The following is a 67,200-nucleotide window of genomic DNA, read 5'->3' as shown; positions in this document are numbered from 1 at the left end:
AGCAAAATATTACAATGTGAAGTAACTGAAATTATATATTGAAAATGATCTGGATTGTTTGTTAAGTCCCTTCTCTTTTTGAATGACCATGTTGGTTTCAGTTCTTTCATATGTAAATCCCAGAACTTTGTTTAAAAGTTACATTCTCAAGTGAACTTTAACACTTGGTGTCATGCCGGCCCCGTTAAGGTGGGAGGGAGTGCATCTGTGAGCATATGAGAAAGGGTGTGTGTGTGTGTGTAGGATCTGCCTAAGTGTGCATCTGTCTGTGTGTGTGCATATTGCATCGTGCAATGGGGTCACCTGTACTATGACATGAACCCCAGGTCCCAGTTGAGGCCATCCCTCTGGGTACCAAACTTGGTTATCAGCCTCTGCTTGGCCCACTTTTCATTGTTGCCTGTCCCGAGGTCCACCTTGGAGGATGATCACCCGAAGGTCTGAGGTCGAATGTCCTGGACCGCTGAAGTGTTGCCCAACTGGGAGGGAACCCTCCTGTCTGTTGATTGTTGGGCGGTGCCCATTCATCCACTGCCGTAGCCTCTGCTTGGTCTCGCCAACAACAAACCAAAAACGGATAAGGCACAGTCTGAAACTAAAACAGGAAATGCCGGAGAAACTTGACAACAGTGGAGAGGAAAATGGAGTTAATGTTTCAAGTCCAGAATGATAACTTGAAATGTTAACCTTTTTTTCTGCATAGAGGCTGAAAGAGCTGCTGAGTTTCTCCAGCACTTTCTGTTTTTGTTTCATATCTCCAGCACCTACAGTTCTTTGTCTTCTTTCAAGTAAGGTCTATTCAAGTGTAAATCAGTTTCACTTGCGTGCTAAGTCTTAATTACTGCAAAAACAATCCTGTAGCACTGGAAATGAACTTCTGCAATGCCAGCGTTTATTTGTTTTCTCTTGCTTCTTTCTCTTTTTCTAATGCCATCTCTCATTTCCGTTTTTTGTTTTATGTAATGTATTTCAAAATTAGGCATATGGCTTTTTAAAAAAATTCACTCATGGGCTGTGGGCGTAGCTTGCCGGATCAGCATTTATTGAGAGTCCTTTATTGCCCTTGAGAAGCTGATGGTGAGCTGCCTTCTTGAACTGCTGCTGTCTATTTGGTGCAGGTCGATGTGCCATGCCCTGACGAGGGGATCTACAGGATTTTGACGCAGCACTAGTGAAGAAACTACAATAAACTTCCAAGCCAGGACTGTGAGTGGTCTGGAGGGGGAATTGAAGATGGTTGTGAACCTATGTATCTTCTGCCCTTGTCCTTCTGGATGGAAGTGGGTTTGAAAGGTACTATCTAAGGAGTCTTGGTGTATTTCTGCAGTGCACCTTGTCGATAGTCAGCGCTGCTACTATTTAGATTCAGCAATGGAATAGTGTGGGAAAATGTGAAGTTCTCCACTTTGGAAGAATAGGAAAACAGAATATTATTGATATCCAGTGAAACTGCAGAAAGCTTTTGAGAGATCTGGGTGGCTTTGTACCTGAATTACAACAGATTACCATACAATGCCAGCAAATAGTTAGGAAGGTTAGTAGAATTTAAGCTTTATTGCAAGGTGATTTAGTAGATAGAGAGGTGTAGACTTGCTAAATCTATATGGGACATTGATGTGATGACACCTGGCGTACTATGTACATTTCTTGTCGCCCTGGTTACGAAGTGATGTATTTGTTTTTGAAGAAGGTCAGGGAGGGTTCACTCAGCTGATGCTGGGATGAAGGGGTTGCCTTTTGACCAACGGTTCTGCAGGTTGGGTCCGCACTCACTGGACTTTACAAGAATAAGGGGGGCAATCTTAATGAAACATAAAAGATTCTGAGGGCGCACTTGACAGGTTAGATGCTGAGAACATACTTCCCCTCTTAAGGGACTCTAGAAACAAGGTGCACAGTTGAAAAGTAGATTTGATTCCCTACAGCGTGGAAACAAGCCCTTCGGCCCAACCAGTTCAGACCGACCCTCCGAAGAGTAACCCACCCAGACCCATTTCCCTCTGATTGATGCACCTAACACTATGGACAATTTAGCATGGCCAATTCACCTGGCCTGCAGGAGGAAACCAGAGCAAACCCACACAGACACGGGAAAAATGTGCAAACTCCACACAGACAGTCGCCCGAAGCTGGAATCAAACCTGGGACCCTGGTGCTGTGAGGCAGCAGTGCTAACCACTGAGCCACCATGCCACCCGACAACTCCAGTAAAGGGTCTCCCATTTACAATGGAGATAAGAGGGATTCCTTTTCTCACAGAGGGTCATTTGGACTTCTCCCACCCTTTTGATACTAGAGAGGATTTGCTCATTGAATGTTTTCAAGGCTAAGTTTTGCAGATTTAGACTTACAAGGTATTCCAGGGTCCATGGGGTGCAGGCAAGAAAGTGGTAATTAAGGCCACAGCAATATTCCCATTGGATAGCAGAGCGATATCGATGGACTGAATGGCCTACCTCATGTGATCTGCTGAACTCAGTCCTCTTACAGGCACTTCTTTGTTCAGCCTCTGTTGGTACAATGTGGCTTTGTCAAGCTGAATACTTAAGGAGTTGGCTTGGCCTGCAGATAGGTCTGTGATAAAGAACAGCTGTAAAATAGATTCTGGGCTGCTGCAAATGGAATTGTAAAACCTTATTTTTAAAAAAAAAATTTCTGGGCCTGGATGCAATTAACAGTGACCGCCATTCTTCAATGTTGACTGAGAAAGATCAATCCTCAGAGTCATGCGGTTTATTTTTAGCTCAGTGTTAGGATGTGGGCGTTGCTGACAAGGTCACATTCCAGTGGGCTATGGTGCTGCTGAGAATTGGTAACAGGCCAGTGAATGCGCACCATGAAGGTCAGGAAATCTGACCCATCTGAAAGTTTCTGGGAGCTCAGTGAAGAATTGTAACCTGTTGTTGGGAAACTAAACGTTTTGCCTCCTGCCCAATTAAGTTGCCCTGCTTTTTTTGTCACCAGTTTCTCGATTGGATTATCACTTTAATAATGGTATGAAATGGGCATTCGTGTTTATTTTCCCAACATTTTCCGAATCATTAACTAAGGCGTTTCCCGTTCCCAGCATTTTCTTCCTGTTGCTAACAATTGATTATCTTCACAGTGTATTTTCAGTGCCAGTAAATGTTTATAAAGCACAACAAGCAGTACAGTACAGGAACAGGCCCTTCGGCCCACTTGTGCTAACACATGATGTCATTTTAAAATTAAAAACCCCTTATCTCTACATAGTCTGTATCCCTCTATTCCCTGCCTATTCATGTATCCTCTTCAATGTTGCTATCGTATCCACCTCCTCATTTCCTCTGACAATGCATTCCAGGTACTTCCCACCCTCTGTATAAAAACACTGCCTCTCACATCACCTTTCGCCTTTTCAACTGAAACATATGCCGGAATGCTCCTCAGATGCTGCCTGAACTGCTGTGCTTTTCCAGCACCACTCAATTCTGGAATCTGGCTTCTAGCATCTAGTCATTGTTTTTACCTCGTTGATTTTAACCATATGCCCCCTTGCAACAGGCAATTCTACCCTGGGGAAAAGACTCCAACTATCCACTGTGGCGATGTCTCTCATATTTTTGTAATCTTCCATCAAGTTCCCCTCAGCCTCCAACATCCAACCGAAAACAAGCCCAATGTGTCCAATTTCTCCATATAGCTAGTACGCTCCAAAGCAGGCAACATCCTGATAAACTATTATTTTCCCAAATTATTCCAAAACCTCCACATCCTTCATCAGGAATACAGGCAGAGTGCCTGAAGGGTGGAGAGATAAATGAGAGGAGGGTGGGGTTAGGGAGAAAGTAGCATAGAGTACAATAGGTGAGTGGGGGTGGGGATTATGGTGATAGGTCAGGGAGGAGAGTGGGGGAAGGTAGCAAAGAGTACAATGGGTGAGTGGAGGTGGGGATGAAGGTGGTAGGTCAAAGAGGAGGGTGGAGTGGATAGGTAGAAAGGAAGATAGGCAGGTAGGACAAGTCATGGGGACAGTGCTGAGCTGGAAGTTTGGAACTGGGGTGAGGTGGGGGAAGGGGAAATGAGGAAACAGGTGAAGTCCACATTGATGCCCTGGGGTTGAAGTGTTCTGAGGCAGAAAATGAGGCGTTCTTCCTCCAGGCGTCTGGTGGTGAGGGAGCGGCGGTGAAGGAGGCCCAGGACCTCCATGTCCTCGGCAGAGTGGAAGGGGGAGTTGAAATGTTGGGCCACAGGGCAGTGTGCTTGATTGGTGCGGGTGTTCCCAGAGATGTTCCCTAAAACGCTCTGCTAGGAGGCATCCGGTCTCCCTAACATGGAGGAGACGGCATCGGGAGCAACGGATACAATAAATGATATTGGTGGATGTGCAGGTGAAACTTTGATGGATGTGGAAGGCTCCTTTGGGGCCTTGGATAGAGGTGAGGGAGGAGGTGTGCGCACAGGTTTTGCAATTCCTGCGGTGGCCGGGGAAGGTGCCAGGATGGGAGGATGGGTTGTAGGGGGGCGTGGACCTGACCAGTAGTCACGGAGGGAACGGTCTTTGCAGAAGGCAGAAAGGGGTGGGGAGGGAAATATATCCCTGGTGTTGGGGTCTGTTTGGAGGTGGCGGAAATGTCGGTGGATGATTTGATTTATTCGAAGGTTGGTAGGGTGGAAGGTGAGCATAAGGGGCATTCTGTCCTTGTTAAGGTTGGAGGGGTGGGGTCTGAGGGCGGAGGTGTGGGATGTGGACGAGATGCGTTGGAGGGCATCTTTAACCACGTGGGATGGGAAATTGCAGTCTCTAAAGAAGGAGGCCATCTGGTGTGTTCTGTGGTGGAACTGGTCCTCCTGGGAGCAAATACGGTTGAGGCGGAGGAATTGGGAATACGGGATGGCATTTTTGCAAGAGGTAGGGTGGGAAGAGGTGTAATCCAGGTAGATGTGGGAGTCGGTGGGTTTGTAAAAAATGTCAGTGTCAAGTCAGTCATCATTAACGGAGATGGAGAGGTCCAGGAAGGGGAGGGAGGTGTCAGAGATGGTCCAGGTAAATTTAAGGTCAGGGTGGAATGTGTTGGTGAAGTTGATGAATTGCTCAACCTCCTCGTGGGAGCACGAGGTGGCAGCGATGCAGTCATCAATGTAGTAGAGGAAGAGGTGGGGAGTGGTGCTGATGTAACTACAGAAGCTGGACTGTTCTATGTAGCCAACAAAGAGACAGGCATAGCTGGGGCCCATACGGGTGCCCATGGCTACCCCTTTGGTCTGGAGGAAGTGGGAGGATTCGAAGGAGAAATTGTTAAGGGTGAGGGCCAGTTCGGCCAACGAATGAGAGTGTTGGTGGAAGGGTACTGTTGGGGACGTCTGGAGAGGAAGAAACGGAGGGCTTGGAGGCCCTGGTCATGGTGGATGGAGGTGTAGAGGGATTGGATATCCATGGTGAAGATGAGGCGTTGGGAGCCGGGGAAACAGAAGTTTTGGAGGAGGTGGAGGGCATGGGTAGTGTCTTGAACATATGTGGGGAGTTCCTGGATTAGGGGAGATAGGACGGTGTCCTTTTGCCCGAAACGTCAATTTTCCTGCTCCTCAGATGCTGCCTGAACTGCTGTGCTTTTCCAGCAGCACCCTAATCCATATTTATCTGTGCCCCAACTGATGAAGGAAGCATAACATATGCCTTCTTGACCATCTTAGCCACTTGTTGTGTTTCAACTTTCAAGGAACTGTGGACCTGTGTACCTCAAGCCCAGTGTATGTTCATGCTTGCAAGGGTTCTGCCATCTACTGTGTAAAATGTATTACCAGCTTGAAATGGAGGAGTATTTGACTTCATGAATGACCAGCATGGAACCTTGCAGATGACACACAGGGAAAGATATCACACTTCCTAGGCCCCATTCTACATCCAGGGGAGGCTGTAAAATTCCCTAGGTTCCTGGTCCAGACACACCCATTCCCAACACGTCTGAGCTTTTGCAGCAGGGGTGGGGGATTGTTAGGGAAAAATATTCTGGTTCGAGAGTGCTGACAAGGCTTAGAATCCATGCATCAACTGTGTTGCTGAGTCCTGATTCCTGATTTGAGACCAACAGAAAGATCTCAGGAGTGGGGTCTGCAAGGCGGATTATTCTGAATAAGCTGAGAAATTGGGGCAGCCTCCCTCCTGAATTGTTTTGTCTGATGGTGAGCCTCAAAACTTGTCCCCTTTTCTTTTCCCTAACTCTTTTGCAATGTCTCTTGCCCCCTGGACTCCCCTCTTTCCTGCACCATGAGACCGTGAACTGCCTGCTCTTACACTGGTGGGATTGGGTGCAGATCCAGTCATGACCATTGCTCCTGGTGGCGCTGTTGGACCTGCAGAGATTCTGACCCACAGGGAGGGGGCGCTGTCCCTGAAAAAATCAGTCCCATTGTTTCTTCAGACAGATTCAGATAAAACAGATTTAATCCTTTGGACTTGCACTGAACTGAGGCACTTCTTCCAATCTGGCAAGTCCATGGTCGTGATATGAAAGATGGCAAATGGCAATTTGGCTGGCAGGACACATGGATGTACTGAGGGAAAACGGGTACGTGATGAACAAAGTGATCAAAACATGCCGGGGTTGGGGAGGGCTGGGTGTAGAGATCCATGGGATGGTTACAGGAGGTCAATCAGCCTATTGTCTCTGTCCTAGCTCTCTGCAGACACCACTCTGTCAGCTCTGTCCTTCCACCTATCCTGCCTCCTCTGCAGATTTATTTTTCAAAATAAGTGCTTGTTCTCAAATTTGAAAAGTATGTCCCCAGTCATGCATGACTGGTAGTGCTTGCCGTCTCTCGTTTTCAAAAAATGAATCAGCAGACTCCACGTCTTATAGTCATCTCGAAACCTTCTATCAATTTCTCTCTCTGAATGTTACCTAGATGGTGCAGCGTGGGAGGACGAGAGGGAGGAACAGAGTGGAAACATCTTCATGGAGCTGGCTGAGTTCTCTTTCACGGTAGATCACTCCACCAGAGCGACCTACGCTGTTCTTTTTGCTGCAATTGAGTTTCCTCCAACCTCAACTCCATCTTCCTCCTTCTTTTCTCTTCAATCATGCCTGTTAACCCAATTTTTTCAGAGATCCATCTCTGCTACCTGTCTCAGCCAGTCCACGTGACATCACGTTCTGGTTTCTCATCCACCACTGTCTGATAAAGGCACGTATCTTTGAATCTCTTACTGGATTGTACATATTGTGAATACAGAAATCGATTATTGCTGGAAAATAAAACATAGTTCGTTCAAGCTAGTACCCAACTGGACAATGCACAAATAAAAGAAAACATAATTGCATCCTGCTTGAGAAGACCGTGCTGATAGGTCGCTGATTGTTAGAGATGTTGTCATGGAGAATGCACTGGTTAGATAATGACTGACAGTTAAGTGCCAGGCTTTGCTTAAATTTTAAACTAGGCAGGTTGTCTCTGTCTGGTTTATGCATTGCCTTGAGGAATCGACCAGAGAGTGTCTGTCAGAGAGTCATAGAGATATACAACCTGGAAACAGACCCTTCGGTCTAACTCGTCCATGCCGACCAGATATCCTAACCTAATCTAGTCACATTTCACTTCTTTTGCTTTCAGTGAAAACAGGTGCAGAGTGTACATTTTCAGTCTGCAAGGAATAGAACTCTAGGTATTAATATGGGTAGGTTTCAGGACATGTAAGAGCCCAACTAACAACCTTAAATTGGTGGTCAGCCTAATTGTGTCATAGCATTTGTTAAATAATCCTGATTGCACTCAGGCTGGTCCAACTGTTTTCAGATTTAATGTCTGCGTAATTAATACTGATACAAAGTAATGCCTATTTGCATAATAGTGAAACAAATAAAAGACCATTTGCTCCATATCAGTTGCTCAGAGGATCAACTGTTGCTATTGGATCCAATGGAGAGGCTTTAATTCCACTGATGTTGGACAAATTTCGCATTATACACATGTCATGTCACCATTGAATAGAAAATCATGCAGACTATGAACAGCAGTAGATGCAATATTTCCCAATTGACATTGTCACCACAAAGGTCCCATGTTGAAGGGAATGGCATTGTCACCATCATCTTGCTCGCTCACTAGAGAATGAGTATCATGGAGTCATAGGGATGAACAGCACAGAATCAGATCCTTTGGTCCAACTTGTCCATGCTAACCAAGTATCATAAATTAATCTAGTCCCATTTACCAGCCCTTGGCCCATATCTCTCTAAACCCCTCCTATTCATGTACCCATCCAGATGTTTTTTAAATGCTGTAATTGTACCAGCCTCCACCACTTCCTCTGGCAGCTCATTCCATACACGCACCACCCTCTGTGTGAAAAGGTTGCCCCTTCGGGCCATTTTAAATCTTTCCCCTCTCACCTTAAACTTATGCCATCTGGTTTTGGACTCCCCTACACCGGAAAAAAGCCCTTGTCTAATCATCTATCCATGCCCCTCATAATTTTATAAACCTCGATAAGATCACCCCTCAACCTCTGATGCTCCAGGGAAAATAGCCCCAGCCTATTCAGTCTCTCCCTATAGCTCAAATCCTCCAACCCATGTACAGGTAAATTTTTTTTGCACTATTTCAAGTTTCACAACATATTTCCTTTAGCAGGGATGTCCAGAATTGAGGGCAGTATTCCAAAGGTGGTCTAACCAATGTCCTGGACAACCATAACATGAGATCCTCAACTCCTACACTCAATGTTCTGACCAATAAAAGCAAATATACCAAATGCCTTCTTCAATATCCTGTGTACTTGCAGCTCCACCTTAAAGAAACAATGAACCTACACGCCCCTAGGTCTCTTTGTTCGGCAACACTCTAGGACTGGTGGTTCAATCTGACGGTTAACACAACTCAGTCAAAAGGGAGAAATTAGGAAAGAGAATCCTTCCCGGTAACCTCAGCCAGTGCAGGAATTGAACCCACACACTCTGGGCATCAGTCTGCATTGCAAGCCAGCTTCTTCTAAGCTAACAAACCTATTGCTACTAAATATATCCACCCTGTCTTACAATTTCCTCCAACAAAATGGAATAGACTTCCAATGAGATTTGTTACAATTCCAGGCAACAGAATGGCTGAACAAAAGAACAGGCCTGCTGTGGCTGGAAACCTTTGTATAAAATTGACTGTATCTGCTAATTAAATTGATTAACCAAAAACAAGAAATGGCCTGCACCAGCCACAGATACAGACAGACAGAAAATGAGACTTGCACTCAGACAGTTTAATACAAAAGACAAATGAAATCCACCTTTCGTTTTTGCTTTAATGAGTATACATCATTTGAATAAATAAGAGAACATTTGAAGAATGTTTACCAGTTATCGATAGCTGCTTCAGAAATGCAGAGAAGAAACAGCTCGTGTATTTCTGCATATTTGTCCTCAACATCATCGCACTCGAGTTTAGGAACAGAGAATGTCAGAACCCCTGCTCCCTCTGTCACTGCACTGCAATCATTTCCCAAGATAATGTAAAGGGGACATAACCGAGTTGACAGTCCTAACTGCAGTTCTCACTGATTTTTGTTTCCATTGGAATTAATAGGGACTGACCTATGAATAGGTAATGTGACCTGCTGACTTGCTACAAGCAGGTCACTGCACAGAGTGGAGAGCTCCCTTCCTTCCCATGTTTTTGAAGGTTGAGGGCAGGAGCTTCTATCCAAACAGCACTGACAGCACGTTGTGAGGAGGCTCTTAGCCCCGGATTTCACTCAGTGCTGTTAACACATCAACACTTTTCATGCATAGTCGGAACCCTAAACACTGGACCTGATTGGTACTTGATTGCACATCGATGAGTCCCAAGGAAAGCTTCTCACTGCATCTACACAAAGGCCGTGAAACTGTGTTGGCTAATGATAGCTAGTGTTGATCTGATCGTCACATTTCCCCACAGCCCATTGTCCATATCTCCCTGCAGGATGTGGGGATTGATTCAGCTCCTTGTCTCTCGAGCCCAGGCAGTTCACTTGCGGTTCACTTTCTGTGGAAAAGCATATATCGTCTCCAGACCGCTATCTTGTGGGCCACCTCCTGAAGCCGCTGGGATCCTGTGCTCAGGCCACTGGAGAAGGGAGTAGGTGAGGTCACTGTTCAGTACCGAATCCTGGCCCTGCACACAACAGAAAAAGACACAGCCTACAAGATGTGCGAAACAGTAAAAGCTGGGGAGGAAAATAGATGAAAGGTCACGGACAGTTCTGTCAGCAACAGGAGGAGAGGAATCACTGCCCGAGCTTTCCTGACATGGAAATCTATCCAACTAGTAGGTGCAGGACAAGTCACCTTTTGATTTCCTACCTGGGAGGAACATTTGAATAGGCCATTCACCCCCTTGTCCTGATTCACCATTCAATAAGACCATGATTGACCTGCAGTTCCACTCTGTTCATCCACCCATGTTCGATATGGAAACATTGAAATGAAGAGCAGGAGTAGGCCATTCAGCCCATTGAGACTGCTCCACCATCCAATATGGTCACAGCTGATCATCTACCACAATGCCTTATTCCCACTCTCTCTCCAAACACCTCGACGCCGATAATAACTGAAAATATATCAGGCTCTTTCTTGAATACGCTCAGTGCTCCGGCCTCCACAGCCTTCTGTGGGAGAGCATTCCTCACGTTGGCCATCGTCTGGGAGAGTAAAAGTTTCCTTATCTTAATCACCGCTCAGAATCCTGAGACAGGGGTGACCCACTGATTCTCAGCACCACAACCAGAGAAAACATCCTCCCTGCATCTAGTCTTTCCAACCCTGTTAGAGTTTTATACATTTCAATCAGTTCCACTCTCACAATTCTGATCCCAAGTGAATACAAACCCATTTGGACAAATCTCTCCTTATATGACAGTGTTGCCATCCCCGGTATTAGTCTTGCAAACCTTTGTTACACTTCTCTTTGGCAAGTCTATCCTCACTAAGGTTGGGAAACTAAAATGGCATGCAATACTGCAGGTGTGGTCTCACCAAGGCCATGTGTAATATATCCTGAGGACTTATGCACTTAATGGTAAGGTCCTAGGGAGTGTTGCTGAACAAAGAGACCTTGGAGTGCAGGTTCATAGCTCCTTGAAAGTGGAGTCGCAGGTAGATAGGATAGTGAAGAAGGCATTTGGTATGCTTTCCTTTATTGGTCAGAGTATTGAGTACAGGAGTTGGGAGGTCATGTTGCAGCTGTACAGGACATTGGTTAGGCCACTGTTGGAATATTGCATGCAATTCTGGTCTCCTTCCTATCGGAAAGATGTTGTGAAACTTGAAAGGGTTCAGAAAAGATTTACAAGGATGTTGCCAGGGTTGGAGGATTTGAGCTCGAGGGAGAGGTTGAATAGGCTGGGGCTGTTTTCTCTGGAGTGTCGGAGGCTGAGGGGTATCCTTGTAGAGATTTATAAAATCATGAGGGGTACGGATAGGATAAGTAGACAAAGTCTTTTCCCCAGGGTGGGGGAATCCAAAACTCGAGAACATAGGTTTAGAATGAGAGGGGAAAGATATAAAAGGGACCGAAGGGGTAACATTTTCACACAGAGGGTGGTATGTTTATGGAATGAACTGCCAGAGGAAGTGGTGGTGGCTGGTACAATTGCAACATTTAAAAAGCATCTGGATAGGTATATGAATAGGAAGGGTTTGGAGGGATATGGGCCAGATGCTGGCAGGTGGGACTAGATGAAGTTGGGATATCTGGTCGGCATGGACGGGTTGGACCAAAGGGTCGGTTTCCATGCTGTATATCTCTATGACTCTCTGACTCCATCTATACTTCCTGCTGGCTTGGTAAAGCTACCCACATAATCAAAGCCCCCTCCCACCCCAGTTATACTCTCTCTACCACCAACTTCCATTGGGCAGAAGTCATAAAAGTTTGAATACTTTTATGAATAGATTCAAAAACAGCTTCTTCCTACTGTTGTTATCAGACTTCTGAATGGATCTCTCAAAGTTAACTCCAATCTCTCTCTCTCTCGCTCTCTGCGCACCTTCTCTGCAGCTGTAACACTGTATTCTGCACTCTGTTGTGCTACCCTAATGCATGGTAGTAGCATGCAAAGCAAACTTTTCACATTATCTCAGTACGTGTGACAATAATAAATCAAATCAAACCAATAGAAATTAAAATCACTGGGCTGTAAAAGTAATGTTGCTCCTAATCCCATCATTTTTCCAATGGTCTGTCTTTCTTTGAGAAGGAGTCAGGCTCATAATAATCAACTTCACTCTTACCTCAGCAAAGGCTTGCCTCATTCCTTCAATTGGCTGGTCATGTGTTTCCATGGCAACTGAATCATGTTGCAGACAAGAACCTGAATTAAAATATTCAGATGTACAAAATCACTTGCGCATTGTGTGTGGATGATAAGATGCAAAACAACTTAAAATCTGATAAAAACACCACTGTATAAAGAAGGAAGCTTGCCACTACTTTTCAGTTGGTCAATGCAAGCTCCAATTTTGTGTTTGGTCACTTGACCCATTTTATTTTTTTCACTTACGGCGACCATTGCCTGAAATATTAATCAAAATCTCTCACCAAATGCACATAGTTAATGATTAAAAATCTGTCCAATGTAAAGACAATGCAAGGTGCAGTCAAATGATCAGATTTTTGGCGAGGTCAAGAAATAAATTTAGAATAAACTCTTAACCATTTTCCTTATCCATTATGCATGAATTATTTAAACATTTTAAAAATAGTGAGATTCCGATTACCCCATAGCAAAATCTTCATTTGATCGCCATAGAGCCATAGAGTCATAGAGATGTACAGAATGGAAACAGACCCTTCGGTCCAACCCATCCATGCCAACCAGATATCCCAACCCAATCTAGTCCCACCTGCCAGCACCTGGCTCATATCCCTCCAAACCCTTCCTATTCACATACCCATCCAAATGCCTCTGAAATGTTGCAATTGTACCAGCCTCCACCACTTCCTCTGGCAGCTTATTCCATACACGTACCATCCCCCTGTGTGAAAAAGTTGCCCCTAAGGTCTATTTTATATCTTTCCCCTCTCACCCTAAACCTATACCCTCTAGTTCTGGACTCCCCAAGGACAAGCTCATACTGAAGTGTATTACCCAGTAAAATGAAACAAACTACAACCTGTAATGGCAGTTAAAGTGTCACGGTTATGAATACGTGTATTATGTCTGGTTATTTATGATTCAACATTAATCTGCTTTCAGATCATCATCCCAACCTGTGCCCCTTTCAGAAAAGGAGACTTTGATTCAGCCTCAAGACTCTCAGTGAGCTAAATGAGGGGGGAGTATGCAGAACGATACATGGTAGATAATTCAGTTGGAAATGGAAGTCAGGAGATTGAGGGCAGTACAAGAATTGAGTGCCCTTCATTGTCCAATCCAGGGGTGGAGTAGATTTCCGACAGTAGCAGGGTGATAGTCACTTGACTGTAGACTGTACTTTTAACTGTGGTAACTTGTATAAAACTAGTGCTATCAACTTAAGCTACCCAGTCTATGTCTTCCCCAATTTTCCTTGATGTTAAACTCAACAGGACTAAAGATTGGGCAGCTAGACAATTTGAATTTCTACATCCTAGCCCATCACTAGTAGATGAAATGATAGTCCATCACATTAATTAGAGTCATTGTCTGGCTTTTTCACCTTCCCTGTTGCAATTACTCATTCACCGGTGTAAACTCTGATCATCAAGAATGGCAACATACCTTTGTATTTCTTTGTTACCAAGATGAAAAGGATGAGAACAATGAGGAAACAGCCAACAACAGGGACAATGATATACAGGTACTTGATTGACTCTGTACTACCCCGAGATTGACTTGTTGTTGAACCAGGTTGGGTAGTACTTTCAACATCTGTAACAAAGCACTAATAGTTTAATGGTAATGTCAACAAATTAATGTAGAGCTTCAGGTTAAAGCTCTGAAGAGATGAGTTGAAAACAGCAAGGAGAGAGCACTGCAGAAGCTGGGAAGTGGCATTCCACATGGGTGATTTGGACTTTGGAATAAAAGGCGCAGTTTGTAAATTCACTGAAAACAGCAAAGCCAGAAGCGGGAATGTCAGGGTGATAATCAAGATTGAGAAACAGTGCAACAACTTAGTAGGAGACATGAGCAAAGAGAGCAAATATTTTCAAAATTCAAAATGGATGAATGTGAGGCAGTACATATTGGGAGGAAAAACAAGGAGATTGCATACTATCCACAAGACACAAGTCGAGGTGAGTTAGAACAGCAAAGGAATCTCTGAATGCAAATGCATCCATTTCAAGAAGCTATGTTAGCGATTACCAAGGCCATAAAAAGATACATTAGGCTTATTTCTTAGAGTGATAAAATTGAGAATTATGGCATTAAAGCTAAATCTGTATTGAACAGTTCTGAGAAAGGGTCACTCAACCAGAAATGTAAACTTTGATTTCTCTCCACAGATGCTGCCAGATCTGCTGAGCTTTTCCAGCAGTTTCTGTTTTTGTTTCTGTATTGATCTTAATTGGACGGAGCACTACTTAGTGCGATTCTGGTTTCTTTATTATAAAAAATGATAAGGACACAGGGGAGAGGATGCAGAGGAGACTTATAAGAGCAATACCAGAAAGGTCAGAGTGTACACATCAATAAGAACATTGATAGACTGGGTTTCTTTTTACCTGAAATGTGAGGGCATATGGGGTAGAGCTGGCAGAGGTACATACAGTGAGTGGTTTAGATAAAGGGGCAGTGGGCAGAACCTTTCATTCTGATGAAAAGTTACGGCAGTAGGGCCTGCAGTTCATAAGGACATAGGAACTAGGACCAAGAGTAGCCCATCCAAACCTTTGAACCTGCTCCACCATTCAATAAGATCATGGTTAATGCTTTCATGGACTCAGCTCCACTGACCCACACTCTCACCATATCCCTTAATGCCTTTATTTTTCAAAAATATATCTACCTTAACTTTAAAAGTGTTAACTGAAGCAGCATCAACTACTTTCCTGGGCAAGGAATTCCATAGATTAACAACCTTTCTTCATTCAGTCCTAAACCTGCTTCCTCTAATCTTGAGGCTATGCCCATTTATCCAACATTACTTATCAGTGGAAGCATCCTCTCTACTTCTGTTTTATCAATTCTCTTCATAATTTTATATGTTTCTATAAAATTCCCCCTCATTCTTCTGAATTCCAATGAATATAGATTAGATTACTTACAATGTCGTAACAGGCCCTTTGGCCCAACAAGTCCACACTGACCCACCGAAGCGCAACCCACCCAGAACCATTCCCCTACATTTACCCCTTCACCTCACACTACAGGCAATTTAGCACGGCCAATTCACCTAACCTGCACATTTTTTGGACTGTGGGAGGAAACCGGAGCACCTAGAGGAAACCCACGCAGACACGGGGAGAATGTGCAAACTCCACACAGACAGTCACCTGTGGCAGGGATTGAACCTGGGTCTCTGGCGCTGTGAGGCAGCAGTGCTAACCACTGTGCCGCCCTAATCTACTCAGCCACTCCTCATAAACCAACCCCCTCAATTCTGGAATCAATCTATCAAACCTCCTCTGCACCCCTCCAGCGCCAGTACACCCTTTATACTATGTGTTTCCAAATGATCCACCATTACATTTTTTATAACAGATTCAAACATTTTCCTCATGTCAGGAGATAAGCTCACTGGCCTAACGTTATCTTTTTGGCTCCCTCACCTTTTGAATAAGGAGTTTTCCAGTCCTCTATAAATTCTTGGACGATTACCAGTACATCCATTATCTCAAAGCTACTTCTATTAAAATCCTATTTGATGCTGGGAACCTATCAGTTTTAACCCCATTAGTTTCTCACATAATTCATTCTCTTGTGATATTGACTGTGTTTATTTTCTCCCCACATAAACCTCTCGAATGTTTAAGCAGTTTAGAATGTGATGAATGTTGTTCACTGTGAAGTCAGATGCAAAGTATTTACGGGGCGTTCTGCATTCCGTTAATGGAAATTCACTTTAACACGATTGACAAGTTGGGGACACTGTTTCTAAAACGTGAACTTTTAAAACGTGCATTGGCTGTACTGCAATTACATCACCAACACTTTAAACACTCTTTCTAAAGCACGATTTTTCCATAATTGCACCCATCGCATTAGAGAAGAACTACCTGTATTCAACACCTCTTCCATTTCCTAGTTCTCTATGATTATTTTACCAGCCTCATTCTCTAAGGGGCCTATTTTCACTTTGGCTCTTTTTTGTACATTTAAAGAAGCTCGGTGTGTGTTTCTATACTACCCACCAGTTTGCCCTCACAGGTTATTTACTCCCTCTTCTTTTTTTGACCATCATTTCTTGGCTTTCAAAACTTTCCCAATTCTCTGGTTTACCGCTAATCTTTGTGTGCTTTTTTATCCAATTTGAACTTATTACGTAAACATTGGTTGGTTTATACCCTTCCTAGAATCTTTATGCCTCACCAGGATATATATTTACTTTGAGTCACGAACGATTTTCTTAAGCACCTGCCAGTGTTCCTCAACTACATTTTTCTGCTAAACACCTTTCCAGTCCACTCCGGTTAACGCTGCCCTCACCTTAAAGTAATTAGTCTTATTTAAGTTAAGGATAGTTGTTTCTGGTCCAAATCTCTCACTCTCAAACTGAATGCTATGTTCCATCATGTAATCATCACTGTTCCCAAAGGTTCTTTTACCCAGAGATTATTTATTAAACCTGCCTCATTACACCTTACCAGATCCAAAAAACCGTGATCCTTGGTTAGATCCACAACATACTGTTCTCTGCCCCGAATTCAATGAATGCTTGCTCATGGCAACCTTAGCTAATTTAATTTTCCCAATCTTCATGAAATTTACGTTACCGATGATTAATATACTGCCTTTAATTAATTTCTTAACTATCTCATACAGTCATACAGCAGAGAAAAGTCCTTTCGGCCTATCATGTCTACACCATCGAAAAACACAAAACTATGCTCATTCTATTTACATGCACTTCGTCCATAGCCTAAGATGCCTTTTGAGAACTCATCCAGATACTTAGAGTCATAGAGATGTACAGCATGGAAACAGACCCTTCGGTCCAACCCATCCACGCCAACTAGATATCTCAACCCAATCTAGTCCAACCTGCCAGCACCCGGCCCATATCCCTCCAACCTTCCTATTCATATACCCATCCAAATGACTCTTAAATGTTGCAACTGTACCAGCGTCCACCACATCCTCTGGCAGCTCATTCCATACACGTACCACCCTCTGCGTGAAAATGTTGCCCCTTAGGTCTCTTTTATATCTTCCCCTCTCACCCTAAACCTATACCCTTTAGTTCTGGACTCCCCAACCCCAGGGAAAAGACTTTGACTACTTATCCTATCCATGCCCCTCATAATTTTGTAAACCCCTATAAGGTCACTGCTCAGCCTCAGACGCTCCAGGGAAAACAGCCCCAGCCTGTTCAGCCTCTCCCTGTAACTCAAATCCTCCAACCCTGGCAACATCCTTGTAAATCTTTTCTGAATCCTTTCAAGTTTCACAACATCTTTCCAATAGAAAGGAGACCAGAATTGTACGCAATATTCCACAAGTGGCCTAACCAATGTCCTGTACAGCCGCAACATTACCTCCCAACTCCTGTACTCAATACTTTGACCAATAAAGGAAGGCATACCAAATGCCTTCTTCACTAACCTATCTAACTGTGACTCCACTTTCAAGGAGCTATGAACCTGTACTCCAAGGTCTCTTTGTTCAGAAACACTCCCTAGGACCTTACTATTAAGTGTATAAGCCCTGCTAAGATTTGCTTTCCCAAAATGCAGCACCTCACATTTATCTGAATTAAACTCCATCTGCCAATTCTCAGTCCATTGGCCCATCTGATCCAGATCCTGTTGTAATCTGAGGTAATCCTCTTCGCTGTCCACGACACTTCCAATTCTGGTGTCATCTGCAAACTTACTAACTGTACCTCTTACGCTCGCATCCAAATCATTTATGTAAATGACAAAAAGTAGAAGGCCCAGCACCGATCCTTGTGGCACTTCACTGGGCACAGGCCTCCAGTCTGAAAAACAACCCTCCACCACCACCCTCTGTCTTCTACCTTTGAGCCAGTTCTGTATCCAAATGGCTAGTTCTTCCTGTATTCCATGGGATCTAACCTTGCTAATCTCCCATGGGGAACCTTGTCGAACGCCTGACTGAAGTCCATATAGATCACATCTACTGCTCTGCCCTCATCAACCTTCTTTGTTACTTCTTCAAAAACTCAATCAAGTTTGTGAGACATGATTTCCCACACACAAAGCCATGTTGACTATCCCTAATCAGTCCTTGCCTTTCCAAATACACGTACATGCTGTCCCTCAGGATTCCCTCCAACTTGTCCACAACCGAGGTCAGGCTCACCGGTTCCCTGGCTTGTCTTTACCGCCCTTCTTAAACAGTGGCACCACGTTTGCCAGCCTTCAGTCTTCCGGCCCCTCACCTGTGACTATCGATGATACAAATATCTCAGCAAGAGGCCCAGCAATCACTTCTCTAGCTTCCCACAGAGTTCTTGATCAGGTCCTGGGGATTTATCTGCCTTTAACCATTTCAAGACATCCAGCACTTCCTCCTCTGTTTCTCTGGACATTTTGCAAGATGTCACCATCGATTTCCCTACAGTCTATAATCTTCCATATCCTTTTCCACAGTAAATACTGATGCAAAATATTCATTTAGTATCTCCCCCATTTTGTGTGGTTTACTTCCTAAGTCTTGCAAGAGTACTTGTCTCCATAACCCTCTCACACAGTACATTCCATATATCTACCACCTTCTGGGTGAAAAAACAATTTCTCACATCTCCTCCAAACTAATTACTCTCACGTTAAACTTATGCCGTCTGGTCTTAGGCATGTCTGCACTGGGGAAGAGATTCTCACAATCTACTCTGTTTATGCCTCTTGTAATTTTTGTATACCTCAATCTGATTCCCCCTCAGCCTCCTCTGCTCCAAGGAAAACAAACCCATTCTAAACAGTCTCTCCTCATAATTGAGAGGTTTCATCCCAGCTAACGTACCGGTGAATCTCCTCTGCACTCTTTCCAGTGCGAACATGCCTTCTAATAATATAGTAACCAGAACTGCACACAGTGTTCCATCTGTGGTCTAACCAATTTTTTTTAAAAGTTGGAAAAAGGCTTCCTTACTCCTGTGTTCAATGCCTCAATTAATGAAGCCCAGTATAACGAATGCCATCTTCACTGTCTTGTGTACTTGTCCCGACACCGTCAGTGATCTATGGATTTGGGCATCAAGGTCTCTTTGTTCCTCAGTGTTCCCTAGGGACCTTCTATTTATTGTGTATATCCCTCTCTCATTAGACCTGCCAAAATGCATCACCTCACACTTATTGAGATTACTTTCATCTGCCATCTGTCTCTTTTACCATTTGCCCAATGTACCATCTAGTCAATATTAGACTCTAGTCAAGAGTGTGGTGCTGGAAAAAGCATAGCCGGTCAGGCAGTATCCGAGGAACAGGAGAATCAACATTTCAGGCATAATCCCTTCATCAGAAATGAGGCTTGAGGGCCAGGGAACTGAGAGATAAATGGGAGGGTCGTGGGGCCTGGGGGGGGGGGGGTTGGGGGGAAGGTAGCTGAGAATGCAATAGGTGGATGAAGGTGAGGGCGGAGGTGGTAGGTCAGAGGGGAGGGTGGAGCGGATAGATGGGAAAGGTGATGGTCAGGTCAGGAGGGCAGTGTTAAGTTGGAGGCTTGGGACTGGGATAACGTGGGGGAAGGGGAAAATGAGGAAACTGTTGAAATCCACATGAATCTCATGTGGCTCAGGGTCCCAAGGCGGAATATGAAGCATTCTTCCTCCAGGTGTTGGGTGGTAACGGTTTGGCAGTGAAGGAGGCCCAGGACCTTCATGTCCTTGACAGAGTGGGAGGGGGAGTTGAACTGTTCGGCCACAGAATGGTGGGGTTGGTTGGTGCAGAGTTGTGTTCTGAAATGGTCCGCTAGGAGGGGGTCCTGTCTTCCCGATGTAGAGGAGACCTCATCGGTTGCAAAAGATATAGTATATGGCATTGGTGGAGATATAGGTACATTTCTGATGGATGTGGAAGATTCCTTTGGGGCCTTTGACAGAGGGGAGGGGAGTGGTGTGAGAGCAGGCTTTGCACTTCCTGGAGAAGGGAGTGGGGTGTGGGTGTGGGCTGGAAGGGGTGTGTGGACCTGACGAGGGAGTTGCGAAGGGAATGGTCTTATTAGAATGCTGATATGGGTAGGGAGGGAAATATATCTGTGGTGGTGGGGTCCGTTTGTAGGTGGCTGCAGTGGCGAAGAATAATGTGATGTATGCGGTGGTTGGTGGGGTACTAATATTAGACTCTAGCCTGAGACCATTCTTCTCCTGATCAATACAACCAATTTTCATCTCAACTGCAAACTTACTAATTATAGACTTGTACATTCACCTCCATGTCAATAATGTGCTTAACAAACAGTAAGGGTCTCAGCACTGACCCCTGTGCTTCATCTCTGGTCACAGGTTTTCAATTACAAAAACAACTCTCCACCACCACCCTTTGCCTTCTTGTAAGCCAATTTTGGATACAGTTTGCCGAATAGCTTTCGATCCCATGGGCTTTTATCTTTTAGACTTCCTGTGGGACCTTATCAAAGGCCTTACTGAAGTCCGTCTAAATCACATCAACTGCACTACCTTCATCAATATATTTAGTAATCTTTTCAAAAGCTCAATTAAATTAGACATGATATCCCTCAAAAAAGAAAGTCCATGCTGTCTCTATCTGATCAATCCCTGCCTTTCCAAGGATTGATTAATCCTATCTCTCAGAATATTTTCCAATGATTTCCCTAGCAGTGAGGTCAGACTAACTGGTCTATAATTACCTGGCCCATCCCTGCTTGAACAAACTGGCCGCATTAGCCATCCTCCAGTTCATCTGGCACTTCACCAGTGGCCAGCAAAATGTTAAATATCTCCCTCAGGGCTGCAACAATTTCCTCCCTTCTCTCCCATTGAAGTCTGGGATACATCGCATCAGGCCCTGGGGATTTGTGCACCTTAATGCCTGCTAAAACATCAAGTATCTCCTCCTAATTAATCTTAACATGTTTAAGAACCTCACTATCCCAAATGAAATCTCCAGTGAAAGCACTTTTCTCCTCTGTGAATTAGATGTGAAGTATTTGCTTAAGACCTCACCCACAGCCACTAGCTTTATTCACAGTTTCCTGCTTTTGGTTTCTAATAGGTCCAACTGTTTCCCTAGTAATTTTCCGACTCTTAACATATATATAAAAAGCCTTGGGGATTTCCTTAATCCCACCTGTCTTACTAACTTGATTGAGTTTTTTGAAGAAGTAACAAACAGGATTGATGAGGGCAGAGTGCGGGACGTGATCTATATGGATTTCAGTAAGGTGTTCGACAAGGTTCCTCTTGGGGGACTGGTTAGCAAGGTTAGATCTCATGGAATACAGGGAAAGCTAGCTATTTGGATACAGAACTGACTCAAAGCAAGAAGACAGAGGGTGATGGTGGAAGATTATCTTTCAGACTGGAGGCTTGTGGTGTGCCACATGGATTGGTGCTGGGTCCACTGCTTTTCCTCATTTGTATAAATGATTCGGATGTAAACATAGGAGTTATAGTTAGTAAGTTTGCAGATGACACCAAAATTGGAGGTGTAGTGGACAGTGAAGAAGGTTATCTCAGATTACAATGGGATCTTGATCAAATGAATAAGGGGACCAAGGAGTGGCAGATGGGGTTTAATTTAGATAAGTGTTAGGTCCTGCATTTTAGAAAAAGCAAATCAGAGCAGGACGGACTGTACATTTAATAGTAAGGTCCTGGAGAGTGATGCTGAACAAAGAGACCTTGGAGTGCAGGTTCATAGCTCCTTGAAAGTAGAGTCACACATAAATAAGATAGTGAAGGTGGTGTTTGGTATGTTTTCCTTTATTGGTCAAAGCATTGCATATAGGAGTTGGGAGGTCATGTTGCAGCTGTTACAGGACATTGGTTAGTCCACTTTTGGAATATTGCATGCAGTTCGGGTCTCCTTTCTATAAGAAGGATGTTGTGAAACTTGAAAGGATTCAGAAAAGATTTACGAAGTTGTTGCCAGGGTTAGAGGATTTGAGGTACAGGGAGAGCTTGTATAAGCTGGGGCTATTTTCCCTGGAGCATCGGATGCTGAGGGGTGACCTTATAGAGGGGTGACCTTATAGAGGGGCATGGGCAGGGTAAATAGACAAGGTCTTTTCCCTGGGGTGGGAGAATCCAGAACCAGAGGGCATAGCTTTAGGGTGAGAGGGGGAAGATATAAAAGAGGCCTAAGGGGCAACTTTTTCATGCAGAGGGTGGCGTGTGTCTGGGAAGAACTGCCTGACGAAGTGGTGGAGGCAAGTACAGTTACAACATTTAAAAGACATCTGGATGTGTACATGAATAGGAAGGGTTCAGAGGCCCAAGTGATGGCTAATGGGACTAGATTAGGTTGGGATATGTGGTCGGCGTGAACGAGTTGGACTGAAAGGTCTGTTTCCGTGCTGTACATCTCTATGACTCTATAGTGAAATCAGTTAGACACTTAATTTCTGCTGTGTCCTTATTGCTTTCCATAATGACTTTGTAACTGATGGAGTTCTGGTCACTATTCCCAAAATACTTAACCACTTCACCGGCTTCACACCCTCAGATTAGGTCTTGCACTGCCCCATCTCTACTAGGATTATCTATATATTGGCATGAAACGGTCTCCTGGATATACTTTAAAGATTCTACCCTGTTTAATCCTTTCATATTAAGGCAATCCGAGCTAATGTTAGCAAAGCTGAAGTTCCCTACACCTATGAATCTGTTTCTCTTGCACCTTCCTGGGATTTGCCTGTATGTCTACTCTTCTATCTCCCTCTGACTGTTGGCAGGGCTGCAGTTTAAGGTAATCGCCCCTTTTTTTATGTCTAAGCTGTTCCCAAATGACCTCATTTGAAGATCCTTCTAGTATGTCATCGCTCATTACTGCAGTGATGGTTTTCTTTATCAATAACACGATGCCCTACCTCTCTTACATTCCCGCATACTGTGTCTGAAACACCTACATCTTGTAATATTGAGCTGCCAGTCCAGCCCTTCCTTCAAACATGTCTCAGCAATGGCAACAATATCATATTTCCACAAGCTGATAAATGTTCATCTGAGTTCATCATCATTACCAGTTAAGTTCTTTGCATTAAAATATATATAATTTAGCATTCTAGACCCCCTGTGTGTCTTCTCCTGTCATGTCTACTGGACTGTCCTAGCAGTCCTTCTATATCTGAGTGGACATTGCTCCTAATTTTACATCTACTCTGTTCCCCATCCCCCTGCTAAATTAGTTTAAAACTCCCCAACAGCATTGGCAAACCTCCCTGCAAGGATTAGGACCCATTCCAAGGACTGATTCTGTGTCTGACAGAACAGCTACTGTCAAGGGACTTGAAAGTTCCTCCCACCAGTGTCTTCTTCGTCTTTTTTATTTTGTACCATTTCCATACTTTGCAGAGTTCCTTGGTTATCCTTAACTTCCCTCCTGTTTTCTATTGATCAAGCAGCAAGTGGTACAAAGAATCCCTGCTTCATGAATTTAGAGCCGTTTGTGTGTTCAAATCTCAAGTTAGAATGTTTGAATTGTGATGTTATTTGCTGCAATGATTGCATCCGTTTGAGGTCATTACCTTTTCATTCTTGATCAGCCTCAGATAATGTGGATATATGGTGCACCAGTTACTGCAGCACCTCATCAGTAGCAGTCATCTTTAGTTATTCTGATGGTTAGGAATGAAACTAGGGCATCATTTGTAGGTTTGGAATGCATCCATCAACTTGTTAGCTTGCTCTGATTATCATCCTTCCGAGGCTGTAATTTCAGCAGTATCTGTGGCTGAGGCAGTGCTGCCTTGCGTAACTGAGTTGTTTGCAAGGGATTTCCCCACTTGGAGCACGCAACAGTGAGTCTTGAGTACATCACAACCAAATTAGGAATGCATTCAGCTTCTGATGCAGTATGCACATGGGTTTGCTTGTGCCATGGAGCTGCAGCATTTTACAGAGGTTATGGTAGATGTTGTGTTATCTAAACATTCCTGCTGGTGCTGATCCAGCACATTTTGCAGAAGCATTTGTCTTCAGATCGACCCAAATACAGATTTAAAGCATCAAGGGTTTCAAGGTGGAAGAGCAAAACTTAATGCAGCACCAGAGCAATGAAATTAAACAAAATCATCTGTGCTCAATAGGGAATCCCAGCCTTCCAAACAATATAGCTTTATAATGCTGGCTACTGGTGCTGTTCACTCCCTCATCAGCAGTGCTTGCCCCTTCCTCCCTTACCAGGGCGATATCTGGGTCCTCCGCTTTCCAATTCTGCAAAACCCTCTTTACTGGTCGAGGTTCCTGGATATTTCACAATGATCCTGGATATGATCTGTGCGAGTGCTTGACATGTTCTAAATGAATGGTCCAAACAACAGAACCTCATTTTTTGCTCTTGGTTGAACATTGTACTTCTTCTCTGCTGCACTTTGCACATTCATTATGGATGCCTTCAGCCAAATCCTCTGTGTTACCATTGAGCCAGCCCTGTAAGCAATGAGGAGGTGGAACAAACACTTGTGCCACTTGCAAGTTCTTCTGGTCATGTGCATCACGAAAAGCTCCCTGGCTGAGACCTGCAAGGTTGGTCTCCTTTGAACACAGACTACCTGCATTTTCATAGGGTGAAGCTGCTATCTGTTAATGTGTGCAACTCTCAGTGCCATGTGTGTAAAGATCATTATGCCCCAATATTTGAAGGATTCTGATATTGCGTCAAGTCCCACTGTATTGGCTGCCTGGTTCTCAGGGTCTGTACTGAACTTTTCATTTGCTCTTCCGAAGAAGAGGTCTACCACGTTCAAGACGTATTTAGCATTTGTTCATGGCAGACTGGGACATTGAGGGTGAAAGGAAGTGAAAAGTAAAATAAAAGACAAAAACAGTGCAGTATTAAAAATGATAGCATAGAATTTAGAGGGTTAATGCAGACTGGCTCATAATGTGGAAAATTACTGAGAGAACACTGTACAAACATATAGGACAGATGTCAGAGAGCAGGAAATGGAAGACACAAAGAATGATCTTTTCCCCTTTGATAAACTGACTGGTAACAAGGAAAGAAAGACTCGCTGAGTTTGTGAAGTTAAGATATGGTGCAATTGGGCACAAAGATAACGGAGGGTCTCCTCATAGTTTCAGGTCATAACTCAAAACCTCTGTCTGTATCAGCCAATGAATCTTCTGTAGAAATCCAGGAGAGGCTGAATAGGCTGGGGTTATTTTCCCTGGAGCATTAGAGGCTGAGGGGTGGACTTATAGAGCTTTATAAAATCATGAGGGGTATGGATAGGATAAATAGACAAGGTCTTTCCCTGGGGTGGGAGAGTCCAGAACTAGAGCACATAGGTTTAGGGTCAGGGGGGAGAAATTTAAAAGCGACCTAAGGGGCAACATTTTCATGCAGAGGTGATGCATGTATGGAATGATCTGCCAGAGGAAGTGATGGAGGCTGGTACAAATGCAATATTTAAAAGGCATCTGGATTGGTGGTATATAAATTGGAAGGGTTTAGAGAATATGCAAATGCTGGCAAATGGGCTGATATTAGGTTAGGATATCTGGTCAGCATGGATGAATTAGGCCGAAGGGCCTGTTTCTGTGCTGTACAACTCTATGACTGGGGTAACTCCCATGTCTCATGTCACGAGTCAAACTTGCACCTTCTGACCAATCAGGATGGCTAATTAAACTACAGTGTAATACTATTTGGAGAATATGTTAATTTTCTACTATTTTTAGAGAACACCTTTGAATGAGTCAATCCCACTTAACTGTAATAAAGTTCCATTTTGTGTAAGGCAGTTCAGCTACTGGACTGGTGGTTTAAGCATTGTTACATGTGAAATGTACCAAGACTAGTGACACGTACATTACCCACCAGTATGTGGTGTGTAACCATATTTTATGTATAAAAGTCGTGAATGTGTGTAGCTCACTGGAGAGCCTTTGAGCTGCTCCCCACATATATGTGAGTAAACCACTTATATTTTGCCCTTATTCTACGAGTGTGAGTTCTGTTCTTTCACACTGTCTGCATAGCCTTTCATTGGACATATGCCCAATGGACCCCTGGAAAGACCTTCTGGTGAAGACATTCAATGCCACTGTCACCTTCAATACAGAATTGTTACAGCACAGGAGGAGGTCATTCAGCTCCCGGTTCCATTACCCCATGCCATTTTCCTGCCTTCTCCCCATATTCATGTACACCATCTCTATCCAAATGACAGGATTGGGAATGGGTTCCATCCTGGAGTCGATTTTAACACAAGTGGAACACAATGTAAAGGAGCTGTTTGTACATGAAATGTTGGTATGTCAGGTCTTTAACATTACATCCCTGTATAAGATCGGGTTTGATGTGGAGGTGCCGGTGTTGGACTGGGGTGGACAAAGTTAAAAATCACACAACACTAGGTTGTAGTCCAACAGGTTTATTTGGAAGTACTAGCTTTTGAAGCGCTGTTACTTCATCAGGTGGTTGTGAAGCAGAACCACAAGGCACAGAATTTAAAGCAAAAGATTACAGCCTCGTGCAGTTGAAATGATATATTGAACAAACCTAGATTGTTAAGTCTTTCATCTTTTAGACACCCACTCTGTCTCTCTCCTGCATGAGCACACAAATATAAGGTTATGGAATGAATTTGATTTTGTAGAATTATATTTTGCTCAAAAAATGCAGAACCTGCAGGCAGTCAATCCATATAATATTTTGCAAATACCACTTTGGAAATAGAACCAGTCTGACTCAAGATTGGGACACAGACAGACTTTAATCTCACACCTTTAAGGAATTGTCTGAGCTGAGATGTCACTTTTTGTTATAAAACTTTAAATTATCTTGAGAATGTAACTTAAAAGTAGTTCTGGGATTTATATATAAAAGAACCAAACCAAGCAAATTAATTCTAAAAGAAGACAGACTTAACAATCTAGATTTGTTCAATCTACAATTTCAGCTGTATGCCACTGTAGCCTTTTGCATAAATTCTGTCTCTTATGTTCCTGCTCCACAGCCACATGAAGGAGCAGCACTCTCAAATCAACCTGTTGGACTTTAACCTGGTGTTGTAAGACCAAGTTTGTAAGTGCTAATATTTGTATGTCAGACATTTGTAAATTGGAGACCCCTGTAATCATCAAATGGTCTATTGAATGCCTCAATTGAACCTATCTTCACCACAGACAGTATATTCCGTATCCTAACTGCTCACTATTTGAAGATGTTTTTCCTCATTTCACCCTTGTTTCATTGGCCCAGCAATTTAACTCTATAACCCTCGTGTTCTTCTTCCTTTTATGAGGAGGAACAGCTTCTCCCTATCTGTTCTGTTCTGCACGACCCTGGCCTTCTCTCACAGCGTGTCTCCTGCGACTACCATTCCTAGTTTGTATCTTGCCCATCCTCCAGTCATTCTGAAACTTAAATGTCAATCACCCTATAAAGGGGATTGGTTAGCTCAGTTGGCTGGATAGCTGGTTTGCTGTATATAGTGACACCAAAAGCATGGGTTCAAATCCTGTACAGGCCGAGGTTAGATTTGTTGAATCCCTACAGCGTGGAAGCAGCCCATTGAGTCCACAGTGACCTTTCAAAGAGCATTTCATCTCGACCCACCCTTTACCCATAGCTAATCTGCACATTTTTGGACCGAGGGAGGAAAGACACAGGGTAAATGTGCAAACTCCACACCAACAGTTGCCCATGAATGGAATGGAACCAGAGTCCCTGGTGCTGTGAGGCAGCATTGCTAACCACTGAGTCACCCAAGGATGGTTATCCTAAACTTTCCAAGTTCTCTCCTAGCCCTCAGGTTAAACCAGTTGTCTGTCATGGGAGAGTGAGACAATGGTTACTTTACCCTTTTGCATTCCCCCATCTCAGCTTCTGCACCCCCCCCCCCAGTACTTTGCTGCTAACTTCCATCCTCCTCCATTAGCAGAAGCTGACCCCTCAGTGGTTTCCCCTCCTGCAGCCCTCCGCCCCCCCCTCTCACTGGATGTCCCTGTGTTCAGAGGGAACAATGCAGAGGACAGCACACGACGGAATGGATCAGGATCTGTCTGATTATGGATGGTTAAAGTCACATTCCCTTTAATAGTTGTGTCTGTGCCATGGTTCATCATCAGTCTCTTTAATGGGTCAATTCAGCTTAAATTTAACTCCATCCACTGGGAAATAAAAACTCTCCTCGTGCCCAAAGATTGCATTCTCACCCTGACGGTGTTAAAGTGAAAGGAAATTTTCACATCACCTTCCAAACTTGATCATCCCATTGTGTACCCTCTCTCAATCACAATCCAACTTCCCTCCCCTCACTGAACCCACCCTCTATCATCCCTTGCCCCTTTGTCGCCCTTGAACACCAACCCATTGGCCTTGACCCTGTAACCGTAGCCCTTCATATGCCTTCTCTCCCTCTGAGCTGACACCATTAACTGTCCCTGTGCCTTCTTTCGCTCTGACCGGTCCTGTCCCCTCCACTATCCCCGATACATGCCACCCAGAGAGGAGGGTCAAATTTAATCCCACGTGTTCTGATTCTATATCTCGTCTCAAGACTCCTATCCAGAATCCGTAAGCAATTCAAGTCTTTTTAAGTATTCCTGTACATCAACCCCCTGCCCCTTAAACAAGTTAAATGGGCAGATTGTAAACTCTTACCTGTCTCGTTATAAACGGTTAAAGTCACATTCCCTTCAGTAGCTGTGCTCACACCATCTCTGTAAACTGATATCACATACACGCCGCTGTCATTGGATTGAAAATCCCGCAGCCACAGGGATCCAGTGTCTGGGTCGAGGTGAACTCGGTGCCGGTAGGAAGGCCGTGTTGCCCAGTGATCTGTACAGTTATACCGGGATGTGACAGGATCTGGAGAGCAGTTTGATCGGCTTAGGGTCACGAATGGAGTATTTTCGGAGAATAAACGCCACTGGATCTTCAACGTGGAGTAGGGTGTGAGTGTGAAATAGGAGACAGAGAGTTTGACAAGCTGGCTCACGGTCCCGTTCACTTCTCTCTGAGGGACACTCAGGGTGACACCGCTTCTAGAGGCTGCAACAAGATCAAAACACGACATCAGTTTCCAACCGCATCGCACAGTCTCATCCCGTCAGTTACATTTTACACAGTGAAATCTCCAGGTAGAGAGAGAGAGAGAGAGAGATGGACGAGCTGATGGTGTCAGAAATCCAAAACAAAAGATAAGCAACTTTCCACAAAAAAAATTAAAACTTCTAATAAACATCTCCAAAAATGCTGGCATGTTCTTAAAAATCAATAATGTGTCAAAAAAAGACATAACTGAGGATAGCAACTTTACACGAGAAATTCAAAAGTTCCAACATTCCTTTCCAAAATGTGGCTATCTTTCCTTCACTTTTACTCTCTACCTTTATGAATGCTGTACTGTTTCTGACTTATTTAAAGTGTGAGACAGGACTATTTGAGTTGGTTCTTTGGCTTGTAAGAATTTATTGCCTGTCACTGGTTGCCTGAAGGAAGTACTGATGGTTTGAGATTGCGTATTAACTGATCGGCTTCAGAAGCTATTTTAGAGGAAGTCATCTATTTAAGTCCAGTCAAGAGGTATGGGAGCTATGACTTAAAATCAACTCGACTGCTTCAATGTCACCACAGCCAGCTCCAATTTGAAATTAAATCAAATTGGATTTAATCTTGCATCCTCTGAATTGTGAGATTTCTCAGATATATTAACACAGCCACTACACTATCTACCCTACTGAACCCACTGCTTTGTTAAGCCAATGTATTAAGAGACGTGGGCCAAAGGCAGGTATGTGGAGTTAGAATCTTACCAATGGTGGAACAAGCTTGAGGGGATGAATAGCCTTTTCCTGTTCCTATGAACCCAAAATACCAACCAGTTTCTGTTCTCATGGAACTCCCATATAATATGCAGAAAAAACAATACTAGGTCAATTGTCAATTTTGAAATCTGAAATGAATAGATTTAGCCAAAAGGTTTAAAGGGTATGAGGCAAGGTTTCAAAAAAGCTTTGATCACATCAAATACCAGAACAAGCTTGAAGACCTGAATGAATCCCCTCTGTTCTTGCATCATAGTATTTCTAGCTGTTGTTACTCATTTTCTTCACTTTTTTCTTGTTGGTTTTGCTTCATTCACTTTGGTCAGAAGAATAGAAAAACAATTTACCATTTGAGTAGAAAGAGATTGCAATGTGTTATGGTACAAAGGTGGCTTGGTACATTAAATTGTTTAAAAAATTTTAACAAGGTACAGCCAATGACTTGGAAAACAAGTGCAATGTTGGCCTTTATTACCAGCAGCAATGAAATATATAAGTAGGCTTGGTTGCAACTGTTTCTTTATGGTTCCAAAGGTGAGCAGGAAAGTGGAGTTGAGATCAAAATCAGATCAGTCACAATTTATCAACTTCCTATATTCACCCAACTTACAAATTGCCTCTCACAATCATATTTTGCTATATTTTGGAGACTGGACTCTCAAGTAATTGTACCATACAGACCAGAGAGAATCGTCCCAGAAATACAATGAGTACGTTCACCGTACACTTTGTTCATCAGATCTGTAAATTGATTAAATACATGAATCATCTTGAAGATGAATCAGGATAACAATTAGAGACAGTCAACTGAAGTGCAGGTTTAATGTGGAGAAAGTGAGGACTGCAGATGCTGGAGATCAGAGTCGAAGAGTATGGTGCTGGAAAAGCACAGCCAGTCAAACAGCATCCAAGGAGCAGGAGAGTTGACATTTTGAGCATAAGCCCTTCATCATCCCTGATGCTGCCTGACTGGCTGGGCTTTTCCAGTACCACACTCTTCGATGTATAATGTGGACACTGATTCCTCTATCAGTCATATCTTCATGTCGAGATATCTGTGACTTTAAAAGTAAAATGACTACTGGTTGTATTAAAAGCAGATTGAACCTCAACTCTGCTAACCTGTTCTTGAGTGACCTTTCTCTATACCTTTTAAATGAATAAAATATCTGCTCATTTCATTCTGAATATCTCAGTTGCCCATTGCCTATAACGTTTTAGGGGAGAGAATTCCAAAATTCTACTACCCAGTTTGTGGAAATGCACATTCTGAGGTTCACTCCTGAGTAGCCTGAATCTAACTCAAAGCTGGTGTTCAGGACTTCCTGAACAGAGAGAAACATTTATTTCTCTCGCTATCCTGTCTAACCCATTTGCTTTATTAAACATTCTAGTCTGATCACTGTCTAAAAGCAAAGTGATACAACTCAGGGTTCTATGACTTTTGTGATGAATTGCATTAGATTTTAGCTATTTGCCAACTCCGTCACCCTTTGCAGAAGGTAGTGTGGATGATTTTAATGCCGAGATGAGAAGTTAGTAGATTAGAAGTTTATATGACTCTTTCCACAATTTTAGGACACCCCAAATTCCACAAAGCTGTGCTCACAGGAAACCCAGGAACTTTGGGAAAGAACAAATTGGTAAGGATATAGCATACCTGCATTTAATTTCTCTCACCTCCGGAAATTTTTTGTCTGCAGAATGGCCATCATTTCACTTTTGTGGCGATTTCAGTGGGCATTTAAGATGAAAATCCAGTTTTTTAAAAATAAAAGAGTAACTAAGGGCAAACTACTGTTTGTGTGAAAACCAAGCTTCCTTTTCAATGTATTAAAGTTACTTTCTTCAATGTGACAGTAAATTCTACAAGTTCATAACTCTATTTAAAACAATAAAATACCTACCTAAATTCTTTAATTGATCCATTTCTTAAATTTATGGCTCATAGATTTTGGAATTACCAAGGTGTGTGAACAGTTTCTCCTATTGAACACCTTCATTATTTAAAAATATGGAGCCCAAAAACACAACTTGTGACACTTTTAAACTTATTTCACAGTGTCCTCATTACTAAATAGAAATAAACCACTATCTACGTTACATTATGTCAAGATATTGCTAAATCATTGGAAAAAAATGACTACTTACATTTACATTTGAACATGGGGATGGAGGTTTTAGTAGTGAGGAGTGTTAAAACACACAAGTGTCTAACTTTTACACACTGTTAGTTTTCAGCAATTTTGGCACACTTGGTAGTTTTTCTATATGCCGTCGACCTAACATTCTGTTTCAGTTTAAGATCACCATATTGTTCCAGATCTCCACTAACTTCTGTGCGAAAACGTGTCTCTATTGAAAAGCCCGGTTCTATTTTTAAGCTTGTACGCCTTGTTCTGAACTGACACTACAGAGGAAGTAATTTCTCTCCATTTGATCAGTCCTTTCACCATTTTAAACACTCCAGTTCGATCAGCCCTCAATTCGGCAGCAAAAAAAAACACTACTGCGGATGATGGAAATGATCAACAGCTCTGAATACCAGTGGAGAGAGGAGTCCATCTTATGCTCCTTGTTGAATAGGATTCTTTTGTTCTGTTCTCAAAATCTCAGCCGTGGCTCCCATTTGTGCTAAGCCACCAAACACCTGCATTTTTTCATCAAAGAATAATGCCGTCAGAATTTACACCTAAATACCTTTATTTCCTTTGTGTATTACCTACAAACCAACACTGACAGCATTTCAAAAACAGCAACTGTAGCAAACATCACAACCAATTTGTCCACAAATTACAAATAAGCTGAAGCGTCCTTTTGTACCATGTGTTGCTTGATCTCAGTGTCCCAAAGTTCTTTACTTCCACTGAAGGAAACTTTGAATTGTGATCTCTGTTTAATGTAAGAAGTACAGCATCAATTTACACACTGTAAAGCTGTCTCTAGTGTCCAATCTGCTTTAACTATGTTGATTGAGAGATAAAGATGTCCCGAAACGTCGATTTCGCTGCTCGTTGGATGCTGCCTGAACTGCTGTGCTCTTCCAGCACCACTAATCCAGATAAAGATGTGTCGAGTTTTAAGCAATTCTTCCCCACCAACGTGCATACTGACTGATCTCCAATATTCACCTATGTTTAAGCCATCACAAACTTTACAACCTATGCTTTGTCTTACAGTGAGTCGGATTCCCCACCACCCTAGTACTTTCTGATTTATATTAGCTCCTGATCAAGATGTTTTCAAATGTTCATTTTCAACTCCTTCCCTAAACTTGTCTTTTCCAATGGGTATGAAATCCTCTAACCCCACAATCCTGAGAGACGGTTTTACTGCCCCAGTTCTGCCTTGGTGGACATTGTCTGCTGTAAATGTCAAACAATGTACTTTTGCTGAATTTCTCAGGCAAGCCCCATTATGTGAGATTGCATACCCTAGAAAATGGGATTAGAATAGAAAGATGCTTGATGGCGGTTTGGATGCGAAAGGGCCATTTTCCAGGCTTTAAAAAAAACTTTATGACTCCACAATTGCTTCAGTTAACCCGAAGTTTTGGAAATCCCTTCTTATATTCCTTTAACTTCACATTCCTCATTAAAAATGCTGGACAAATTGACCTTTGGGCCCAACATCTCTGTGGTTGAGTGTCAAATTTTATTTTCAACTACACTGCGCTACATAAATGCACCTCAACGATTGACAGAAAGTACCACATTGATCGGTAATTTGTCGATCTGAGGAAGTTTAGCATCTGAGGCCGCGCAAGTCTTGAACTCAGCAGCTCCTTGACTCAGAGACAAACGCGTTTCCAACAGAGAAAAAAAGTGAGGACTGCAGATGCTGGGGATCAGAGTTTAAAAATGTGTTGCTGGAAAAGCGCAGCAGGTCAGGCAGCAGCCAAGGAGCAGGAGAATCGACGTTTCGTTCCTGAGGAAGGGCTTATGCCCGAAACGTCGGTTCTCCTGCTCCTTGGATGCTGCCTGACCTGCTGCGCTTTTCCAGCAACACATTTTTCAGCCGCGTTCCTAACTGAGGCAAGAGGGTCAAGCTGAGAGACTCTCGGAACCTTGTCCCCAGGGACATTGCAAGAGAAGGCAGGGGAAGACTATCACCTTCCCTCAGTACTGAAGGATCAGCCCTAGTGATAAAATCCTGCGTGTGGTCCGTGTGGAGTTTGCACATTCTCCCCGTGTCTGCGTGGTCTTCCTCCGGTTTCCTCCCGTAGCCCAAAGATGTGCAGGTTAGGTGAATTGGCCACTCTAAATTGCCCGTAGTGTTAGGTGAAGGGGTAAATGTAGGGGAATGGGTCTGGGTGGGTTGCTCTTTGGAGGGTCGGTGTGGGTTTGTTGGGCCTGTTTCCACCCTAATCTAATCTAAAACACACACAAAAAAACTTCTAACTGTCTCAAGATGACAATGTATAGAAGCACGCACTTTGCGCACTAATTTGGGAGATGGGTTGATTCACTTGTGAACAGTTAGCTCAGTGGCAAGTTCCATTTGATGGAACAGGGGACAACTTCCTCCCTTCAAGGCAGCCTGCCTGCAAGATCTGGAGCAGGAACCGAGGTTCTTTTACAGTAATCCAGGGAAAGGTCATGCCCCATTAAACACGGAGCCAAGAGGCGCTCAGAAACTGCACTTCTGCAAGTAATGGATACTTTACTTACCGGAGAGGCGAGTGAAACAACAGCTGAGGAAGAACATGCTGGCAAATTGTAACAAGCTCCGTTGTTCGTACATAGTCCCACCCGGGAAGGGGAAAAGCCACTGCCCGGAGCTGCTCACTGGGGCGATCCTGTATTGGCAGCGGAAGCAAGCGGAGCAGTCATTGGATGGAGTCAGAAACCACACGGTTGCTGATGGAGCGAGCGGGAGAGAGAGAGAGAGGTACACATTTAACTTAATAGATATGACCGTGTTTGAATGGGATGTCATTTCTTGTTGAGAATAATCTGTCACACAGCCCGGTTCCTGCTTGACTTCACGCCACTTACCCCCCCCCCCCCCCCCCACCAACAATTTCAGGCTCCAGTACCTACTGTAAATTAGCAATCTCTCCGTTCCTCCTCCCCACAGCTACGGGGTTTGTTACATCCTCAAAGTGGCCCAGTGCGGTGCAGCAAATCTAATGATGTTCCACAGTAGCACAGAAACAGCAACAACTTCCTCCGAATAGCCTGTCAAAACAAGCAGCACTCAGAGTGGCTCACATTTAACCTCCTAGGTATTGTGCGTTTGGTTTATCTTTGTAACGTGTACAGAGATACAGTGAACAGGAGCGTTTTGCGAGCTGTGCAGACATTATCATACCTTATTCTGGATTAGTGGTGCTGGAAGAGCACAGCAGTTCAGGCAGCATCCGAGTCTGCTGTGCTCTTCCAGCACCACTAATCCAGAATCTGGTTTCCAGCATCTTGCAGTCATTGTTTTTACCTCATTACCCTGATGCAATTATGTAAGGTGTGATAATAGGTTTCTGACTCTCACCTGCCATTGTGAAGTAAATCCTCTCCTCAGCTCCTGTACTGGAGGAGAGAGGGGAAGAGTACCAAGTTAAAAATCACACAACACCAGGTTATAGTCCAACAGGTTTAATTGGAAGCACTAGCTTTCGGAGTAGGTGGTTGGGGAAGAGTAAATGGTGACGGATTTGTCGTCACGCGGTCACCTCAGCCCAGAGAGGGCAGCCCCGACAATGCTACACTCTCTGGGGCAACTCTGTCAACCTCTCTCCTTCTGTGTAACACCTCCTGGTCACTGCTCTCTCTCTCCCTCTGCAGGACATGGTGAGCAAGACAGCTCACGTGACCTGGATAGCAGTACCAAACCTTCAAGTTGCTCTGTTGGCGATAAGGTTAAACTCCAGCCCCGGGGAAAACATTTTATATTTCTGACGAGCTTATCTGTGTAACCCGGTGGAATGCATTGAACCGATCGCTAAGCAAAGCAAAACCGAAAAGGTTCGGGACTTTTAACCGAGACTGATCCTCCACAAAGCCCGCCCCGCACGCCTGATCTTTTAATATCAGTGCACACTTCAATTTACCCTCCCCCACTGAACGAGTTTCCAAGATGCGGTGGTTCGACTCAGGAAGGTCGTTGGTATGTAACCTCCCTGTGTTTTATCACCTTTCTCAAAAGCAAAACCCAAAAGATATTTGACCAGCAACCGCCAATAAAACTTACAGCTTAGCGTAGATTTTCACGTAATTCGAAATCATAACGTGGAGAATTGAACAGTTGCAATACAGATTTTTGTTTTGCCGGGGAATAGAGTGAATCCTTCGCCTCAATGGATCACCTTGCAGCAGGCGAGTCAGTCATTTACCTCGTATCACAGAGAGGGGAGAGTAAACCGTGGGACTGCAGCACACTGCCTTCCGACTTCACTGGTTCTCACCATCGATTTGGAAGATGCCGGTGTTGGACTGGGGTGTACAAAGTTACAAATCACACAACACCGGGTTGTAGTCCAACAGGTTTAATTGGAAGCACTAGCTTTCGGAGCGACGCTCCTTCATCAGGTGGTTGTGGAGGACACAATTGTAAAACACAGAATTTATAGCAAATTTATCACCACCCGATGAAGGAGCGGCGCTCCGAAAGCTAGTGCTTCCAATTAAACCTGTTGGACTATAACCTGGTGTTTGTGTGATTTGTACATTTTGCGAGTCAAAAGAAGAATGAACTGTAATCCGATCTGTGGAGGGTCGAGGACCCATCGACACCATTTCCAACAGTTTGAGGGGTGAACACAGATTAAAAACATGTTCATCTCTCTCCCTCCCACCCCGTCCAGCTCATAAGCTGGGCTATTTTTAAAAAACACACACCCTTCAGTGGTGTTGTTGCTCATCTGACGAAGGTGTGTGGTCGGGCTGTGAGAAGCCCTGAGCTCCCGGGAGAAAGGAGGTGGAAAACACAGGTTGGTCGTTTCTTTGAAGTCAAGCGGAAATAGATGGAGCAACACGCAGCGGTACTGTCAAAGGAACCAAAGCTAACAGCGTGCAAAACGGCGAGGGTGCCTTTGTGAGGGTAAAACTGAAACAAAGAACTGGGGAAGCTGGAGATCTGAAACAAAAAAAACCCCACAAAAGTTCTGGAGAAACTCAGCAAGTTTGGCAGCGTCGGTGGGGGAAAGGGAGAGAGAGAGAGAAAAACAAAGATAAAGTTTCGAGTCCAGTCACTGTTAATATGGGAGTCACGCAGAAAGAAATTGAACATTCACAGGACCCTGCAGCATAATGAGTTCAAGTGTAATAGCGAATCACTTATTTCCAATGTCATTCGGTGATATCATGATACAATGTGATTGTTTATTTGATGTTTGATTTAGGAGCGATAGACATGGGAATGGAATCTGAAACTTCGACAAATTATGTTCAATTTCTACCGCAGCGTTAAAGTTGGGAATGAGACAACCACGAAATAATTTAGGAATTGCACAGTGAACGAGATTTGAAACTTGCTGCTACAATGAACTGTTAGTGCATTTGAAGGGGGGGGGGGGGTGGAGAAAGAGGGCATGGCTTGATGCTCACACAAAGCATCGTCTCTTTTACCTTTGCCTCACATGTAATCAGACCAACAGGATCTGCACATGAAATGCCCAGTAAATGCCTCTCAGAAAATTAAATTATGAAGTAATCTGGTCACACTCTGTGTAATGTTGAGCACCATCAACTGAAACTGCTTTCAGTTTCGTAACTTGCATCAAGTCTCATTCATCTAGCTTTACTCCCTGTTAGGCAATAGCTCAATTATTTGAATACCCCGGTGTTGTCTATCACTCCATGTTTCTGTCATCTCCTTCATTCCTTCAAGATGCTAGCTATTCTCAACTCTAGCTTCTTGAGCACTGTTGAGTATAATCACTTCATCATTGGCAGTTATGCCTTTAACCTAACTCCAGAATTCCTCCCCCTGAAATAGCTCTGCTTCTCTTCTCTTTGCACCTCTAATTAGGTTCTATAAATGGCTGGGTGTTAAAGTTTGTTTGAGTACTACTCTTCTGAAATGATTTGGAGATGCCGGTGTTGGACTGGGGTGTACAAAGTTAAAAATCACACAACACCAGGTTAGAGTCCAACAGGTTTAATTGGAATGCTTTGAGCCATTTTGCTTAGCTGAAGCTCCTACTTAAATACAAGGTGCTGTTAATGTCTGCCAAACAAAGCCCCTCAACAATTTCAATCATGAAGTCTTAATTCTTCAGAGTGAATTGTTGAAAGAATTAAAATTTCCAAACTTTACAGTTTCAATTTTGTTCTCACTTTTCCTTTTCTCGTATGATCCAATTAATCTCTTATTTCTAATTCTTTACCCGATTTGATACAAACTCTTTCCGCTTCTTTCACTAAACAAAATTCTTAAATCTTGTGGATTCATGCTTTTATAATACAATCTAGCTCAAAGGCTGCGAGTAGTTTGATCAATCACCTTCTGAACATCCATAATTAGAATTAAGGTTTTTGTTTAATACCTTATATTTGTTTGCATTTTGTTATTTTTGTGCAATTGCTGATCCCACTTAATTGTCCCATTACCTTCACTGCACATACTTCCAAATGTTACAAAAGACTTTTTAACTGAAGAATGTGATTATGTTATTTGATATCATTGTGTCTATAAATAACCACTGGAAAGGGTAGTGTTCTTTTTTAAAAAAGAGAGGTTTATTTTTATAATGGAACTTGGTGACTCATATGTAGAGAAAATACAGATCAAAAATAGATCAAGCAAGATTTGAACCTCTGTATTAACAGAGTGACCGAATGTAACATAAGATGTTTTAGCACAGTTAGTAACACATGGAAATAATTTTATCTTTTGGGTGATGGCATAAAACGCACAGAGGAAATTAAGCTCCTATCATACACCAACACAAGTTTCTTTTTCATTGAAGTCAAAACAAGAAAAAAAATTGAGTATCATAGCCATTCAACTCAATATTGCCCAACTTACATTATTTTTCCAATGTTATGATCACCCCCAAACACTTTAAAAGGTTTTCTTCAATGGCTAGTTCTGATGAATTCCTGGCTTTTCAAAGTTTGAAGTCAGGATTTCGGATCATTCAAAAAAGCTGACATTTATAGACCATTCATAAGACACTCCCAAGAGCATTAGGACTGGAGTCACGTTTAGGTCTGAGCATGTGAGAACAGCATGTTGCATTCTTAAAAGATTAACTTAGAGGAGTTTTATTTCCTATTTCATAGGTTAGTTTATTACTTGGTTACTCTGGGTGTTTTTTTTAAATTCATATGATGCAGGTGTCATGAGTTAGGCTAGTATTTATTACCCCTGTCTAATTACTCAAAGGTAATTAAATCAACCACATTGCAGTGGGACAGGAATCAGATATAGGGCAGAACTCTCCTACCCTAATGGATATTAATGAACCAAATGGGTTATCCCCAGCAATTGGTGATGATTTCATTGGTCATCATAAGACTCTTAATTCCAGGTGGTTATCTAATTCAAATTCCACCACCTGCCATAGGAGGATACAAACCTCAGTCTCCGAACATTATTTGAATCTTTGGATTAATAGGCCAAGTGATAAAGCCACTTGGCCACTACTTCCCTTCTTACAGCAGGCTCCATTTTTTTTTAAAGAATGTTATACAATTAGACACATCAATTACTAGGAAAAGTTTATCTTACTCATTCTTTGAATCCTTATCTGCCCTCAATTGTTATCTGAAACAGCCAAACCAACCCATGTCAGCATGATGAAGGGCTTTTGCCCGAAACGTCGATTTCGAAGCTATTTGGATGCTGCCTGAACTGCTGTGCTCTTCCAGCACCACTAATCAAGAATCTGGTTTCCAGTATCTGTAGTCATTGTTTTTACTTCCATGTCAGCATGAGCCTCGTGTCACATAGGCCATATTGAGGAAAGATAATTAATGTGCTGGTTGTTTTTTTAAAATTTGTTTATGAGCTGTGGGTACTTGTTGTTCATGAGCATATCCCTTCTGTATGCGTGGCTAACCCTGCATTTTATTACCACAGCAAATCTACTCAAAGCAGATCCAAGCACAAACAGGTGCCAGGTGTGGTCACCTCTTACACCAGTGGCCAAGACAACTATCATTGACTGTCTTGCTTGCTCAGTCTGACTCCAGAACCACAGAAATGTGGTTGATTCTTAACTAGCCTCGGTAACGGCCAGGCATGTCATTATGTTCCAGAACATTGCTTTTATACTTGGTAAAAAGGAAGGGTATCTTCTCAGATATCTAAGCTATGTCTAAACTAAGTTGTGGTTACGAGAGAGGCCTAACTATAAGACAACCAGACGAACACTGACTTACAGCCTGTGCATGTATTTCGGTGGCCTCATATTAACCCCTTCAGGCCTTATGCAGCAGTCACTATTACAGACGTTAACTTTATCACTCCAGACTGATTTACTGAATTTAAACTCCACCAGCTATTGTGGTGAGATGTGAACCTGTGTCCCCAGAGCATTAAGCTGGTTTTTGAGATCATTCGTCCAATGCCGCTACTGTCTCCCAGGGGCAATCCCACTGACTTAATGTTTCATTGCCTGCTCCATTTTTTAAAATTATGAGTGTTATATAGGACAGATTCAAACTAAAGCCAGCTCCTCTGGGTTACAGAAGTAAAATAAAATTGCGTTTATGCAACCTTTTTAGTTACGCACATCTCAATGAACTTTATAGCTCATTTAAGTAATTTTTGAAGCAATTAAAACATAATAAACACAACTGCCAATTTGTGCACCAGTGTTCAACTGACAGCAGCATCATCATTAATGCTGACCAGAGAATCCCCTGACCTGAGGAGGGAGATTGAGCATCTGATATAAAAGAGGTCACCCCTGCATTGACGTATCTGCGTAGAATTTGTTTCATTTGATACACTATTGTCATGTGCATCTTGTTACAAAATACAGTGAAAAGTATTGCATGGTGTCGCCACTCTCCGGCACCGTCTTAAAACACAGAGAATGAACCAAAGCAGAGAATGTGAAGCCAGAAAAGTGAAGAAAGTGTCCAGCTTTGCAGTCCTGCTTGTTAAGTGCTCTGTCATAAGCCATGGACCTGGAGGCCAGGCATGAGACCCCTTCACTGTGCTGCTGCCACTGGAATAAAAGGCATCGCTCTTCAGCACCATTTCACTTCCACTGATACTCTCGCCAAGCGTGACAACTCCCACATGTCTTACAGTGCCATCACCTCACTGAGCACTGTCAACAATTTCAGTGTAGGACATTAGAGCCATTCTTGACGTGAACCATCTAAATGCTGCAGCCTTTACTTGGAGCAGTTATATTTAATGCAGCAATAACCACAGTAAGAGCCGCAGGCTGCTTCCTGTGTACGGCCGCTTTATGCAGCCCACTCTCTAAGTGTGAAAACCCCAGTCACCTCATTTGTCTGTACCTGTCATAGATCCTCGCTAAAACCCTCAGCAGGGGTATTGAACCCAATAGGAATGAACCCCAACATTTCACCATTGCTAATTTTAGAGCGAGACCAAATACCTGTTGCCACTCTCATAAATCCCACTGCAACATTTGGAATTAGATCTCAGAGCTCTGCTGGTTAGTATTTATCGGTCAAACAATTATGGTGAAAGGAGCTTAATTGGTGATATATCTCATTGATTTCCACTGAAGCTTGCTGTATAGTAAATCTGTTTCATACATTATAACACCAACTACCCTTCTGAAGCACCTAACAAACTGCAAAATTCACTGCGACGTCCTGATTTCCTGAGAGAAGCTTTTGCTTTCTTTTCTGAGTTTCATGACAGCGTATGCCAAGTAAGTTTTATTTAGCAGAATGCTACTGTGTCAATGGGCATTTGTCCTCTATCCCCATTTTACTTATTCTGAAAATCATGCTTGAAATTGCAGACATTAACATTATTTCCAAAGGTTGTGAAATTGCAAACACCAGCTAACAGAAGGTTCGGTCAGAATTGTAAGCAGATTGCTTCAGCAAGTAATGCTGCACCTCAGGGATGGCTGGGGGTTTGAACTCAGACCTCCCACCTCAGTGAAGCAAGCATTGCCACTGAACTATATGAGTCTCTTGGTCAGAATTCTGGGAAAGCTTCGCAAATGTGGGGTGGATCATAAACAGGACTAACATCTGCCACTTACTGACTGCAGATCCACCTCTACAGTTACTGTAAATGCAGTGGCTCACTTGTCAATGGGCTTACTGTAGCTCCAAAATGTCTACAGAGTGAACATGCAGCCTCCTTCACCCCCTTTGATCTTGCCTTAGTGTTCAGGTTGAAAGGCTGGCTCAAAAAGGGGCAATGGTCCGGACTGTGCCCACTGGAGGCCTCTTTCTTCCCTGATTTATTTCCCAGGCCCTCATTTCCCCTAAGCTCAACTCCACGCTTCCTTCTCCCAAGCTTGACAATCTGGTTCCCAGTGAGACTTCTGACTTGGTCTCATTCCCAGCTCCCTGGCTGCTCTTCAGCACTGCAGGAACCACTACAGCCAGGGCCAAGACAGCTATGGATTGGCTGGGAGCTCTGTGAGCTGGAAATTCATCACTGATGGCGATCAGGTGCCACCTTTGGCCAATTAATGGCCCGACCTCCATCAATGTCTGCAGGGTGAGCCGATCAAGCTTTAACACTGAGGGTTGGAGCAGCAGAGCCTCTCTACCTTACTACTACACCCCCCTCCCAACCATGCAATATCCGTCCAGTATTTCCCAGAGACTTTAAAGATGCGTTTTACACCAAAACCAGAACCCAGAACTAGCAACCAAGACAAAACCTCAAACCATAGTTCGAGACATGACATACCAAATGTGTCTCAGTCAGAACCACTAATAAATATCAGAGCCAGATCCTCGAAACACAGGGCCATCTAGACCTTTAATTGATGTAAGAGACAGAATGTCTAATCTGGATTCCATCCAGAACCTCTAACCTGGGTCCCAGTCCAAACATCTGACCAGTGTCCCATCCAGCACCTCTAACCAGGACCCCAGCAGAACCTCTAACCTCTAAGAGTCATAGAGACATAGAGATGTACAGCACAGAAACAGACCCTTCGGTCCAACTCGTCCATGCTGACCAGATATCCCAACCTAATCTCGTCCCATTTGCCAGCACTTGGCCCATATCTCTCTAAACATTTCATAATCATATACCCATCCAGATGCCTTTTAAATGCTGCAATTGTACCAGCCTCCACCACTTGCTCTGGAAGCTCATTCCATACACATACCACCCTCTGTGTGAAAACGATGCCCTTTAGGTCCCTCTTATATCTTTCCCCTCTCACCGTCTCTAATGTTGTAATATTTAGAATGACAAAAAAGTCTGAAATTTTTATAGCACAATGGAAGGAAAGGTGTATAAAGCTTGCTAATGGAATGCAAGTCGGTTGACCCTTTTTCTTATACTTATTGAAATCAATAATCAGTCTCATATGCAGCATTAAACATCTACAACATTCTTTACAGTATAGTTAGGCAACTAACCTTCTCAAATATTACAACAGGATCTTGATCAGATGGGCCAATGGGCTGAGAAATGGCAGATGGAGTTTAATTTAGATAAATGTGAGGTGCTGCATTTTTGGGAAAATAAATCTTAGCAGGACTTATACACTTACTGTTAAGGTCCTAGGGAATTTGCTGAACATAGAAATGCAGGTTCATAGCTCCTTGAAAGTGGAGTCACAGGTAGATAGGATAGTGAAGAAGGCATTTGGTATGCTTTCCTTATTGGTCAGTGTATTGTGTACAGGAGTTGGGAGGTCAAGTTGCGGCTGTACAGGACATTGGTTAGGCCACTCTTGGAATATTGCATACAATTCTGGTCTCATTCCTATTGGAAGGATGGTGTGAAACTTGAAAGGGTCCAGAAAAGATTTATGAGAATGTTGCCAGGGTTGGAGCTATAGGGAGAGGTTGAATAGGCTAGGGCTGTTTTCCCTGGAGCATCGGAGGTTGAGGGGTGACCTTATAGAGGTTTATAGAATCAGAGCAAAGTCTTTTCCCTGGGGTGAGGGAGTCCAGAACTAAAGAGCATAGGTTTAGGGTGAGAGGGGAAAGATATAAGAGAGACCTAAGGGGCAACTTTTTCACACAGAGGGTGGTATTTGTATGGAATGAGCTGCCAGAGGAAGTGGTGGAGGCTGGTATAATTACAACATTTAAGAGGCATCTAGATGGGTATATGAATAGGAAGGGTTTGGAGGGATATGGGCCGGGTGCTGGCAGGTCAGACTAGATTGGGTTGGGTTATCAGGTCGGCATGGACGGGTTGGACCGAAGGGTCTGTTTCCATGCTGTACATCACTATGACTCTAAATATAAGTAAAATGCTGCAGATGCTCGAGATCTGACATTAAAACAGAAATGTATGAATTGTGTTTTAAATCTTGTTTTTAATGGAAGCAAATGAGACCTCACTAGGAATAATCATAATAATCATACACCCACTGATCGTGTAATACCACTCAACTGCCATCAAATTAGATTTGAATGAAATAATTAACATTAAAAATTATGGCTTCAAGCAAACAAGACTGTGACATAATTTTCACGAGATTAGCATTTTTTGGGTAAGATATGCAGGTGTAAACTCAAAAGCCTCAGCTAGGTTTTCCATTTCTGTATACCTTCTCACGCTTGACACTGGAAGCCAATGCTTTCGAGGTGCACTTAACTGTAAGTATGAGATAATATGGACTGTGATGTTCAAGGGTTAGCGTTAAATGTGTGCTCACAGTATATATGTGTCTGAATTTCAACCTCTTCCCAACAGTGTAGCTTTATCACTTTGGAAGAACAGAGTCGAAACGTGTGGTGCTGGAAAAGGATAGTCGGTCAGGCAGCATCCGACGAGCAGGAGAGTCAACGTTTCAAGCATAAGCTCTTCAACTGTGCCTGGAGGATCATCAATTCAGTGAACGATGAGCTTTGGGCTGCCTGAACCTTGTTGGTTTTCCAGAGCAAGGAGTTGACCCCAACTGAGGGCTGCAGACTGGCATATTCCACGGCCTCGGACTATGCACTGAGGGGTGCACTGAAGCTTGGGGCAGCTGCTGCCAAGGGGCAGTGAGGAAAGACCACTGTCTGAGGGCTTCCTGCTGAAGGTAAATGGGAGTCTGTTCAGTTATTGGACCTTCCTAGTGCCTCAAATGTATGTAAGTACTAGTACTGCATGTGTAAGAGAGACCTTTGGTATTTTTGGATAGAGTCAAAGTCCAATGTATTTGTTTATTTACTTGATATGCAACTGTACAGAACTGAACTGTTTTGTGACAGTATATATACAAGGTTTTTTTATGAATACAGCATATCTTTAAAATAAAAAAAGGTTTTAGCACTTTGGAGCTGCAACATGCATCTGTATAAAGTTATTGAGCTTAAAGCTCCATACTGAGGTATAGCATTGACATCCTTGTGAACCCTCCATATTTGTACTTGATAGGGTATGTGCTTCATTGTAAGGAATCTGGGGTACTGATGTGCTGTTCTATTTCTGACATTCCTCACAGATTATCGGCTCTCATATCTGACATGGAACCCATGCTTGGAGGGCTCCTTAAGAATTTGGTGAGCGTGCCATGACAGTATTGAAGAAGACATCAATTACCATGGTGCCTCCAAGCCCATAAACAGCAACCTCCAGAGTTGCCACACAGCCTCTCAAGGGAGCAGAAGTGATTGGGACTTGACTAAAGACTCTTGGTACATGAGTTTTCAGATGCACTAGAGAGTGGGGTAGAAGAAAAAAAGCAGGCAGTTCCTAAATTGGTTGAATAATCAATTATAGCAACAAGGAGGCATCTATATTGAAAAGATCATTAAATGAGGCAAGGTGGAAGGAACTAAAAACAGCAAGAGGTTATTTACACAGTGGGGTGTCTACCATAGTTGCTTAAACAGTCAGGGAGCGATATAATAATTAGATATGTGATCAAAGTTTGAAGAAGTGTAAGATTAGGGCATTTTAGATACCCAAATATTACTTGGGATAGTTTCCGTGTAGAAGGTAGGGAGGGAACAATAAACTTCCTCCTGGAGAATGCTTTTTAGCCAGTATGAAGAAGGATCAATAAGGGAGAGGACAACTCTGGACCATAACATCAATCAGTTTGTGGAGCCAGAAAATATAGGCATAATCCTCGATGAATATGTGCTTCAATCCTTATAATGGAAAAGGACAATGTAGAGATAGACATCAAGGTGGAGGACTGTGAATTATTGGAACAAATTAACAGAGAGAGAAAGCAAGTGTGGGTGAGTTCAGCAGAGTCACATCTGGATAAATCCGTGAGCCTGGCTTTTGCTGGAAACCTCGATTTTCCTGCTCCTCGGATGCTGCCTGAACCGCTGTGCTTTTCCAGCACCACTCTAATCTAAACTCTGGTTTCCAGCATCTGCAGTCATTGTTTTTACCCTGAGATTTAACCCAGACTGTTGAGAAAGGGAAGGGAAGGCATATCAGACTTCCTGGCAATAATTTTCAAATCCTCTCTGTCACAGATGAGATGCCAGAGAACTGGAGGGCTGTTCTGTTATTACTAAAGGGAGGAAGGGATAGAGCTGGAAATTACAGACCACTCATTCTAACCTCAGTGGTGAGAACGTTATTAGAAAGAACTCTAAGAGACAGAATATGGAGAAAGTGAGGACTGCAGATGCTGGAGATCAGAGTCGAGAGTGTGGTGCTGGAAAAGCACAGCAGGTCAGGCAGCGTCTGAGGAGCAGGAGAATCAATGTTTCGGGTGTAAGCCCTTCATCAGGAATTGCCCAAAATGTCGGTTCCCCAGCTCCTTGGATACTGTCTGACCTGCTGCACTTTTCCAGCACCGCAGTTTAGACTAAGAGACAGAATATGACTGCATTTAGAGAGAGATGGGATAATCAGTGTGATCTGTTAAAGAGAAACCTTGCTTGATAAATTTGATCAAATGTTTATTGTGCGGAGAAAACTAGGAATGTTGCTGGGGGTAATTCATTTATCATGATTTCGGGAGACCTTAGCAAAGCTTTTGACAAGGTCCAGCATAGCAGAATAGTCAAGAAAGTAAGAGTCCATGGGATCTAAAGTGGTACATTGACAGACAGGGAGAAGAGGGCAATGCTAGAGGGATGTTTCTGTGACTTGAAGTCTGTTTCTGGTGGGCTTCCACAGGGCATAGCTCTGGGGTTAATCCTGTTTGTGCATTGCTGACTTGGGCTGTATTATGGGAGGTATAATCAAGACGTTTGTGGGTGACATGTAAATAAATGGTGAGGGGGAGAGCTGGAAACTGCAGGCGGATATTATCAGACTTGGTCAGCTTGGAAGAGCTGTTACAAAGGAGAGTGTGAGGACTGCAGATGCTGGACAGTCAGAGTCAAAAAGAGTGGCGCTAGAAAAGCACAGCCGGTCAGGCAGCATCTGAGGATCTGTGGCAAATGCAATTCAACCTGGGGAAGGCGAGCAACCAAAGGGATTGCACTATAACTGGTAAGGAACTGTAAAGCACCGAAGATCAAAGAGATTGTGGTGTGCATGTTCACAGGCTGCTGAAGATGGCAGGGCAGGTAGAAAATGGTGGATTTTCTGGGATTCTTGCTGTCATTCGTCAAGGAGCAGAAAAACTGTATAAACTGTCCAAAACACTGGCTGCACCACAGCTGGAGTTCTGGGTACAGTGCTCATCACCGCATCATAGAAAGGATGTGATTGCACTGCGGGGTGATTGACCAGGATCCTACCTGGGCTGGAGGATCTGAGATATGAGGAGTTATTGAGAGGGATCTTAGCTGAGGTGTGCAAGGTTATGAGGGGCATGGATAGAATGGATAGGCAGCCACTTTATTCATTATTTAAGGGGTCATTACCCAGACTTGTTGAACCCCATGTTTGGATCAATGGAACAATGTAGATGTTGGGAGGATGTTTCCATCGGTAGGAGGGACTAGAGGCATCATCTTAGAGTGAAGGGAAGACCTTTTAGAACAGAGATAAGGAGAAACTTCATCAGCCAGAGAGTGATGAATCTGTGGGATTCATTGCCACAGAAGGCTGCAGAGGCCAGGTCATTGAGTATATGAAAGATTGAGTTAGACATGTTTTTGAGTATCAGCAGGATTCTAGGGAGAAAGTAGGAGAATGAGGTTGAGAAACTTATCGCCATGATTAAATGGCAGAGCAAAGTTGATGGGCCGAATAGTCTAATTTCTGCTCATATGTCTATGGTCTTATGCTCTGTCCTCATACCTAACAGACACTGTGGGTCTCACTGGCAGTCACCAGCCTGTCCATGGATGCAGCCAGACACAAGCCAGTGACAGCATGGCATTGATAATATCTACCATGGGTGGACTCTTCTATCCTTCTATCCAGTTGGCCAGTTGCCTCTGACAAACCTGTCTGCTAGTCCTGTGCCAGTCTGTACATCTTCACAAACTCATTAATGAGGATCATCATCTACCTGGAACTGAGCGGGTGCCTGTTCGAGAAAAACCTCTGAGTGCCAATGACCTGTGGCATCTCTCCCTCACCCAGCTGTAGAGAGGCATCAGTGATGTCCTCATCAGATTGTGTTCCTGGATCCAATTGAGAAATTGAGGCAAATGTCTCTGAGCTGGAGGAAGGTGAGGGGTGAAAGCCTTGCTAGTCCATCATCTGAGGGTTAAGTGTCCTCCTCCTCAGGGATGGAGGTTGAGCTAAGGGTAGGAGGTACTGGCTGCTTTGCCATTTTTGTTCATTGATTCCCATTGACGTCTGCCTAAGAGGTGAGAAGTAATTAGCTGTAAGGAAACTCATTCTGGATTAGCACTTGTGGTAATGAGAGAGGAGATCAGCATCATGGAGCTCACTCAGTCAATTCTTCATGATGTCCTGATGTCCCTACCTAAGTGGTCTCCCTCTTGGTCAGCCAACTCAGGATTTTCACCACATTTGGGATGAGGACTTATTGTCCATCACCCAGCTACTGGTCTTGGTGCACTTGGTCCAGTTACACCGTATCTTTTCTTGCAATGACCCAAAGTGGAGGACTGAGTATGATGGAAGTGGTTGAGAGCTATTGGTGTTAATGGCGAGCTAGAGTTGGCGAGCTGTCCCCAGTGAGTGAGTAGGAAGTGCAGTTTACAAGAAGCATTGGCATCTTGGAGGGTGAGGTTGGTGAGAGCTATTGAGTGGACATGCTGCAAGCAACAGTGACAGTTACATAGAGTCATGGAGCCAAACATCATGGAAACAGACCCTTCGGTCCAACCAATCCATGCTGATCATAATCGCAAACTAATCCCACCTGCCTGCATTTGGGCCATAAGCCTCCAAACCTCTCCTAATGATGTACTTAGCTAATTGTCTTTTAAAGATCGTTACTGTGCCCGCAATCACCACTTCCTCAGGAAGTTCACTCAACATGCAAACCACCCTATGCTTAAAAAATTTGCCCCTCTTGTGTTTTGTTTTAAATCTCTCTCCTCTCACCTTAAAAGAATGCCTTCTCATCTTTAGACTCCCCATTCAAGGGAATAAGCACCTACTATTAACTCTATGTCTGCCCCTCATGAGTTTATAAACCTCAATAAGGTCACCTCTCAACCTCCTATGCTCAGTGTAAAAGGTCCCAGCCTATCCAGCCTTTCTTTATAAGTCTAACCTTCCATCCTGGTAAATTTCTTCTGAATCATTTCTCGCTTAATAATATCCTACCTAAAACTGGGAAACCAGAACTGGACACAATACTACAGAAGAGGTCTCACCAATATCCTGTACAACCTTAATATGACTTCCCAACTCCTTTACTCAAAGGACTGAGCAATGAAGAAATGCCTTTTTAACCACCCTGTCTACGTGCCATGCAAACTTTAAAGAATTATGGACTTGCGTCCCTAGAAACCTCTGTCCCAATGCCCAACCATTAATTGTATAAGTCCTGCCCCTGTTCATTGTTCCAAAATGCCATACCTCACATTTATCCAGATTGAACTCCATCTGCCAGTTTTTGAGCGCATTGATTCATTTGATCAAGAGCCCTTTGTAATATGACAAAACCTTCCTCACTCTCTACTATGACACAAATTTTGGTGACGTCCGCACACTTACTAACCATGACTTCCATATTCTCATCCTGATCATTTATTTAAATGACAAACAGAAGAGGGCCCAGATCCAATCCCTGTGGAACACTGCTGGTGATAGGCTTCCAGTCCAAAAAGCAAGCGTCCACTATTACTCTCTGTCTACTGCCATTAAGCCAATTATGTATCCAATTGGCAAACTCACCTCGAATCCCGTGTGACCTAACGTTAGTAATTAGTCTACTTTGCAGAACCTTGTCGAAGGCTTTACTAAAGAATGAGTCTACTGCTCTGCCCTCATTAATCGTTTTGGTAACTTGCTCAAAAACTCAAGCTTGTAAGATATGATTTTCCTCACACAAAACCATGCTCACTACCCTGAATCAAGTTTTGCCTCTCTAACTGTCAACTAATCACATTTTTTAGAATCACCTCCAACAATTTACCCACAACTGAAGTCAGACTCACAGGCCTATGGTTTCCCAGTTTCTCTTGACAATCCTTCTTAACCAAAGGGACAACATTAGCCACCCACTCTTCATCAGGCACTTTACCAGTAGTTGTAGATGGGAGAGTTGTACGCAGCAATATGGTTAAAGTGAGAAGCAGTGGCACTGTTAGAATCAGGTAGTACATTCATAACTTGCCGTTGCGGAGCACAGAAGCTCATCAATCTTCTTTTGGCATTGCTAGATGTGCCTTAAACCCATGAAACTGCCCTTACTTAGGCTTGTGTCTCTGTGCAGGCTGACTGCCTTTGGCAGGCCTTTGGCAGTCTGGAGGGAAGAAACACTGTCCTTCTTTTGAGTAGCCCACAAACCAGCACCTCCATGTCCCTGCTGGTAAAGCGAGGAGCTAACATTCTGGACCATTTCCTTTGGGGTAATAGTGCAGGACCAGAGAGTAGGTGACAATGACTGGCTTACAGAGCTTGAAGTGCTTTGGAGCTGGGCTTTTTGTGGCCAATGATGATTCTATCGTAGAGACCAGATGCACAATAAATCAAATGAAGAGAGGGTGATTGCGTGAGAAAAGGCAACCTGATGCAAAGGCTGAAAAGAAACACGGCCAAAGGTGGGGAAATTCAACCCTTTCTATTGTTTTTGGAAGCTGTTGTGGGTTCACGCCACTTCCTGTGTCTACACAGGAAGTCAATCAAATGTTTCTGTCAGTGGACTGTTTCAAGTTTCTCCGAGCCTTTTGACCTCTGTGCAGTACCATACCCATTTTCAAATGTACCCACCATATTGTCAAGGGCCCCAACTGTTTCACTTCACTACATAGAACATACAGCTCAGAAACAGGCCATTTTTCCAATTAGACTTTACACAAACTTCCTCCCATTTAAGTTACCTCAGCTCAGCATTTTGATTAGTCTTCAGCTGCATGTTTCCTCATGTTTTATCTCGTTTCCTTTTGAAACTTTATTTATCTCAACGGCTTCTTATTGTGCAAAGCGATATTGATAAGTTTGGCGACTGGAGTGCACAGTTGGAAAATGTGTGATTGTCCACTTGGCAGCAAGAATAAAATAAATTGAAATATTATTCAAATGACAAGATTCTGGCAGGCAATGAGTACTGGAGTGCAACAGGTTCATATGCAGGCACAACAAGGAATTAGTTGTGGCTGTACAGGACATTGGTTAGGCCACTTTTGGAATACTACATTCAATTCTGGTCTCCCTCCCATAGGAAAGACATTGTGAAACTTGAAAAAGTTCAGGAAAGAATTGGAAGGTTGGAGGGCTTGAGCTGTAGGGAGTGACTGAATAGTCTGGGGCTGTTTTCCCTAGAGCATTGGAGGCTATTGGGGGTTCCTTATAGAAATTTATAAAATCACAAGGGGCATGGATAAGGTGAATAACCAAGGTCTTCTTCTCAGGGTAGAGGAGTCCAAAACTAGAGGGCATAAGTTTAAGGTGAAAGAGGAAAAAATTCAAAGGGACTTAACTGGCAACCTTTGCTCACAGATGGTGGTGCATGTACGAAATGAGCTGGCAGAGGAAGCGGTGGAGGCTGGTACAATTACAACATTTAAAAAGCACCGGGTTGGTTACATGAATAGGAAGGTTTAGAGGGATATGGGCCAAATCTTGGCAAATGGGACTAAATTCATTTCGGAGATCTGAACGAGTTGGACTGAAGTTTAAGCTGAATAATAGGCAGGACAAACAGTTATTCAGGAGATCAGATTTTCTTCTGTCATTACCTGTGAGTTTATGTGGTTCATTCATATTAATAACCCTAATTCTACTTTAATTTTCTTTGTATTATGGATGTGCTGAAAGAGTACACCTGCTTATGTTCCTTCCTAACTTGATTTTTTAAATCTCTCTTTGATATCCGAATGGTTTATGGAATTCCTCCTAAACTTTTGAAATCTCTTTTTGCCCTCTCCTTTATTATGTATAAACCTTTTATGTGTCCCTTACTTTAGATTTTATCCTCCCTTTAGTTATTCATTCATCTACCATGTTGCATTACTTGCTTGCTTTGTGCTTACATTTCTCTTAAAGTGTGTTAATTACCCTGTTGAAGATATCCCACTGTGTTTTGATCTCTTTTCTTTTCAGGATTTTTTCAGTTTTACATTCATCTTGATTTCCTCATAAGCTGCTCATTTCCCATCAGGACAATTTGCAAGAATACCAAATTAAAGAGAAGACTAAATTTAACTGTCGGATGGTCAAGTGCTGTTTGGTTGGCTAGTAGACTCTGATTTGTAGAAATGTTGCCATGGCGAGTGGATGTCTGACAATTTAGTATTGTTAATCAGGATTGCAGTGTGGTGCACTTATGTGTACTGGAATGCCGCATATAATCATATAAAAGACCCAGTTCTTTGCAGACAGAAAGGGCACATGCATTCACAATGCCTGTTTCAACTCAACAAAATAGGTGACAGCCATAAGCTGGTTTCCACCTCAGGGCAGTGGCCAATCCAAGTCAGGCTCCCTGTTCAAATAAAAGCTTGGCACTGAAATGCCAGTTACCATGAACTTAGATCAGAGTGGTGCTGGAAAAGCACAGCAGGTCAGGCAGCGTCTGAGGAGTTGAAAAATCCTGATGAAGGGCTTTTGCCTGAAACATCGATTTTCCTGCTCCTCAGATGCCTGACCTGCTGTGCTTTTCCAGCACCACTCTGATCTAAAGTCTGGTTTCCAGCATGTCCAGCCCTCCCTTTTGCCTAGTTACCATGAACTGGTGCATTCGCCAGGGCATTGCCTTTAGCAGAGTGTTCTTGGCAGCCTATTTGCACCAGTCACTCAAAGTATAAATGTTGACTTAATCCTTAAATTGGATCTCTTTGAATTGTTCTCATTTGTGTAAGTTAAAACGGTTTGGAATAATGTGTCCCATTTCAGCAATCCTCAGGTTCTATATTACCAAACACCTGCAGCATCTGTATAAATTCTGCATCCATTTCGATATTGTTTGCATCTTTTTAAAATTATCAATATGTTATCTTTGTCTTGGTCAGCTTCTCACACCCTAGTCCCTTCCTAAATGTGTCATGCTGTTAGTTGCCAATCAGTCTTCTGCAAATTGCCTGCCTCAGCTTTTGCCTTGAGCTCATTCCTTTTATTATGAATAGGAATCATATTGTAACATCTGTGGTTTAAATTGCTTTTGCTTATTATTAATCTTTCTGTGTTGTCACAGTTATTTCAGCTATCTGCTGTACTTTCCCAGAGAGCTGTGTAGAGATATGAAGGTGGTCAACATGTCAGAATATTCATCAATTTGTAACGTTTTCCACTGTGTTCCTAGAGACAAGAGCAATGATACAAAAACTCCAATCTACGTGCCATTCTTCCAGATGTTTGTTACAAATTCCTTCACAAATGTGCAATCTTGGTGGTAAGGATCTAAAGTTGTTCCTGTTTTCTTGTCAACTGCTAAACTTCACATTGCACACAATTACTAATAAAACCAGTTGATGCTATGTTTTTACAAATCTAGCATTGTTCCTGCTAAAATTTTGCTCCAGCTTTTTGCACCTGACACATTTGTTGGTGTCAAAGTAAACGTCTCACATTTCAACACTTGTCATCTCATGTCTTCCTTTTAAAGTTATTTTATTAATGCAAAGCACCGTACTGATATCTAAATGTACTTGAAGGGAAAATGGAAGTTCCTCTCGACAAAATGATTTGAAATAAAAGAGGATTTCGAATGAGATGTAAGTGGGAAAAGTATCCCATGCAAATGTGGAGGATTCCAGATGTGAATTAAGGCAGAGCCTCCACATCATGGCTATTCTGATTCAGGAAGAATTGCTTTGTTTCATCTCTTACTGATTGTAAGTCATTACTTATGCTTGCAGAGGAAGGTTTTCTCATTGATTCAAGGGAAATGAGAGATGAGGATTGTGGAATTCGACCTTAACTGATGGAAACTAAAACAAATCTATACAACCCGTTTGACCAACATTCACTGTGAAACTATTACTTGAGGTTAAATTCTTTGCTGCTGTGCAACACGTTCACAGTCATGGCTTCACACTATTGCCTTTAGATAATGTGATAAACTGCCTTCCTTTTCATCCTTTCATACTTGAGACATCAAGATCTTTATCTATGGCTGAACATTATATATGACCATCAAAGGTACAAGTGGGGCAACCTTTGAATAAATGCTTTGGTTTTTTGTGTCACCTCTGTGCTTTCATGTACTGGTTGAATATGTGAGCACTTGTTGATTTTCTGTCTTTGTTTTAGTTTGTTGAGGAGGGGAGGAGCTCAGCAACATTTAAATTAATGCAAAAGAAATGGTTGCAGCTAAATGCTTAATTCCATTTCAACAGAACCCACCGTGCACGCAGCAACAAAAGCAAGAAGCCCTGAAACTGATCTATTGAAGGGTCACTGGACTTGATACGCTAACTCTGTGGACGGCATGGTGGCACAGTGGTTAGCACTGCTGCCTCACAGCGCCTGAGACCCGGGTTCAATTCCCGCCTCAGGCGACTGACTGTGTGGAGTTTGCACGTCCTCCCTGTGTCTGCGTGGGGTTTCCTCCGGGTGCTCCGGTTTCCTCCCACAGTCCAAAGATGTGCAGGTCAGGTGAATTGGCCATGCTAAAGTGCCCGTAGTGTTAGGTAAGGGGTAAGTGTAGGAGCATGGATGGGTTGTGCTTCGGTGGGTTGGTGTGGACTTGTTGGGCCGAAGGGCCTGTTTCCACGCTGTAATGTAATCTAATCTGTTTTTCTCTCCACAGATGTTGCCAGACCTGCTGAGCTTCTCCTTCACATTCTGGTTTTGTTTCAGATCTCCAGCATTCACAGTTCATTGTTTTATATAACTTTTTTTAATTTCAAAAATATACTTTATTCATAAAATACTTTAATGATCTGTACAACTGGACATGCCATACATCTGTAAACATTCCATTTGTTTGCATACCGAAAACAGAGTAATCATTCCTATTTACAGGTCGGTACGATTACATTTTTAGCTGAGGCGTCAGCAGAGCCCAAATGACTGCGTGGGCCCCCTGTTCTTCTTTAGGCAGGCCGATGTTACACGGTGGTCTTTCCCCACCGCGCCTTGGCGGCAGCTGCCCCAAGCTTCAGCGCGTCCCTCAACACATAGTCCTGGACCTTAGAATGTGCCAGTCTGCAACACTCAGTTGGGGTCAACTCCTTCAGCTGGAAGATCAACAGGTTTCAGACCGCCCAGAGAGCATCCTTCACCGAGTTGATGATCCTCCAGGCGCTGCTCAGGACGAACCTCAACAAACACCACTGCATTCCTCTCCAGACTTCTTCTGCGTTGGCACATTCCAGAAGGAGGTGTGTGACAGTCTTGTCCCCCCCGCAGCCGCTTCAAGGGCAGCGTGCGGTGTGACTGAGAGTCCGGGCGTGCATAAAGGATCTTCACAGGCAGAGCCCTTCTCACCACCAGCCAAGCCATGTCTTGGTGCTTGTTGGAAAGTTCTGGCGATTAGGCATTCTGCCAAATGGCTTTGACAGTCTGCTCAGGGAACCGCTCGATAGGATCCGCCCTCTCCTTTTCCCGAAGGGTCTCAAGGACACTACGTGCTGACCACTTCCTGATGGACTTGTGGTCGAAGGTGTTTTTCTTCATAAACTTTTCCACGAAGGACAGGTGATACGGAACGGTCCAACTACTGTGTCAATCTCTCCCCTTGTGAGAGGCATGATGCACCTCAGGTTAAACTGTCCCCAGTCATTCTTTTCCAATGAGGGAGCAACTCAATTTTTTTGCATTTCAAAATATACTTTATTCATAAAAAAAATCTTTTTTTATATATATATATATAGTCACAAACACAGTTTGGTTCTGTACAGTAGCATAACAAGGAAACAAACAAACATTGGAGTTTGACTCTGTCCAAACAAATTTTTTTTTATTAGATTGGATTACTTACAGTGTGGAAACAGGCCCTCCGGCCCAACAAGTCCACACCGCCCCGCCGAAGCGTAACCCACCCATACCCCTACATCTACATCTACATCTACCCCTTACCTAACACTATGGGCAATTTAGCATGGCCAATTCACCTGACCTGCACATCTTTGGATTGTGGGAGGAAACCGGAGCACCCGAAGGAAACCCACGCAGACACGAGGAGAACGTGCAAACTCCACACAGTCAGTCGCCTGAGGCAGGAATTGAACCCGGGTCTCCGGCGCTGCGAGGCAGCAGTGCTAACCACTGTGCCACCGTGCCGCCCCCTAAATCTAAGCCATTTCTTACTTGAACCAAATTGTGTTGACATACATGTGAGGCATGAGGAGGGTCGAATAACTGAATGGAGCCCCATTTAACTTTAGCAGGAAAACCTCAGATAGTGGCTATTCCCCACTTGCTAGCAGCTGCTCGAAGCTTTAGTGTATTGCCTTAGACTTTGGAATGTGCCAGTCCGCAAACTATGATCCGGCAGTACTATGGTGACTTTACCTTTATACAGTTACCGGGATCTTGTTTTGCACAACTTAGCTGTTGTATTTCCTTCATTACAGCAATGGCAATATTTTTAAAAAATAGCTGTTGCAATAAAAGACAAATTCCTCTATAAATGCATTATTTCTTTGTCAGATACAACTGATGGGGTTGGCTGTGTTTTCCTTGGTTGTAATAATTATATTCATTCTTGCTACAGCGCAAGATACATTCATGGCACAAAAGCAAGCCTTCCTTTTGTGACAACAAGAAACAAAATTACAGCAATTTCAAGCAAAAGCAAAATACTGCAAATTCTGAAATAAAACCAGAAACTGATGGGAATTCTCAGCAAGGTTTCAGCGAGAGAGAAAGAGAACTTTCAGGTTCAGCAGGCTTCAGGTTGATGATGTCTTGTCAGACCTGAAAAGTGTTAAGGAAATAAAAGGGTTCAGTAAATTCCGAGATTGCTGCTGATGGGAAAGTGGCTAGAGTTGGGACGAGAGAAGGTGTAAATCGAAGAAAATTTTCTGCCGTCAGGTGCCACCTCTGGGGACAGAGGTCATGAAATTGCTGAACTCAAAGTTGTGCCTTTAAGATGCCTAATCAAGAATCCTCCCTTTTGCGGTGCGTCATCACCATTTTGTCATTTACCCATTTCTGCTCTCCATCCTATCCCAGACGCTGCCTGTTTCCTTATCCACCATCATCCTACAGTCCATGCTTCTGTGCTTACAAGCTGTTTCCCGATCAGTTCTGCTGATTTGGGCTTGATTTTCATCAGTGGGGGGTGGGGAACAAAGGTTGAAATGAAATTTGAGAATCGCTAGCAAGGCCACGATTTTATACTCATCTTTAATTGTTCCTTGATACAGTGATGATGAGCCACCTTCATCTGGTGCCTTTGGCAATGCATTACAGTTGAATGCTGTCAGATTCAACCACATTGTGTGGATCTGAAATCACATGTAAGCCAAAAGCAGGTAAGGCCATCAGATTTCCCTCTGTAATTAAACCAGTTGGGTTTTTACATCTGCCAGCGATGGTTTCCTGACAGATCTTTCCTTTTCACACAAATTTCCCCAAATCAATACAAAGCTGTTCCCTATTCATGTCTCATTCTCATGGATTAAATGGCCGTTCAATTCGAGTTATTGATTAAATTAGTTTAAATTCTAAGAGCTGCTTTGGTTCCTGGATTACTGATCTAATGAAAGCACCTCAGGGCTACTGTCTTGCCTGCGGGTGCTGTACCCTTTAGCCAATAGAAACACCTTTTATCAACCCTGAGTTTCACAGAGGATTCCCCTCAGAGCTGTGTTTGACAGCCAGGTGTAACAGCCTCCTGGCTGCTAAAACACAGATCGATTGCCAACTTGGCAAAACAGCAAGGGATGCTGGGTACATTGGCCAAGTAAAAGTCTGATGTCACAAAACCCAGACACCAGATGCAAACAGCAACTAGGTGCTAAAGACATTAGCATAGTGAAAAGGGCATATCCTGTCATTGGCATATCACATCAAGTAAACAAAATAGTGGATCCAAGAAACAGACCCTCAAGCCTAAAACAATGGAACAAATATTAATAGGCCATTTAGAGATTAACAAAGCCTTCCAAATCAATAGTAGGATCTCCTGGCATTATTTACTTCCCCACGCTCCTTGTCCAGTGCTTAAAACATTTGAACCCTCAGACCCACTCCAAGTTTGACTTCCAAATGAAGTGGAAGATAGTTCGGGTGACTGCAGTGATGCAGGCTTCAGGAATGGGCCAAATTTGTGCCACATGCAACAACAGAAAGAGTGCCTCGTACCTGATGATTAGGTTTTTACCCGCAATGAAGAGGGAACAGTTGTCCCATCTGCCTAGTTTCTGCCTGGTCTTGGTGGTACACTCCTCCCCGGCCCCGGCCCCTCCAAACCATATTCCCAGCACCTTCCCAGGACCAATCTATCCGGACGATAAAGGGTATAAAAAATTGGTCAGCATGGTTCCTGAAGAACAAGGCCTCACTCTTGCCTCGGCTTACCTTGGCTCCTGAGGCCAGTTCGAACTGGTCACAGATGCTCAGGAGTCTGCTCATGGGCAGTGGAGCCGAGCAGAAAACGGCAACAACATCCATGTACAGGGAGGCTTTGACCTGCTGGCCCCCACTGCCTGGAATAGTCTCCCCTCTCAGGCTCACATCCTTCCTGATGGACTCAGCAAAGGGCTCTATGCAACACACACACACACGGAGAGAGTGGGCAGTCCTGCCTGACTCCAGGTCTGATCAGGAAGCTTTCATTGATTGAGACTACACAAATGATTTTGGTATAGAGCACTCGGATCCAATTGTAGATTTCCTCCCAGTGCACATTTGGGAAAGCACGTCCAACATATAGGTGCGCGATATCCTGTCAAAGATCTTCTCCTCGTCCAAGCTGATGAGGTAAGTGTCCATTGCCCCCGGTCCTGCACCTAGGCAATCGTATCCCTGAGGAGCACGAGGCTGTCAGAGATCGTCCTGCCTGGTACAACACAGGATTGGTAATCACCAATCCCAGAGCAGACTTGACTCGGTTGGGCAATGGACTTAGACAGGATTTTGTCATCTGCCTTCACCAGTGATATTAGTTGCCAATTTCTAATTTCTTTCCTCCCCCACTATTTTCCACTTTTAGATGAGGGCGATGATACCTTTCCTCATGGATTCACACGGGGTAGTGTCGTACACCTCCCTCTTGCTGAAGGGGAGCTGGATTACGCGGAGGTGGATGTAGCTGGCCTTTTGCAGTCGGCAGAAAATGGGCAGCTCCTAGTTTGGGTCCAGTCTCAGAGCAGGTTCAATGACTCGACTAGGCATCAGGAGCCCCGGGCCTCAGTGTAACACAGGCCTCTGGGCATTCATCCTCAGCAGACACACCAGCTGAGGAGCCTGGGAGTGCATGTGCTCCACCAAATGGAATGGGTGAACCCTCAGTGAGACATAGAGCCATTGAGTTACTGTCGACCAACCACTGAGACATGAAGCTTGTAACCAAAAGGGACAGCTGATGCTGGCCTGCAGACGCCCATGATCTCTCTGCTTTTCAGTTTTGCTTTAAATGCTTGAGAGGGAGCCCACAGTGGTGGAGGCGTTCCCCCGCCTGAAAGTAGTCACAAGCATGGATGACAATAAATACTTCAAGCGAAAGAAAAGATAAGTTTCAGATTAAGTCACTTCTATTTGGTTTCTCTCACTCTCTCTCTCTCCATGGCAACCTGCGATCACAGTCTACTTCTTAGAACTGAGGTGTTTATCAGGTGTTCACCATCTCCCTTTTCGGAACTTTCCGTTTTTAACTTCAAGTTAAAAAGTACATTTCTGAAAAGATAGTCATCTTGTAAAGTTCAACATTTGCGAGTCCAGGGCACCTAGCCAACATCGCTCAGTCATGTGTCAGGGCTTTGAACTTGTGAAGCCCTCCCTTCAAGGTGGCCCAGTAGTTCACTCTGCTGCTATCTGTGGTAGATCCACCTTCTATTGACAGTACTGCCCAACACACAGTCCTTGTGGAGACAAAGGCCCTTCTTCACTTTAAGAATAGAGCCCATCATCTTGCATGACACTATTGTCGTGTTGAATGGATTGACTTGGAGTAGATCTAGCAACTCAGTTAACAACTCGAGATGCTGGAGGTGGGCCATCAGCAGAATTGCATTCAACGGCAGCATATCCTCTACTCTACCATTACCATCAAGCCAGGGGATGAACCCTGGTTCAATGGACAGCACAGGAATTCATGCCAGGAGCAACCACCAAGTGTACCTGAAGACGAGGTGTCAACCTGTTAATAATGAGACAAGACAGGACTATTTGCACGCCAAGCAGCAGAATCAGCGTAGGGTGAAGTGATCCCACAACAAGCAGATCTCCACTAACCTCTGCAGTCATGAAAAATTGAATTGCAAATGGTGGTGGACGGTTGAACAATTAAGTGGAGGAAGAGGCTCAGTGTCTCCAATGATGGGGCAGATCGGTGCAGAAGACCAGGCTAAAGCATTTACAGCTTTGTCAACTAGGAGAGAGTGAGGACTGCAGATGCTGGAGATCAGAGCTGAAAAATATGTTGCTGGAAAAGCGCAGCAGGTCAGGAAGCATCCAAGGAGCAGGAGAATCGACGTTCCTGAAGAAGGGCTTATGCCCGAAACGTCAATTCTCCTGCTCCCTGGATGCTGCCTAATCCGCTGCGCTTTTCCAGCAACACATTTTTCAGCTATGTCAAGTAATTCTTCTTAGCCTCCTCCTGACCTCCCCCTAGCATCTCAGATCTAATTCTTCAATCCATTTGATTCACTCCATGTGATGTCAAATAATGGCTGAGATCACTGGATTCTGAAAGGGCTACAGACCTTAACAACATTCCAGCAAGTGTACTGAAGATTGTCGACCAACCACTGAGATATGAAGCTTGTAACCAACAAGGGTAGCTGACACTGGCCTGCAGATGACCCTGATCTCTCTGTTTTTCTGTTTTGCTTCAAATGGCTGAGAGGGAGCCCGTAGTGGTGAATGCGTTCCCTCGTAAGAAAGTAGTTGCAAGCAAAGAAGACAATAGATACTTCAAGCGAGAGAAACTATCTGCTTCAGAGCTATCTGCGCACTCAGCCAAATTCTTCCAGTGCAGCTACAACATTGGCGTCTTCCAATAACTGGGAAATTGCCCTGTGCACAAAAAAAAAGACAAATTTAAACTGGCCGATTACCACCTCATCAGAATATATTTGATTATCAATAAAATGATGGAAGGTGTCATCAACAGTGCTAATGAGCAGACCCTGCTCAGCATTAACCTGCTCAGTGATGCCCAGTTTGGGTTCTGGATTAGTGGTGCTGGAAGAGCACAGCAGTTCAGGCAGCATCCAACAAGCAGCGAAATCGACGTTTCGGGCAAAAGCCCTTCATCAAGAATAGCTTTTGCCCGAAACGTCGATTTCGCTGCTTGTTGGATGCTGCCTGAACTGCTGTGCTCTTCCAGCACCACTAATCCAGTATTTGCTTTCCAGCATCTGCAGTTATTGTTTTTACCAGTTTGGGTTCTGCCAGGGCCACTCAGCTCCTGACCTCATTACAGCCTTGGATCAAACATGGACAATAGAGCTGGACTCCAGAGGTGAGATGAGAGTGACAGCCCTGGACACCAAAATCGCTTTCGATGGAGTGTTCCATCAAGGAGCCCTATGTTATGAAAAGGGAGAATGAAAGAATTGAAAATATTTTACTTTCCTCCACTTCAGCAAACTTAAAAAGTTTTTTTATTCTGCTTTTGAAATTGACCATGGTGTGTCACACCTCCAAACCTTCAGTTTATGAAGTTTGACTTTTGAAGGGGCCACGCTAACCTTTTTGGGTGTTAAAACAAAATTACAGTTTGTTCTTGCATTTGAACCCATGGAGAGGGCTAATTGGAACAAAATGCTCACACACACAAGGAAGAGAAAATGCAAGAAGGAAAAGAAACACTCTACAATTCAGAATAACTTCAAACTCAAAGATACCCACCGTGGGTAATTAGATTTTTGATTAGATTAGATTACATTACATTACAGTGTGGAAACAGGCCCTTCGGCCCAACAAGTCCACACCGACCCACTGAAGCGCAACCCACCCATTCCCCTACATTTACCCCTTTACCTAACACTACGGGCAATTTAGCATGGCCAATTCACCTGACCTGCACATCTTTGGACTGTGGGAGGAAACCAGAGCACCCGGAGGAAACCTACGCAGACACAGGGAGAACGTGAAAACTCCACACAGTCAGTCGCCTGAGTCGGAAATTGAACCCGGGTCTCTGGCGCTGTGAGGCAGCAGTGCTAACCACTGTGCCACTGTGCCGTCCTAAATGGCTAAGGTATTTGCGTTGAGGAGCACCTACCTATTCCCTGATTAGATATCCAGTGATGGTCTCTCCCAACATTGCTGTTGGATCGCTAAGAAAAGGGCACTGGCTGACTTTGCCCAATCCATTTTCCATTTCAAGCCTCTTTAAAAGTTGGTGTCACTCAGCTAACCCGCTGCCTTCAATAGCTACTGTGGCAAGCAGACACTGAGTACATCCCACACAAAGGTCCAGAAAAACATAAAGCATAACTGTTTCGCAAGCAATTTAAAGAATTAATTTTTCTTTCCACCCCTCTCCACCCCTGTCCCTGTTGAGGAAGAGTGCCCACTAACTCAAGCTGGAATGGAGTTGATCCGAAACACCAAGTTGAAAGGCCTTGTTATAACAGTAGCAGAGCAAGGTTGATAGATTTGAAACTGTGGTCACATTGGATGTTATCCTGTGGTTTTGCACAGGTTCCTGCATGATGCATATTCTTTCAAATTCTCGGAAGACAATGGGGTCATTTTAGAATTTGATCAATTGCCTGGTAACTCTATACTCACTGTCTGAGAGATTGACATGTAATGTGTAAAATGGAGATGATATTGAAATTGTTTGATCAACCTGTCCCATATACACACTCCCATTTAACTGGGAGATGGGAGTGAAGCAGCAGTGCGGGATCCTGCCTGGAACTCATCAGTTCCATCTGTTTTTCCTTTTTTTCCTTCTTTCTCACTTTTTTTTTTCCTTGCTTTAACCTTCCTTACCCTATGCAGAAGCTCAGACCAGAGAGTCATAGAGATGTACAGCATGGAAACAGACCCCTCGGTCCAACCCGTCCATGCCGACCAGATATCCCAACCCAATCTAGTCCCACCTGCCAGCACCCGGCCCATATCCCTCCAAACCCTTCCTATTCATATACCCACCCAAATTCCTCTTAAATGTTGCAATTGTACCAGCCTCCACCACATCCTCTGGCAGCTCATTCCATACACGTACCACCCTCTGTGTGAAAAAGTTGCCCCTTAGGTCTCTTTTATATCTTTCCCCTCTCACCCTAAACCTATGCCCTCTAGTTCTGGACTCCCCGAGCCAGGGAAAAGACTTTGCCTATTTACCCTATCCATGCCCCTCATAATTTTGTAAACCTCTGTAAGGTCACCCCTCAGCCTCTGACGCTCCAGGGAAAACAGCCCCAGCCTGTTCAGCCTCTCCCTGTAGCTCAGATCCTCCAACCCTGGCAACATCCTTGTAAATCTTTTCTGAACCCTTTCAAGTTTCACAACATCTTTCCGATAGGAAGGAGACCAGAATTGCACGCAATATTCCAACAGTGGCCTAACCAATGTCCTGTATAGCCGCAACGTGACCTCCCAACTCCTGTACTCAATACTCCAACCAATAAAGGGAAGCATACCAAACGCCTTCTTCACTGTCCAATTCAAGACGTCCAGCGCATCTGATACAGGTTTCTCCCCAGCGGTGATGGAGGACCGAGATGAGACTGTGTTCCCGGTGATGGAGTAGGGAGGTGAGGCTGTGGTCCTGGTGATGGGGGAGGGAGGTGAGGCTGTGGTCCTGGTGATGGAGGAGGGAGGTGAGGCTGTGGTCCTGGTGATAGAGGAGGGAGGTGAGGCTGTGGTCCTGGTGATGGAGGAGGGAGGTGAGGCTGTGGTCCTGGTGATAGAGGAGGGAGGTGAGGCTGTGGTCCTGGTGATGGAGGAGGGAGGTGAGGCTGTGGTCCTGGTGATAGAGGAGGGAGGTGAGGCTGTGGTCCTGGTGATGGAGGAGGGAGGTGAGGCTGTGGTCCTGGTGATAGAGGAGGGAGGTGAGGCTGTGGTCCCGGTGATGGGGGAGGGAGGTGAGGCTGTGGTCCTGGTGATAGAGGAGGGAGGTGAGGCTGTGGTCCTGGTGATGGAGGAGGGAGGTGAGGCTGTGGTCCTGGTGATAGAGGAGGGAGGTGAGGCTGTGGTCCTGGTGATGGAGGAGGGAGGTGAGGCTGTGGTCCCGGTGATTTGGGAGGGAGGTGAGGCTGTGGTCCTGGTGATAGAGGAGGGAGGTGAGGCTGTGGTCCCGGTGATGGGGGAGGGAGGTGAGGCTGTGGTCCTGGTGATAGAGGAGGGAGGTGAGGCTGTGGTCCTGGTGATGGAGGAGGGAGGTGAGGCTGTGGTCCTGGTGATAGAGGAGGGAGGTGAGGCTGTGGTCCTGGTGATGGAGGAGGGAGGTGAGGCTGTGGTCCTGGTGATAGAGGAGGGAGGTGAGGCTGTGGTCCTGGTGATAGAGGAGGGAGGTGAGGCTGTGGTCCTGGTGATAGAGGAGGGAGGTGAGGCTGTGGTCCTGGTGATGGAGGAGGGAGGTGAGGCTGTGGTCCTGGTGATAGAGGAGGGAGGTGAGGCTGTGGTCCTGGTGATGGAGGAGGGAGGTGAGGCTGTGGTCCTGGTGATAGAGGAGGGAGGTGAGGCTGTGGTCCTGGTGATGGAGGAGGGAGGTGAGGCTGTGGTCCTGGTGATAGAGGAGGGAGGTGAGGCTGTGGTCCTGGTGATGGGGGAGGGAGGTGAGGCTGTGGTCCCGGTGATGGAGGAGGGAGGTGAGGTTGTGGTCCTGGTGATGGAGGAGGGAGGTGAGGCTGTGGTCCTGGTGATAGAGGAGGGAGGTGAGGCTGTGGTCCTGGTGATGGGGGAGGGAGGTGAGGCTGTGGTCCCGGTGATGGAGGAGGGAGGTGAGGTTGTGGTCCCGGTGATGGGGGAGGGAGGTGAGGCTGTGGTCCTGGTGATGGAGGAGGGAGGTGAGGCTGTGGTCCTGGTGATGGAGGAGGGAGGTGAGGCTGGGCTCCTGGTGATAGAGGAGGGAGGTGAGGCTGTGGTCCTGGTGATGGGGGAGGGAGGTGAGGCTGTGGTCCTGGTGATGGAGGAGGGAGGTGAGGCTGTGGACCTGAGAGGTGAGTTCCGGTCTATGCCCAGTTTAGCATCTTAAGCAGCGGTTGCTCTGCCGAAATCGGCTCAGAACGGGCTTATGGAAGGAGCATTGTCGATGGAGGCAAGATGGTGATTGGTGGTGCAGAGATACGGCTTAAAGCTGGCCTACTGCTTCCAGCTGCTGTTGGGCTGGAGTGGAAGGGCCTGGAACCAGGCCATGGCTAAGCCTTTACAAAGGACTGTCATGTTGAACCCTTAACTTATTTCTTTATTTTCTGCTTTATAGTGCAGTTTGTTTTATCTCGGCATTATTGTGTCTAAGATAGCATCAGGATTGGCAACTTTGTACACTTTTCTCTGTATTTCTCTATCCCTGTACTTGAGTACATGTGACAATGAAATCTAATTCATTTTAAAAAATCACTAAGAAATTATTGGTTGCGTTTCATTCATAACAAATGGACACACGAAGAGCTAGTTTTCAATAATTGTTTTCACCTTCCAGCTCCGCCCGTGCTATTGTGAGGAGAGAGTTGGTAACATGACCCCTGCCTTTGTCTTCCACAGGAACTCGAACAGAAGGATGTGTTAGATTAGATCCCCTACAGTGTGGAAACAGGCCCTTCGGCCCAACAAGTTCCCACTAACCCTCCGAGGATTAGCCCATCCAGACCCATTTCCCTCTGACTAATGCACCTAACACTATGGGCAATTTAGTACGGTCAATTCACAGTAGGAAGTTGTGCATGGAGTCAGAGGAGAAAGGCGAACAGCTAAATGAATATCGTTTGTCAGTATTCACATTGGAAAAAGACAATGTTGTCGAGGAGAATAGTGAGATACAGATTACTAGACTAGACGGGATTGAGGTTCACAAGGAGGAGGTGTTAGCTATTCTGGAAAGTGTGAAAATAGATAACTTCCCTGGGCTGGCTGGGATTTATCCTAGGATTCTCTGGGAAGCCAGGGAGGAGATTGCAGAGCTTTCGGCTCAGATCTTTAAGCCCTCGTTGTCTACACGAATACTTCCAGAAGACTGAAGGATAGCAAATGTTGTCCCTTTGTTCAAGAAGGGGAGCAGTGAGCTTTACTTCAGATGTGGGCAAAGTGGAAAAGGTTGGAAAAGGTAATAAGAGATAGGATTTATAATCATCTAGAAAGATTAGGGATAGTCAACATGGTTTTATGAAAGGGAGGTCGTAGCTCACAAACCTTATTGAATACTTTGAGAAGATGACTAAACAGGTGGATGAGGGTAAAGTGGTTGATGTGGTGCATCTGGATTTCAGTAAGGCGTTTGATAATGTCCCCATGGTAGGCTTTTGCACAAAATATGGAGGCATGGGATTGAGGGTGATTTAACGGTTTGGATCAGAAATTGGCTCGCTGAAAGAAGACAGAAGGTGGTGGTCGATGGGAAATGTTCATCCTGGAGTTCAGTTATGAGTGATGTTACTGCAAGGTTCTGTTT

At 44.0% G+C, this 67,200-nt stretch overlaps 1 protein-coding gene and 1 long non-coding RNA gene across 5 annotated transcripts; one reads left to right on the top strand and one right to left on the bottom strand.

The window, feature by feature from the left end:
- Positions 1-9,192: 9,192 nt before the first annotated feature.
- Positions 9,193-35,574, bottom strand: LOC140455135 (uncharacterized). 3 transcript variants are annotated; one of them, XM_072549803.1, is made up of 5 exons: positions 35,487-35,574; positions 28,828-29,220; positions 13,691-13,840; positions 12,222-12,301; positions 9,193-10,104 (listed from the first exon to the last, which is right to left on the bottom strand). In XM_072549803.1, the coding sequence occupies exons 1-5, from the start codon at positions 35,491-35,493 to the stop codon at positions 9,958-9,960; spliced, it is 777 nt and encodes a 258-aa protein (XP_072405904.1). In that variant the 5' UTR covers positions 35,494-35,574; the 3' UTR covers positions 9,193-9,957. The 3 variants fall into 3 exon arrangements, with proteins under 3 accessions (XP_072405904.1, XP_072405903.1, XP_072405905.1); XM_072549802.1 differs by lacking the exon at positions 35,487-35,574 and adding an exon at positions 34,667-34,771 and having other exon boundaries at positions 9,194-10,104; XM_072549804.1 differs by lacking the exons at positions 13,691-13,840; positions 35,487-35,574 and adding an exon at positions 34,667-34,771 and having other exon boundaries at positions 9,194-10,104.
- On the top strand, positions 34,767-54,823 carry LOC140455138 (uncharacterized). 2 transcript variants are annotated; one of them, XR_011952784.1, is made up of 4 exons: positions 34,767-34,886; positions 44,778-45,108; positions 45,514-45,706; positions 53,821-54,823. It is a non-coding gene; the product is annotated as an uncharacterized lncRNA (long non-coding RNA). The 2 variants fall into 2 exon arrangements; XR_011952783.1 differs by lacking the exon at positions 53,821-54,823 and having other exon boundaries at positions 45,514-53,096.
- Positions 54,824-67,200: the final 12,377 nt, after the last annotated feature.

Source organism: Chiloscyllium punctatum, chromosome 30, assembly GCF_047496795.1.
Source record: "Chiloscyllium punctatum isolate Juve2018m chromosome 30, sChiPun1.3, whole genome shotgun sequence".
Taxonomy (NCBI): Eukaryota; Metazoa; Chordata; class Chondrichthyes; order Orectolobiformes; family Hemiscylliidae; genus Chiloscyllium; species Chiloscyllium punctatum.
Note: the sequence above shows the minus strand (reverse complement) of the source record. Positions and strands in the feature narration are given on the sequence as shown.

Bases quoted from the DNA above. Each gene is read 5' to 3' on its own strand.
- LOC140455135 (XM_072549802.1), bottom strand. From the start codon at position 34,739: ATGTACGAACAACGGAGCTTGTTACAATTTGCCAGCATGTTCTTCCTC. The intron at 12,302-13,690 runs GTATGTTGCCAT...ATTTTAATTCAG, and splicing joins GGTAACAAAGAAATACAAAG to GTTCTTGTCTGCAACATGAT. The intron at 10,105-12,221 runs GTAAGAGTGAAG...TGTTGTGTGCAG, and splicing joins TGAGGCAAGCCTTTGCTGAG to GGCCAGGATTCGGTACTGAA.